The sequence below is a fragment of the Ananas comosus genome, linkage group 11, assembly GCF_001540865.1.
Source record: "Ananas comosus cultivar F153 linkage group 11, ASM154086v1, whole genome shotgun sequence".
Classification (NCBI taxonomy): domain Eukaryota; kingdom Viridiplantae; phylum Streptophyta; class Magnoliopsida; order Poales; family Bromeliaceae; genus Ananas; species Ananas comosus.
The window spans coordinates 1132163-1204251 of record NC_033631.1 but is presented as its reverse complement, the minus strand read 5'-3'; the positions used below and the strand labels follow the sequence as shown (position 1 = coordinate 1204251).

The 72089-nt window shown below is 35.2% G+C and overlaps 3 protein-coding genes and 2 pseudogenes across 8 annotated transcripts in view; 1 reads left to right on the top strand and 4 right to left on the bottom strand.

Moving 5' to 3' along the window:
* Positions 1-7298, bottom strand: part of LOC109717540 (disease resistance protein RPM1-like) — a 7643-nt gene extending 345 nt beyond the window's left edge. The window contains exons 1-2 of the mRNA XM_020243384.1: positions 7131-7298; positions 1-1004 (exon numbers count right to left, since the gene is read on the bottom strand). The exon at positions 1-1004 is cut by the window's left edge and continues 345 nt beyond it. Coding sequence (XP_020098973.1) covers positions 1-996 — 996 coding nt within the window. The 5' untranslated portion in view covers positions 997-1004; positions 7131-7298. The remainder of the gene's footprint in view (positions 1005-7130) is intronic.
* Positions 4549-17149, bottom strand: LOC109717539 (disease resistance protein RPM1-like). The gene is made up of 6 exons (XM_020243383.1): positions 17053-17149; positions 12081-14504; positions 9084-9261; positions 8462-8587; positions 7649-7741; positions 4549-4560 (listed from the first exon to the last, which is right to left on the bottom strand). Exons 2-6 carry the CDS (start codon positions 14480-14482, stop codon positions 4549-4551), a joined length of 2811 nt encoding a protein of 936 aa, XP_020098972.1. The 5' UTR covers positions 14483-14504; positions 17053-17149.
* LOC109717762 lies at positions 37680-41410 on the top strand. Of its 6 annotated transcripts, none has more exons than XM_020243659.1 (4): positions 37680-37789; positions 38468-38520; positions 39089-40392; positions 40778-41410. In XM_020243659.1, exons 3-4 carry the CDS (start codon positions 39097-39099, stop codon positions 41003-41005), a joined length of 1524 nt encoding a protein of 507 aa, XP_020099248.1. In that variant the 5' UTR covers positions 37680-37789; positions 38468-38520; positions 39089-39096; the 3' UTR covers positions 41006-41410. The 6 variants fall into 6 exon arrangements, with proteins under 6 accessions (XP_020099248.1, XP_020099245.1, XP_020099247.1 ...); XM_020243656.1 differs by having other exon boundaries at positions 39085-40392; XM_020243658.1 differs by having other exon boundaries at positions 38468-38596; positions 39085-40392.
* On the bottom strand, positions 45274-56150 carry LOC109717758 (annotated as a pseudogene).
* Positions 61225-67403, bottom strand: LOC109717538 (annotated as a pseudogene).

Here is a 72089-nt window from a genome sequence, read left to right as displayed (position 1 = left end):
CATATGGTTCTCGTTTGCTAATAGAGCTACATCGCGAATCCTTGTTGTGAGAACTATTCTACTCTTGCTATTACTATTTAGAAGTGCATCTTTTATATTGTCCATTACATCAGTACTCCAAACATCATCCAAAATGAGTATATACTTTTTATCCTGCAAGTAAGTGCGGATAGTCTCAACCAAGCTTCTATAATCCATGGTATCAATGTTGTTAGGTGCCTCTCTTTTCTCACGATCTTCCCTAAAAAACTCTTTTAAGATTTGTCTAAGCAAATCATGAGTCTCGTAACTCTGAGATACAGTAATCCAAGCACAAGCATCAAAGGTAGCTTTGATGATTTTGTACACATGAGTCACGAGAGTGGTCTTCCCTAGACCACCCATCCCCAACACTGAGATTATCATTGGCTGTCGTTGCTGCTCATCCTCATCTTTCAACCATCCAAGCAACAAGTCCCTGTACTTGTCAATACCGACGATATCATCCTCCTTGACAAAATGCGCTGATTCTGCACGGCTCTTGCTACCGCCAACAGCTATTCGAGGTTTTGCTTCACTTTCCATTCCTCTTGCATCATATCGTGTCCTTCTCTCCATTATCTTTTGGAGGTCAATTTTGATATCTTTAAGTTTCTTGCTAAGGTGATGCCAGGATTTTATATTTTTGTACCTCTTGATTGCTGTGGGTAGAACCCCTCCTTGCTCCTCGCTCAGCTTATACGTGAACTCATCTATAATATCCTCAATGTCGAAAGCCAAGCCTCTTGTTTGTTTTATAAAGATTTTTGTGGTCTCATCCTTCTCTTTTGGTCTTTCTGCGATCCGTAGGAAGGCTTGCATGATCTCAAGCTCATCCTTAATGTCACTTATATCCTTCATGAGTTCTTTCATTACTAACATCCCTGTTAGTAATAGTGATGCTGCTGATTTTGTTGTTTCACTAGCTAAAGCAGCACCTATCTTTAGGACTAATGAGCTTATCACAGCCTCCGCCATAGGAATTCCTTACAAAGTGAGCCTGGAATCAATAATCTTTCCAAACTACCATGTCTCTTTAGATTCGCCGCTAGCAAAAATAATTATTGTTTAACATTCTTAAGATTCTAGGCAATTCTGTAGTGCATTAAACAAACATCTGTTAGAATCCTCAGTTAAAAAGATGAAACACCGGTAACAGTATTGCAGTGCATGTGTCATAACAAAAAGCAATAACTTGTTTGAGATTCAGTTTAACAAAATTTTGAGATGAAAGATTCATCATAACTAGTCATACTGAACTCGACCTAGATCAATGCATATTTGTAGATCAAGTTGTGAAGAAGTCCTTTAGAGGAGTATGAAATCAATAAAGAGTTGGGAAGTAAATCAATCTGCTACTAGCCAGTGAGTAGATGGTATCGTATTATGAGCGATTGTAAATTATTCTACAGTTAACAATTATAAATCGAGTTTGTTTTGAAGCCCTCTTCTTGTTCATAATTAAGTTAATATATATCAGGACTATAAGTCATTTGAGCAAGAAACTAATAGTGCTTCTTCAAATAGTTTTGTTTTGATAGCAATATAAGAACTTAAATTTTAGACTCATGAAACTCCCGTATTTCTAATATGTTAAATTTTATTGCCTCGACATTCACACTGCCTATTATCGGATCAGAATCTAGAAGTTCTGCTTTTACTTCTTCGATTTGTGCTGCAATTTGTAATATGATGTAGAAGGTTAATTCGTTGTACATGAGCAAGTTTAAATCCAAAGAAAATCACTATCAATTAATTACATACTCTGAATGCTATCCATTGTACATTTCTCGATGATATTTATGGTATATAACTATTTAAGGAATCACAGTGGCTATTGCTCTTGTTACCCGAAAGATTGATCAGATAGTAATCTCTTAATTAAAGACTTAAGATGTTTTACTCATTTACATATTAAATAACTTGCAAGATGTCAATACACTGGTAGAAGATGTAAATAGAAAAGACAAACTTAAACTAAATTTAAATGTCATTAAACTGCATATATTAGTTGAGCTTTTGATGTTAAATAAAATTCTCTCAACTATCTAGATCAATATCTATAACCAAGATTATGAATTTAAGATTTTTTTTAAAAAAAAAAAAAGTATTTAGAAGGTTGCTAATTTTGACCATTCGTATTGTGCCCTCTTGGTGATCCAGAAAATAAATTTTAAATATCACAAAACTCTTTTTCTATAAAGTTTATGTATCTTTAATCATCTTTCATGATATTGATCATCGATTTAAGTGCTCAATCATCAACAATAAAGTGAATGTATTATATAAGGCCAAATTATTCTAGCTTAGTTATTAGCTCTTGTCATCTCGCGCGTTTCCTAAGATGAAGTGAATCCAAACTATATATTGAGCCAAAAAGAATTACTCTCTGTGCTTTATTAGAGAATTAAATAGCTGATAGCAAAGAAAATAAAAAACAAGAACACTTGGAACTTAAAAATTAATTAAAAAGAATAAGTGGAAGAGGAACAACTGACCACAGATCCAAGGAAGAGATTAAAGAGGGAGCTGCTCCAAATATCAAATTTGATAAGGAAATAAATAGTTGGGCGCAAATGATTTAGATAGTACAGCTATCGATGGAGAAACTTCTTCGCTCTTTATTATGAGAGATTCTATTATGTATCGGTCATACCACATCATCTATTAAAAGTCAATTATATCTCTTCTTTTGAGTAAAAAATATAATAAAAATATTTTGCTATTAACCATGATGGGATGGGTGAACAAACATAAAGGAACAATTTCATTGGTAGGTGACGACACATCACCAATATAACTAGTGCATTCTAGATTTTTTTTTTTCTTTCTTTACTATTCCTAGGCCCTAGCAGCACTTGATTGCAGTGGGCCATGATGAATTATGGGCCTGTTTGGCCAATATTTTTTTAAAAAATAATTTTTACTGAATTAATTTTAATTTAGAAAATTAAATTTAGTTAAAAATTGTAGAGCGCTTAGCTAAATCTAACAGAAAAGTGATTTTTTAAAAATGATTTATAAAGCTGTTTAACAAAATTTTCTTTATTAATTATAAATAATAGTTTTTTTTGTAAATCTTATTTTAAAATTCGAATTCTGAATTTGAATATAAGTTTTTAATTTAAAAGTTAAACCATTAAAATTTAAAATTTAAATTTAAAATTTTAAATAATAGAAATAAATTTGAATTTTTAATTTTCAAATTTTAAATTCCAAATTTCGAGCTTATAATTTAAAATATAAATTTTAAAATTTAATTTCTTTTAAAAATTTTCAAAATATAACTTTAAAATATAAATTTAAAATTTAAAATTTACAATTTGATAATTATAATTTTTTTTAAAATAACTTAAATTCAAATTGCAAATATTCAAAAATTTTCTAAAATTTTTAAAATTTTAAAATTTTAAATCTAATTTTTAAAATTTTTTAAATTTAAAATTTAAAATACTAAATTTTAAAATATGGGAAAATATAAGGTTTAAATTTTAAATTTATAAGAATTTAAAGTATATTAAAATTACTGAAGATATTTGAAAGTTAAAAAAACTACAAATTTTAATTTTTAAATTTAAATTTACACCTTAAAATTGAAACTTTCTAATTGAAAATTTAAATTTAAAAATTTAAAATTGAAATTATAAATTATGATTTAAATAATTTTGAATTTAAAATTAAAATTTTGAATCTTATTTAAATTTAATTTGAGTTCACAAATCAGAATTAGGATTTCAAAAGTACGGTTTTACAATTTTTATTTTGGCCTCAAAAATGCAGAAAAATTGAAATCAGAGGATATATTGGAAAAGAAGTTATCAATACTCATATTGAAATAAAAAAAAAAAAATTTATATATATATATTTATATATATATAATATATTATATATATTATATATATATATATTATAATATTAATATAATTATTAAGAATAAAAACAAGACTGGACGAAAAGTATGTTTACTGACTTTCTAGCTTGAGATCAGGTCTATATTGTTGTATTCTCTACATTGGAATTTAATATTAATTATCTTAGGACTGCTCAATCTAGAAGACATAACTATACATCCAACGTATACAATTTATTATTATCAAGAAGGATCAAAAAGGTCGGAGAAGATCAAGTAGAGAAGAAAGAGAGAGAGAAGTTGGACTAGAATACTAATTAAATTAAGTTATGATTGTTTGACTTTTACTATCAAATTTTTAAACTTTGAATGAAAAAATATATCGAATGTAGAATAATAAGTTGGTTTTAGTTTAGTGTGGTGATCCTCAGGTGGTTAAACAAACAAGTATAAGTATATAGGTTTAATCATTTCATTTGGTCACAATGTCACTGATTAACCTCGTAGAGAAAATTTATCTGGCTACCTTATTCAATTATTAATCAAATATATATATATATACCATAGTAAAATTTCAATCATAAAAAAGTGAATATAAATTATTTGACCAGTGATCCATTGAAAATCTATGAAACTATGATGAAGCCAGATAATTCTTGCCACGTGGCGAAAGTATCTCTTCAGTCCCTGCTCTGAAAGAACAACGAATGAAGAAATTTTAATGATTAATAACTGAATATAAATGATATAATCAACAAATAATACATATAGTTTAATATATATAATTATAATACATAATAATTAACCCAATATTATGTCAAATCTAATATAAAACTATATCGAAGTCAGAATAAATATGTTGCCACAGTGGCAAGTATTTCAATTCCTCTTGTGAAAGCAACAAATGAGAAATTTAAATGATAATAAACTGATATAAATATAAATATACCATCACAATAAGTAACATAGGGCTTTAATAATATAATTAAATAATATATAATTAACCCCAATATATGTCAATAATGCTTTTTTGCTTCCATGAATTAAGTTAAACCGAGAAAAAGTAATTATCTTCCAATGAATCAATAATAAACTATAGTTAATATAATAATTAATACATATAATTAATCCAATATTTATGTTACATAAATAATGATATAATAATCTTTATTGGCTTTCCAATGATTAATAATACGAAAGTAATTAACTTCATTCTCTACTATTATAACAAATAAAAAAATCTTCTAAATTAAATGCACATTTTAATTTGACCGTTTTTTTTTCTCTCAAGCGCGTGCGAAATACTTTAAATAAGTTTCAATAATATTTTTTTAGATTTGAACTTCATTTCTAATGGGAAATATAATAAGAAAATTAAAATTCATCTTACTTCTTTTCTATTATATGTCTTGTTACTTTTTCAATAGCATAAGCAGATTTATAAAAATTATACAATATAAGCAACACCTATAATAATTGGCTTAGAGTAGAGTCAGAAAAAATTTGTTAGTTTGGTCAAATAATATTGTTTCTTTTCTGTGCTTTCCCATTCTAGTTACCTTATTCTCCTTTTCTTTTTCTTGGTCATTGCGATTCGAATAGCCTTGTGCCAGATATTTTTTATTTTTTTTTTTGAGCTAATTCACATAATTTATCCTTCTAATGGGAAAAAGTAGATTTATCTGATCAAATTAATATATTCATTTGATTAGAGAATAAGATAATCAATTAAAAACTTAGTGTAAGTTAACCAATTGGTTTTTTTTTCTTTATATTTTTCTATTAATTTTTAATACACAATGCCACCAAGATTTGATATGTTCATCTATAGATAATTTATTATTACACATATATGATATAGTACATATTTTTATATAGGCAGAAAATAATCCCCCGTATCATATTTGATACACTTAGGGCCCGTTTGGATTGGGTATAAATTAAAATTTTTAAATTTGCTAAAATACTACAAATTATTTATTAAAATTTGTATAAATTAAAATATTTAAATTTGATAAAATATTATTTACCCGCCGCAAAGCGCGGGCCCTAAACTAGTAGAAGTTGAAGTTTCGATAACTTGATTTGGAGAAAAAAAAAACTAAAAATTTTATGAAGTAAATGAAATTTCAGGAAAAATTAGGCGACTAATAATGTATTAGACTCAATTATATGCAATTACTTGTAGATGTGTACGACACATATACTTAAATACATCATATTGATATTCACTTTCATATGCGTGTACATATTATTTAATTGCTCTCTCCCTCTTCCTCTATCCTGCACTTAATTCTTATCTTTAAGCCAATTTAAATCTTGGGTTAGTTGACTTTTAATAAGTATAAAGCAAACCAAATTTTAATTTCTTTTCATCTTATTTCATTTTCGTGTGAACATGGTGGAATCAAATTTTATATTATCGGTAGCACGGAGGCCTCTGTGCTATTAAGTTATTTTTTAATGATGCGGCTTTTAAATCAACGATCGGCTCCAGTAAACTTGATCTACACTATTGAAAGTATTTGGAAACTAAATTTCATAACTTTTTAACATTATTTGGCTAGTATCCTTAATGATCTTTCATGGTATATATTGATCATCGATTTAGATGCTCAATCATCAACAATAAAGTGAAAATACTACATGAGGCCAAATTATTCTACCTTAATTATTATCTCTTGTTATTTTGTTTCCAAAGATCAAGTGAATCCAAACAACATATATATTAATGGGAAAACTTCAAAAACCCCCCTTGTGGTTTCAATTTTTTTCACTTTAGTATCCTGTGGTTTAAAATGTATCAAGTTAGTACCCTGTGGTTTCTCACTTTATCACTTTAGTACCCTGTGGTTTAAAGTGTATCAAGTTAGTACCCTGTGGTTTTGTACTTTATCACTTTAGTACCCTGTGGTTTTAATTTGTATCAAGTTAGTACCCTGTGGTTTTTTAAATCACAGGGTACTAAAGTGATAAAGTGTGAAACCACAGGGTACTAAAGTGATAAAGTGCAAAACCACAGGGTACTAAAGTGATAAAGTGAGAAACTACAGGGTACTAACTTGATAAACTTTAAACCACAGGGTACTAAAATGAAAAAGTGTGAAGCCACAGGGAGGGTTTTTGAAGTTTTTCCATTATTAATCAACAAAGACATACTACAGTATACTCCTTGTACCCTTTTGCAGAATCAACCACTTGATAGCAAAGAAAATAAAAATTAATTAAAAAGAGTAGGGGAAGAAGAAGAACAACAACTAACCACAGATCCAGAAAGGAGATTGAAGAGGGAGCTGCTCCAAAATAATTAATCTCAAATTTAATTAGAGAAAATGCTGCAACCAGAGAAGCTCTGGAAGTAGATGTTTTAGGGATTGAGGAGTTGGAGATGAGGATGAACTATACATTATTATAAACAAGAAACTGGGAGCAAGTGCAGCAACCAAGAAACTTCCTATTGACTTTTCCCATGAGTACTTGGTTGTAGTGTCGCAATCAAGTCATTATTTTATATAATATTTTCATAATTTTTGAAAACGAAAAGTCCTCCTATACAAAATATACTCTGATTGAGAGGATCATCTGATTAAACCAAATTTTATCGAAATTGGAGGTTTGCGCACGAAATTATGAATTTCCAAAGTCATTAATTACTACGTGCACGGAATTTATATTAATTATCAACAAAATTATTAGATCTTAATTTTAAAATATTGATTACCAAATATTATTTACAATTTATATACACATATATATATATATATATATATATAGAAGTACACCAGGTGCAGAGAGTATGTTCGTGGTTGGTAGCATCTCTGGGTTCCTGCGTGGGGACAACTCGCGTGGGTCGCGCGAGTCCACTCCACGTCCCTTTTTTTATTTTTTGATTTTAATAATATTACAGGACGCGCAACTAAAGCGCCTCCGCGCATATATTTTACATAATTTAACCTACAAAATTTAGCATTTCTGTATAATTTGCGAATTCTAATATTTTACTATTCTATTTAATAATAACTTTTTATGGTAAAACAAAGGGTAAATTATTACACTTTCAGCTTCCAAACCATGAGGCGCGTGACACTTTCGTCCTCAAAGTTTAATTTGATATAATTTTGTCGTTCGAACTATGAAGTCGGTGACACTTTTGTCCTCAAAATGTCACATTCGGCCACGACGGTAGGGCTTAATTGAATACAAATAATTTATCCATACTTATTTTAAAAAATTTTTTTGACTGTGGGGCTTAATTGTAATAATTCAATAAGTTCAAGGACTAAAATGTCACAAGTCTTAAAGGTCGAGCCAGATGTTATACCTAATTAAAGTTCGAGGACTAAAATGTAATATATCACATAATTCGAGCTAAAAAATTATAATAAATTAAAATTTGAGGGCTAAAATATCACGCACTTCATATATAGTTTGAGGACCAAAAGTGTAATTTACCCTAAAACAAAATATAAAATTATATATCACTAAAACTTTTCGAATGCATAATGACGATGAGGGATAAAAGCGCGGGCACGACGCCGAGCTTGACCAGCGCGGGACGGTTGAGCGGGTAGAGCGCGACAAATGCAGACTGACGACGAGGGAGAAAAGTGCGGGCACGGCACCGAGCTCGACCAGCACGGGACGGTTGAGCGGGTAAAGCGCGACGAATGCAGAATGACGACAAGGGAGAAGAGCGTGGGCATGGCGCCGAGCTCGACACTACAACAGAATTAGATTATAGGGACACATATTAGAGACACTTTTGTGTAAGTGTCTCATTTATACCAAAATTTTTTAAAAAATCTACTAATGCCTAAATATAAAGCCCAATCTAACAAAAAATAAAAGTTTATTCTACTCAACCCACCCCACCCAGCCCATTCGGCCCGATTACAAACAGAAAAGAAAAGAAAAAAAAAATCGATTACCATCTCCCTTTCTCCCCTCAGTCAATCCACTGAAATTCTAAACGAAGAGCCCTTCCCTCTCCTCCTCCTCCGCCACCACAACCAACGAGGTAGAGTTCCGGCGGTTGCTAAATGCTTAAATAAGTATTGGTAAATTAGCAGCACTCTTTTTAGGTTATACCGACACTCTTTAACTGTCACTATATACCTAGCGACCCTACATATAGCAATACTTTTAAAAGTGTCGGTAATTTAGCCAGCAGCACTTTTTTTGACCTATACCGACATTTAAAAGTATCACTATAGACCGTTTTTGTTGCAATGCGACCAACACAGAGCGGTTGAGCGGGTACAGTGCAACGCGACAGAGCGCCTTGAGCCCGTCCTTGATTGAGTGGGTGGGAGACCCGGAGGAGCGCGAGGAGGAAGGCGAGGAGGGGCCGCTTCAAAACGATAATTGGGCGGTAGGCCTCCGTCGCAAGGAGGCTGTAGAATACAATTTTCACTCAAACACTATAACTTTGCTCAAAAAGTACAACTTTTGGTTCAAAAAAATACAATTTTTGTGTCAAAAAAATGCAACATTTGTCTCGACCTATTGTAATTTGGTTTAGATTTGTAGTTACCTAAATTGAAATTATATTCTAATCTAATTATAATAAGATAAGATTTAAATCGGAAATATATGGAGCAAGCTTAAGTTGAAATAGATTAGAATTGAGATTCGGTATATATAATGAGTTGGCAACCTGCCATTGGTCACGGCAATATTAATTTGAGTCAGACTCAAATTAATTTGGCAGTATCCTATATTGGATGTGGCCTACGTGATATATTCAAGGCGATTTATAAAGATACAGTCAATCTATTTAAGTCAATCTATAAAGATACAGTAGATCTTACGGTTAGGGTTTATCTGGATACGTCCTTGATGGACGGACGTGATTTAAAATCCTTACATTAAGTTATATATAAATATGTAACATACGGGAGTCTCGGTCTGTGACGGCTCCATCTCCGGAGATAAGAAAATTAGACTCGAAACGTCCCGCTACTTTGCAGATCACGAACGAGGACGAACCACGAGCAAGGACCACCGTCAACAATTCGGGTACAGAAATCGAAATCATGACAAAAGATGCGATCTTAATTTCTTATAAAATTTCAACATCCTACTCCAATTAAGGCTCTAGTATATATTATATATAGAGCATTGAGGAGCCGGAACTTTAATAAATGCCAAGCAATCCTCTAATTAATTAGCGTTCGGTGTTGTTGGTGTTTCCGTGCTGTTGGTGCTCGGCTGAGGAGACTTATGATGCTCAATTAATTAAGCCAACGAAGGTGCCGTATTTTATATATGGTGAGCCGAGCTGAAGGATCTCATTGTACGGACGTGCTAATTGGAGATGCTATATGCATATGTGCGTCAATTAAATACTTTAATTGGGATTTTAATCTTAGAGAGAGATTTTTTTTGTACTTCGCCTTTCGACATAAATAAATTATTTGCTCCGTCTTCGTCCGTGGACCTAGGCCGTTGGTCGAACCACGTAAATATCGGTATGCTCTTTCCTCTTTTTTTTTTCTTTTCCTGCATTAAATTATTTTCTGAATCTATTTTTCGCCGTTCCGATTTTAACACGAACAATGTAATTTTCTTGTGTGAAATAATACAATTTTATCTTAATAGTGCAACTTGATATTTTTTTCCCTTCTTCTCTAATTCTTGAACCTTTTCTGTAGCAGCGATGATACATAATGATTTTTCAAAAAAAAAAAATTCTTTTATTTTTATTCCTTTTTTTCTACTCTGTGCATCTTTTTTCGCTTCTTGGAGAAGCCCGGGTGTATCTTCGTTCTCACCATCACGTACGACAGCGAGCACCGCCTCAGCCACGAACTCATCGCCTCCGTCTGCTCCGCCCACACCCGCACCCGCTCCAAGTCCTCCTCCTTCAGCGTCGGCGTCGATGCTGGCACCTGCATTGGCTGAGGCGGAGAAAGAGGAGGCGGCAACGTCCTCCTTTCCGTCACCGAGATTCGCAGAGACGGTGGAGGAGGTGTGACACCCCAATAATCCCACATCGGATGGGAATGCTTAAGCCCAGTTATTATTGACAACCCCAAATGCTTAAGCCCAGTTATTATTACTAGTGTCTAAGTCTCTTATAAACCCAATGACAACCCCATTCCCATCCGATGTGGGATTATTGGGGTGTCACAGACTCCCCCCGTTAAGGCCCTGACGTCCTCGTCAGTCCAATCACACACACAGCCCAAGATCACCAGGCGATGTGAGACTCGTCTCGCTAGCCCGTCATCCAGACCCTGGCTCAGCCGAGACTCGCCACACATGTCCAGCTGGTGAACCGGCTCTGATACCAAATGTAACGACCCAGCCCACTAGCAACAATAACTCGTTGGGCCCAACCACCGGCCCAAAATGTTTAAGCCCAATTATTATTACTAGTGTCTAAGTCTCTTATAAACCCAATGACAACTCTATTTCCATCCGATGTGGGATTATTAGGACCTCACAGGAGGCAAGGAGGCTCGGAGAGAAAAAAAAAAAGAAAAAAAAGAAAAAAAGAGAGAGAGAGAGAGGAAAAGGAATAAAAATATTTTAATTAGTTTTTTAAAAATTCGAGCTGAATTTGTAAAATTCAAAATAGTGACCCATTTTTACAAAATCTTGAAACTAATAGATTTTTTATGCAAAAAGGCCATTTATTATTATTGAGATTAGATTTTAGATAGATATTTTAGTAATTTTAGAATAAATTTAAAACATTTGAATAGTAGTAAAAGGTAAATAATCAAAAGGAGCCCCTATAATTCCATGGCAATTTACTTAGAACTCACAGTCCAATTGGATTCTTAATTAAACTCTATTTATTGTTTAGTAAATCAAAATCTCATGTTATATATCCTAATTAAATTAGAATTTGGCTTTAATTTAAATAACTATAAATTTAAACCGAAATCTACTAACAGATTTTCTCACTAATCTGTTAGGTAGCAATATTTGTGAAACTACCTCATCTATTTACTCTATTCTTATCTTGTTATAACGCCAAGTCCTATTTGTTTAGGATTAACTCAACGGAGTTAAGAACTAACATTTGCTTTTATCTTTTTCTTCAATTATTTTTTTAATCTTTTTAATAAGAGTAAAATATAGAAAACTCCATGTAAATACTTGTTTTTTAACTTCCTCCACCGACTTTAAAAAAAATCTATACTTTATCTCTTTAAAATTTCAAGTTGATGCGTTTAAACCCCCTACATTAAGGTTCCGTCACTATTCCGTTCCTTTCTTATAATTTATACTAAAATAACCCTTAAAATATGCAAGTGTTAATGTGGTTAGGTTTGTTAGAGACCCAAAGGATGTGGCAAGCTCAAGGAGTGAGTCTTTGTCTAATTCACTATGCAAATGTAATCTTTGAATTGGTAGAGGTAGGCACAGGATGCCCAACTGCTGTAATTTTTGCCCACATTCACTCATGATACATAAAGTACTAAGATGGTTCATCTTTGTGATACTATTCCACAAGTCTGCACAGTGATGGGTTCTTACGCCCGTTATTGAAAATGTCCGCAACTCAGTCGAAGCTTCTACATCCCGCACAATCTTCCTAGTTGCACCAATGTTTGCCAAACTATGCAAGCCCTTCAAGCACTGTATTCCCGCCAGTGCCTGGATGTTATTACTCGAATTGTAGGACAAAACTAGATGTCTCAACTTTTGAAGCTCTGTTATTCCCTTTGGCAGCTTTTCTATTTCACTTTCACCTATATCTAATATTTGCAATTTTTGTAGCTTTCCTATTGATCTTGGAAGCTCCTTAATTTTGATTCCTCTCAAGCCAAGATAATGTAGATTGAATAAGTTACAGATTTCGTTCGGTAGTTTCTCGATTAGTGCTCCTTGTAGTTCCAAGACACGTAAAAATTTTGATGATCTTAAGACCGACTTCAGTAAATCATAACTCATGGACTTGTTGAAAACAAGTACTGAACGTGAATGAGATTTGTCTTCAGTACAATAATTCGTTATATTGCTTAGGATTGACAAGCGGCGTGCTTTGGATCTCTGCAATTTTGTCCTTGATTGCTCGTAAGCCATGCAGAAACTTAACTCCTCTGACTCGGAAAGAGCGAGGACTCGAACGACGTCATGCATTCGACATGCACAAACTCTACCGACTTCATCCCTATATACCACTTGTAGTAGACAGCGATGAACAAGTTCGTAAAGGTAGTCCTCGGCCACTTCCTCCATCATTATTCCTCTTTCTTCAATGAACCCTTCGGCCACCCAAAGCCATATGAGCTTGTCACTTTCAATTCGATAATCTTCTGGAAAACTAGAACAATATAAGAAGCAATTTCGAAGGTAATGGGGAAGATCGTCCAAACTAAGTTTCAAAATGTCATATACTTTTTCATGGACCTCCGATTCGTTGTTAGTTAGATACCACTCAAGATCTTTGTAAACCTTCTCCCATTCAGAACCAGTTTGTTCTCGAAATGATAAGAGACGGGCTATAGATACGATAGCAAGGGGCAAGCCGCCACACTTCTCGACGATTTTTTTCGCACATTGTTCTAAAGGCGGCGGGCAAATCCTGTTTGCACTTTTCCAAAATGCATTTTTACAAAACAAATCCCACGAATGATCTACCTCTAGTAGCTTTAGCTCACACATACGGTGCTCATTAGCTAATAGTGCTACTTTGTGAATCCTTGTTGTAAGAATTATTCTGCTCTTGCTATTACTATTCAGAAGTGCATCTTTTATTTTATCCATTACATTAGTACTCCAAACATTATCCAGAATGAGTACATACCTTTTATACTGCAAATAAGTGCGGGTAGTCTCAACCAAGCTTCTGTAATCCATGGTATCAATGTTGTTAGGTACTACTCTTTTCTCTCGATCTTCTCTACAAAACTCTTTTAAGATCTGTCTAAGCAAATCATCAGTATTGTAATTTTCAGATACAACAACCCAGGCACAAGCGTCAAAGGTAGCTTTGATGATATTGTACACATGAGTAACAAGAGTTGTCTTCCCTAGACCACCCATACCCAACACTGAGATTATCACGTGCTGTCGTTGCTGCTCATCCTCATCTTTTAACCATCCGAGCAATAAGTCCCTGTACTTGTCAATACCCACGATATCATCCTCCTTGACAAAATGTGCTAATTCTGCACGGCTTTTGCTACCGCCAACAGCTATTAAAGGTCTTGCCTCATTTTCCATTCCTCTCGTATCATATCGCTTCCTTCTTTCCATAATGTTTTGGAGCTTAATTTTGATCTCTTTAAGCCTCTTGCTAAGGTGATGCCAGGTTTTTATATTTCTGCACCTCTTGATTGCTATGGGTAGAACCCCTCCTTGCTCCTCACCCAGCTTGTACGTGAACTCATCTATAATATCCTCAATGTCGAAAGCCAAGTCTCTCGTTTGTTTTATAAAGATTTTTGTGCTCTCTTCCTTCTGTTTTAGTCTTTCTGCGATCTGTAGGAAGGATTGCATGCTCTCAAGCTCATCCTTAATGTCACTTACATCCTCCAGGAGTTCTTTCATTGCTGATATCCGTGTTAGTAATAGTGATGTTGCTGATTTAGTTGCTTCACTAACTAAGGTTGCACGGATATTCAGGAGTAATGAGCTTACCACAACCTCCGCCATGGGCACTTCTTCCGAATTGAGCCTAAAATAAACAATCTTTTCAAATTACCATGTCTTTTCAAATGCACCACCAGTGAAAATGATTATTTTTTAACGCTCTTATGATTCTAGGCAATTTTCGTAAAAAATATGTAATTGTTTCATCCAGGATAACTCTGTAGTGTACTAAACAAACATTTGTTTGAATCCTCTATTAAAAGGAAGAAAACTAGTAACAACATTGTAGTCTGTAAGAACAACAAGCAATAACTTGTTTGAGAATCAGTTTAACAAATTTTTAAGATAAAAGATTCTTAATAACTAATCATACTAAGCTCCCACATGACCTCATATTTGTAAAGCAAGATGTGGAATAGTCCTTAATTTAGAGGATTATGAAATCAATGAAGAGTTGGAAAGCAAATGAATCTACTGCCAGTCACTAAGTAGAGGGAATTGTATTAAGAGTGATTGTACATTATTCTTAACAATTATAATTAAGTCTAGTTTCCCTTGAAGGCCTCTTTTTGTTTATAATTAAGTTTATATCAGGACTAAAGTCATTTGAGCAAGAAACTATTAGTGCTTATTCAAATAGTTTTGTTTTGATGGAAATATAAGAAAATAATTTTAGACGTGAACTCCCACATTTCTAATGTGTCAAATTTTACTGCCTTGACATTAATTCATGCTACCTATTATCAGACCAGAATCTAAAAGTTCTATTTTAACTTCTTTAATTTGTGCTGCAATTTGTAAGATGTTGTAGAAGGTTGTTTCATTGTACATTAGCAAGTTTAAATCCAAAGAAAATCACTATCAATTAATTGCGTACTCTATATGCTATCCACTGTACACTTCTCAATGATATTTATAGTATAAAACTAAGGAATCATAGTGGCTATTGATCTTGTTACCCAAAAGATTGATCTGATAGTAATCTATTAAAGACTTAAGATCTTTTACTCATTTACATTAGACTTAGGATCTGATCTTTTACTCATTTACATGTTAAATAGCTTGCGAATGATGTCAATACGTTGGTAGAAGATGTAAATAGAAGAGACAAATAAACTAAATTTAAATGCCATTAAACTGCATATATTAGTTGAGCTTTTGATAATAAATAAAATTCTCTCAACTATCTAGATCAATATCTATAACCAAGATTATGAATTTAAGATTTTTTTTTGAAAAAAAATTGTATTTAGAAGGTTGCTAATTTTGACCATTCGTATTGTGCCCTCTTGGTGATCTAGAAAATAAATTTTAAATATCACAAAACTCTTTTTCTATAAAGTTTATGTATCTTTAATGGGTAAATTGCATTGTTACCTCCTGAACTTTTGGCAAAGTTTCACTTTACCCCTCGAACTCCTAAAATGGACATTTAACCCCCTAAACTCTAATATTTCATTCATTTTACCCATTTCGTCAGTTTTCCGTCAAGCTCCGTTAACCGGAAACTGACGAAAGGGGTAAAACGAATGAAATATTAGAGTTTAGGGTGTTAGATGTCTATTTTAGGAGTTTGGGGGGTTAAGTGAAACTCGCCAAAAGTTTAGGAAGTAGTAGTGCAATTTACTCCGTAGGGACTCTTGACTATAAATTATTTTATTATAATATGTTACTTATGGATTGACTACTAATCCTCAAGTTAGTGATCGTGCTTGATTTTGAATTTATATATATTTTTTATCCTAAAATAAATCATACCATAATTTATCCTACATTTTATTGTAATAAAATAAAAGTGAAAGAAATGAATTAGAGTGGCTTAAAGATAAAAAAAGAGCGATACTAACTACCTACGATATTCAAACACTCTACTATCCCAACGTACTCGCTAATATGGTTGATTTACAATAGGTGTCCTCACTCGGATATAGAAATTTTAATTCTCAGTTAATTTTCTGTAGTACTCGTTTGTCCCTTTTATCTTTAGAAGTATTGTTCTATAAAATACACTTAAATAAAATTTTTGTACTTCATTTCAGCCAATTAGAAATTTTTAATATAAAAATATAAAAATAATTTATAGTAAAAATTTGGGTAAATTGTATTGTTACCCCCTGAACTTTTGGCGAGTTTCACTTAACCCCCAGTCTCCTAAAATAGACATCTAACACCCTAAACTCTAATATTTCATTCGTTTTACCTCTTCCCTCAGTTTCTGGTTAACGGAGCTTGACAGAAAACTGACGGAAGGGATAACATGAACGAAATATTAGAGTTTAGGGGGTTAGATGTCCATTTTAGAAGTTTGAAGGGTAAAGTGAAACTTCGCCAAAAGTTCAGGGGGTAACAATGCAATTTACCCTATCTTTAATCATCTTTCATGGTATTGATCATCGATTTAGGTGCTCAATCATCAACAATAAAGTGAAAGTATATATAAGGCCAAATGATTCTACCTTAACTATTATCTATTGTTATTTTGTTACCAAAGATCAAGTGAATCCAAACAATATATTAATCAACAAAGACATATACTATACTCTTTGTACCCTTTTGCAGAATCAACTAGTTGATAGCAAAGAAAATAAAAGTTAATTAAAAAGAATATAAGAAGAAGAAGAAGCACAACTAACCACAGATCCAACGAGGAGATTGAAGAGGGAGTTGCTCCAAAATAATCTCAAATTTAACTAGAGAAAATACTACAACCAAATTAAGAAGCTCTTGCCGTAGATGTTTTGGGGATTGAGGAGTGAGAGATGAGAATGCACTAAATAAACAAATAACTGGGAGCAAGTGATTTGGACACTGCAGCTGCTACCAAGAAACTTACTTTCCGCCTGACTTTTCCCATCTGCAATTAATGGCCAGTGGGCCATGATGAATTATGCATGGGATAAATGTTAGGATTTTCATATATTGTGGCTCAATTAATTATATTTAAATTAAGATTTGTTATAGATAAAGGTCAATCCTAACAGATATAGAACTATTTAATATGGTATATTTTTATCCATATCTCATCTATTTTAAATTTAAATAGAATCCTAATCAGACTATGATGGGAAGTCGATCTAGACTCTATATAAAGGGGTATTGGTCCGGCCACCTTCTCATACGCATTCTGGTGAAGAATTACCATCGGTTCGACACCATACGATAGAGTGCCTGAGATAGGAGGAGAAACCAAATCACCCAAATTCGGTTCGTGACTTCCAGATCATAGCCGGACTTCACGCTTCCACAAATTGATCAGGAATTTCTTCTCGACGGCGCTCTGTGAGTTATCTTATTTTATTTTGATCCTGGATTTGGTATGTATTTAATTTCTGTCTTATTTTACATACCTATAAAATCTATCAATTGGTATCAGAGACAAGATTGCTAAATTAAATATTGTATGTATTATGTAATTGGATCAAATTATGATTAATTTTGAGTTTTCATAATAAAAGGTTTTACGGTTCTTGATCCAAATTAAGATCACATAATAGTATAATTATTTGTGTACGTAAGGATTTACGTAGTGATTTATTTTTTGAAATTTTATAAATTATTACACATTACGCGATCTTAATTTGTGGGCTAATTAAGTTTGAATAGCCTTCTTGATCACACGAGGCATGCTCGACTGCGGCGGTGACATGAACGTTAACCCTTTGGAAATTCGGTTAATATTACATATGTTGACCGCGCGGCTTCGTACATGTATAGTGGTCAAGATTTATTAATTAGTTGGCTTCTTTTAAACTAATATTAGCCAATTATAGATTGGCTCTAATTTTATATGCTTTATTTTAATGTTGCATTAAACTTAGAGTCCGGTTCTTGTTTCTGAACCTGAGATGTGGTGAATTATTTTGGAGATGGTCGAGTCCGACTAATTCAAAATTTTCTTTGGTTCCGCATGGGACCTCAAGCATTATTAATTAATTGCAAGGCTCCTTTTGCAAATTAATTAATTAAGGATCCGTTTGACTCTGTGGTTATATAACCTCTTTAATATATTCAATGAAATTTGTATATATCAAAATTTGATCCTCATGTTTGTTAAAGTATCGTGAACATAGAGAATCCGTTCACATAAGGATTTAATTTTGCATACAATATTTAATTTATCATAAATTTATTTATCTTATATTTGTGGTCAAATTAGAATATATAAAGTTTAAATTTGATTGTGATATTATATTTTAAATTATCGCATCTATATTCTTATTTTGACCGAATGAACATGAAAATTAAATAATCATAATTATTTTCGATTATTTAATATTTGGCGCTAAGTTGAATTAATTTATTATTTCGATTAGTTAGGTGCAAGCCAAAGCGGCCCTAATTAAAAGAAATAATAATTTAATTTACTTTAAAGTAGTGCTTTCGGATAATTTTCATGTTAATCATGCTGAACTAAGTCAGATTAATTTATTGCTTCAACTGTTCGGGTGCAAACCAAAACGGCCCCGACCGGAAGAAAAGATAAATTAATTGCTTTAAAGATGTGCATGCAGAAATTGCACCATAATATTATATTTAGTCTGCTCCCAAAGGAGGTCTAGACATGAAGGTATATGGGTGGTGCAGGATGGTAATCTTCTTATAACTCGTTTGGAGAAATTTGTCTGGCCAAAGCTGACAATTTCTTCATATAGAAAATTTGAAATTATCACGACCTACAGAAAGCTTAAATTAATTTTTGATAAAGAGATTGCATATTTATGCTCATAACTCTACTCCCAAAAGAGGGGTTGTGATGTCATATAAAGTATATGAATAAGAAATGATTGCATATTTATGCTCATAACTCTGCTCCCAAAGGAGGGGTTGTGATGTTATATAAAGTATATGCATAAGGAACGAAAAATACTTATGCTCATAACTCTGCTCCCAAATGAGAGGCTGTGATGTCATATAAAGTATATTTTTTTAATTTTGGTATGGTAATTTTTGATGTGGTATTTTATTGATAAAACATGCATTTTATTTCAGTTATGACTTCATCTTTTGTTCCTATTGGTGATTCTGTTTCTATGCTTAATGGTTCTAATTATTCGGAGTGGAAAGAACAGGTCATGCTTACATTAGGGTGTATGGATCTTGTTTTGGCTTTGAGAGAGGATAACCCTGCTCCTCGTACAGATAAAGGTATGCCAACTCAAACAGCACTTTTAGAAAAGTGGGAGCGCTCTAATCAGCTTAGTTTAATACTAATGAAAGCGCGTGTCGGTAAAATATTCGGAATTCAATTCCAGAGTGTGAGACAGCCCGCGATTTCCTAAGTGTTGTGGAGCAACAGTTTGTAAGCTCTAGTAAAGTCTTGGCGAGCACCCTAATGAATAAACTGTCTTTCATAAAGTACTCTGAAAATGGTTCGATTCACGAGCATATTATGGAAATGCGAGATATTGCAGCGCAGCTCACTACACTTGGTGTAACCATCTCTGATTCATTCTTAGTGCACTTTATTTTGAACTTTTTGCCATCTGAATACGAATATTTCAGATCTCTGGTCAATTAATGAATTGTAAACCATGTGTGTATAAGAAAAAGGCATATTATTGCAAGAGAAACGAAATGCAGTTAACTTTGTTTCTCAGAAGAGACAAATAAAGCGTACTAAGAATGGAAAGGGCAAGAATGACTCAAAAAGAAAAAAAACAAGAAAGTTCCATCTGGTTCACAAGGCCAATCAAGTAATTGGACTCCCAATTACTTCTTTTGTAAAGAAAAGGGTCATATGAAGAAGAACTACCAAAAGTATCAGAAATGGCTCCAGAAGAAGGGTAAGTTTCTGGTTTTGATGTATGAGTTGCATTTAGTTTCTGTTATGTCTAATACTTGGTGAATTGACTCTGGTGCCATATGCCACGTGGCGAATTCCGTGTAGGGATTTCAGAATCGCATAAAACCCAGTAAAGGTGAAGCGACTATCTATACAGTTGAAGGAAATCCAACTAAAGTAGAATTTGTAGGAACATTTAGATTAGTTCTTTCCACTGGTCACATTTTGGATTTAGTTGATACATTTTATGTTCCAAATTTTTCTAAGAATTGAATTTCTATTTTGAAACTTGTTAGATTGGGATATAGTTTTAGTTTTAATAATAAAGTTTTCTTTATTCTATAAATCTCAGATAGTTGGCTCTGGTGTTTTGAAAAACAATCTATATAAAGTATTTTTAGATGTTTCATATAGTGAAATCCTTCTTACCATGCACGAAAATGTTGGATCAAAACGTGGCATTAATAATGAAAGGTCATCCATGTTATGGCATAAGAGGTTAGGACACATCTCGAAATAGAGAATCCAAAGATTAATTAAAGAAGACATTTTAGATGATTTGGCCTTCTCTGACTTTGGAATGTGTGTGGACTGCATAAAGGGAAAGCAGACCAAAATCTCTTCTAAAGGTGCTAAAAGATGTGATGGACCATTAGAGTTGATTCATACCGATATATGCGGACCTCTTCCTCTATCAATTACTGGCCATAAATATTTTATCACATTTACTGATGACTACTCTCGATATGGCTATCTCTACTTGCTTAAAGAAAAATCTGAAGCTTTAGATGCCTTTAAGGCATATAAGGCTGAAGTAGAGAATCAACTCGAGAAAAGGATAAAAGTAGTCAGCTCAGACAGGGGTGGTGAATATTTTGGTAGACAAACAGATAAAGGCCAAATCCCTAGGCCTTTTGCTAAGTTTCTTGAGCAGTACGGAATTGTTCCACAGTATACCATACCAGGAACACCTGATCAGAATAGTGTTGCTGAAAGAAGGAACCGCACATTAATTGATATGCTCAGGAGTATAATCAGTAATTCTACCCTTTCGATATCATTGTGGAGTGAGGCACTCAAAACAGCCCTGTATATTCTTAATCGGGTCCCTACTAAGGCTGTCACTAAGATTCCTTTTGAGCTTTGGACAGGTAGGAAACCCAGTTTAAGAGATTTTCATACATGGGGTTGTTAAGCTGAGGCCAAATTATATGATCCACAAATAAAGAAATTGGACCCTCGAACCATATCAGGATATTTTATTGGTTATTCAGAAAGGTCCAAAGGGTATAAATTTTACTGTCCATCACTTCCTATAAAGATTGCAGAAACTAAAAGAGCACGGTTTATTGAGAATGGTGCAATTAGTGGGAGCTTTGAACCTCGGTTCATTGAATTTGAAGAAATTAAAGAGCATTCGGTTTCTGTACTTGACAGACCCACTATTATCCCTCATGATTTGATGATTCCTATTCCAGTAAAACAACAAATCGTCCTGGAATCACAAAATTATTGTGAACCTATCATTGATAATTCACATCAAGATGTACAAGTTGATAATTTACATCAAGATGTACAAGTGAATAATCCACATCAAGATGTACATGTGGATAATCAGATAGATTTAAGAAGATCCTCAAGACAGAGAAGACCGGCTATATCCAGTGATTATATTGTCTATCTTTATGAGAATGACCAGAGTTTAAATGATCCTCTTAATTTTTCCGAAGCCATAAATAGTAATAATTCTATGGAATGATACAATGCCATGAAGGATGAGATTGAATCCATGAACCACAATAAGGTATGGGATCTTGTTGAGTTACCTATAGGAGTTAAACCCGTAGGATGCAAGTGGGTTTATAAAATCAAATGGGACTCCAAAGGTAACATAGAGAGATATAAGGCCCGTCTTGTGGCAAAATGATTTACTCAGAAAGAAGTCATTGACTATAAAGAGACTTTCTCTCCACTATCTAGAAAGAAATTTTTCCGTATTATTATGGCTCTGGTTGCTCATTTTGATCTCGAGCTACATCAGATGGATGTCAAAACTGCTTTTTTAAATACGGATCTCTATGAAGAGGTGTATATGAATCAACCTGAAAGATTCTGGCAAAAGGAAAAGGAACACTTGGTATGCAAATTAAAGAAATCAATATATGGATTAAAGCAGGCCTACCGATAATGGTATTTAAAATTTAAACAAACTATTTTGACCTTTGGTTTTAAGGAAAATATTATTGATCAATGTATTTATCTAAAGGTTAGTGGGGATAAAATAATTTTCTTAATCCTTTATGTTGATTATATTTTGCTTGTCAGTAATAATCTTGGGCTATTGCATAATATTAAAGAATTTCTTTTCCAAAATTTTGAAATGAAAGATTTAGGCGATGCCTCATATGTTCTTGGTATTGAAATCAAAAGGGATAGACATAAAAGGTTACTCGGTCTATCTCAAAACGCCTACATAAAGAAAGTTTTGGAAAATTTTGAAATGCATAATTGTAAGCCCAGTGTTGCTCCTGTCCAGAAAGGGAATAAGCTTAATGATTTTCAGTGTCCCAAGAACTAATTGAACAGATGAAAAGCATACCCTATGCCTCTGCAGTTCGTAGTCTTATGTATGCACAGACGTGCACACGTCCGGATATTACTTTTGCCGTTGGATTACTTGGCAGGTATTAAAGTAATCCAAGCATTGAGCATTTGGAAGGCTGCTAAAAGGGTATTTGAAAGGAACTTTGGATCATATTGCATGTTACGAAACCACATTACAGGCTATTTGGCTTAGGAATTTTATCACAGACTTAAGAATTGTGGACTCCGGTGTTTATCCAATAAAAATTTTCTGTGAAAGTTCAGCTGCTGTTTCTTTTGCCAATAACAACAAGATTATAGCAGGGTGTAAATATTTGGACACCAAATATCTTGTTGTGAGAGAGAAGATAGATGAAGGTTATGTTACAATTGAATACATAAGTACCAAGTTTATGATTGCAAACCCAATGACCAAGGGGCCGGCACCTGAGTCATATACAGATCGTGTTAAAGTTATGGATTTGATTAGTTCTTTTGATGTATAAATTTGTAACATCTATTTTTTTTTCAATAAAGTTTAATGCAGCTGTGTTGGACCATTTAATGGACATAAAGTTTTGTCTATTAACAAATGAACATACACTTTAAGTTCATTCATAAAGTTGTGCCATATAAAGTACTCGGCTAAGAGGTGAAGATGACACGGTAATTATGGAAGAAAAATTTTGTTATGAAGAGGTGGATCGCCATAGTTTCTATCATTATAGTCTTTTAGTTTGAGCTAAAGATCAAGTGAGTTCTAAAGTATTTGATCATAAAGTTTCCAATAATGCGCAATAAAGATTGGAGTATAGAAAATCCGTTCATGGAATATAATTAATATGAGCCAAGTGGGAGATTGTTAGGATTTCCATATATTGTGCCCAATTAATCATATTTAAATTAGGATTTGCTATAGATAAAGGTCAATTCTAACATATATAGAACTACTTGATATGGTATATTTTTATCCCTATCCCATCTATTTTAAATTTAAATAGAATCCTAATCAGGCTTTGATGGGAAGTCGATCTGGACTCTATATAAAGGTGTATTGGTCCTGCCACTTTTTCATACGCATTCTGGTGAAGAATTATCATCGATTCCACACCATACGGTAGAGTGCCTGAGATAGGAGGAGAAACCAAATCACCCAAGTTCGGTTCGTGACTTCCAAATCATAGCCGGACTTCACACTTCCACAGATTGATCAGGAATTTCTTCTCGACGGCGCTCTGTGAGTTATCTTATTTTATTTTGATTCTGGATTTTGGTATGTATTTAATTTCTGCCTTATTTTACATACCTATAAAATCTATCAATAAAAACGTCCCAGCCTGCACATCGAGCACAGATCGAACGAGAGTAATTATATGCTATCACTACATATAAATAAAACTTTTATATCTTATTCATCGCACGATTATTATTTTCTCACGAGCTAACATTATTAATTTTTTATTTAATATTAAAAAATATCAGATGGATGGATGGATGGATGTAAGATTTAAATATCTTTTTGGTATAGAAAACAGCCTATTATTATTATTACTTTTTATAAAGTCATGTATCGCAGGTGAAGCGCGTGATCGCGGCAAGCATATATTATTTTGAGCAGATGTGGTTGTAATCTTAGGAGAGTTGATATTGTATAAGCATGAAATTAGAATTTAAAATGCTCTAATGCTTTTTCATATTTATTCTTGTAAGATGTGCAGGCTGGTGTATGCTACTGCTTCATGCGGGCGAGGAAAACCTTGCATGTTCAACGGGTCTGTCGCACGCACCTAAGAAGGGCTTTTAGGGCAGGTCTTGGGGTGTGACACACTGTTTGAGTTTAAGTTGCACTGTATGAGAAATTGCACTTTAGTCTCAAATAGTTTTAAATTGTGTAACTTAAGTTTCAAACAGTGAAAGTATATAGTGCAATTTTTGAATTTAAGTATTTGAAACAGTGAAAGTATTTGAATTTAAGTTTCAAACAGTGAAACTTAAATTCAAATAGTGCAATTTTTATTTATATGGTGCAACTTAGTCTCAAATTATTTTAAATACTATAATTTAATCTGAAACAGTGCAATTTCGTTTTCTTCTTCTATTTTCTCTATTTTTTGGCTTTTTCTGTATCAATTACGACACATAATGGCTTTTCCAGGAGAAGAAATATATTTTTTTTATTTTTTCTTCTTTTTCTTCCATATATTGCAGATTTTTCACTACTACACCTCCTTTCTTGCCCTCTGCAGCAGCCGTGTCACGCCCCGGTTGTCTCGTTCCCCGGGCACGCCGACAAATCCGCCGTATACAAAGAAATTTTTCTGTATACGAAGCAACAGCTGTACCTGTGAATCAAACACTACTACGAACAGTAGTAGAGAGCTGCTAGAGAAAACAGAAGCTAAACAAACTGAGTTTCATATACATAGTCCAAAACCAAAATACAGAGCTACTCGCACTGGCGAGTTAAGTCAACTATGTACATAAACTCGAAACAAAACATCTACCTGCAGTAGGGGCACCTCTAGCTCAGCACGACGGGTAGGGCTCTAACTCGTGACGCCCTTGCCTCGATCCTGGTCCGCGGACGGCGCAGCAGCCGGAACCTGTGGCTCTGCAAAAACATAGGTAACAACTGGGCGTCGGAACATACTGTAAAAACAATAGTCCTCAGTGGGACGCCCAAAACAAATCGCTCCACCCACGCTGAGTCTAGCAGAAGGGATAGCAAGAGTAGTCAGAAAAGCAGGAAATAAACTGCTATATCGGCTACGATCACTAAACTATCAATCCTACACTAACACCAACTGTAGTCTTATCAACTCTGACCAATCAACTCGGGACTGTAGATAGCCCGTCCCCGGACTGTGAATACACCCGTCCCTGCCCCATTCGACTAATCAGCTCTATCCACACTAACTGATCCGTGAGAGCAAGTCCAACTGGCATGAGCGACACCAAACGCGAAAGCACAAAACCTGACTCCGGAGTGGCACTGCGTGGCGTACCCAACCGAGTATGCAGCGTATCTCTTCGAGCTCAACAGGCTCTGAAAAGCTAAAGCAAAGAAATCGACTCTACTGGTCTTAACAACCCAACAAGTAACGTGCCCCGCACAATCAGACGCCAAAAAGGCGATACGGGTCCAGTCAACTCTCAACGGCACCTACAGTCCGGAACAGCCTAACGACCCTGTAAAATCCCTCGGCGAAACAGCATGAGTGTAGATATACTCTAAACTACCTGGAGTACTGTCTCGAAGATACGCAACAGTACAATTAAATAACGGCTCCTAAGAGCTAAATCAGACAGTTTAATCAAGTGACAGGTCCAAATCGCAGGTTTCTCCTAATATTCATTCAAGTCCAACATGTATAACCTATTAATTATTACCACATGCCCAAATTCAGATATGAAATCTACTATTTAATCCATGAATTGTGAGCTAGAATAGTATTATCCAAAACGAAACTATACATTCGACGAATGTGAACTTAGGAGTAAAACCGATGTAACCCAACCCAAAAAGCTAATCCCTGGCAGCGAAGACTTCCACTGGTGTAGAGCGACCTGCTGGATACCTGGAATCCGCCGAGTCCAAAAATCGAGCTAACTCTACCCGCTAACACACACAAGTCACCATTCAGCCCAGAAATGCAGCAGTGAGGTACAACAGAGATTCGACCAAGCTAACCTTCACCAAAATCCAGCAAGTAAGGGCTTCGTGGATTCCTCTCGAAGTCCCGAATCCAACGAACAAAGTCCCGTCGCAATCTGATCTCCTACGTCGAGAACGAGCTGAAATTACTAACTGGTCCGACGATGGAATCAGCAAACACACCTAGCTCGAAATGTCAAAAACTTGAAGCAAACGCAACTGAAACACTCACCCCCAACGGCTAATCGTCAGCGACACGGAGCGTCGAGAACGGGCGAAAACGCACCCTCGCTGAGCTTTCTCGCCAGCGTAGGATCCCAACCGTATCCGCCGAACGCTTCGCGGCGCGACGTCGGGTCGAATCCGAGCTCCAAACCGAACTACTCCACGGTCAACTCAAGCTAGAGAGGGAGAGGGAAGAAGGACAGCAATAGAATCCCTCTCTAAGCTCTCTTACTACGCATATATAAAGAGGTAGGTGGAGTGGTGATACAAACGAGGGAGAGAATTACTAAATTAACCCTCTACTACCCCCTTGTACGCGGACACGGCTCTTGTACCGGTACAAGAGCCAACCCGAGAGCTGCTAATCCTCTGCGCGATGGTTGTACGCGGTACAGCCACCTGGTTGTACGGTAACAAGCAGAGAAAATCTGCAGTTTTGCAGATTTCTTCGCTATAAGCTGCCCTCTAGCGTCGCACAGAGTCCGTTTACGTCTAATTTGACGCCAACAGTGATTCGGACTTGTCCGACACTCTCCAGAGCTGTCGGCAAGCTCCACAGCTGAACACTAGGGATCTCAACAAGCCGCCAGCACGACAAAATAATTATTTGATAGTGGTGACTAAAGTTGCACAAATATAAATATCACCATGTCAGATCTAGAAATTTTTTCTCATAGGATTAATGTACAAGGAAGAAAAAGATAAAAAAATGAATTAGTCATAATATTAATTTAATAAAGTATCATTTCTATTACAATTGTCATAGATGCATCTTCTATATTCTGAAAAAAATGCATAATACCCGAATTGGAAACATCTGTTAAACATTTTTTTTCTAATATAAGCATCAAATAATCATTCATCAATAATCATTCATCATAAGCATACATTAATTTTGAAAGCATGATTGGTTGTAATCTTTAGGGAGTTGTATATTGTATAAGCATGAATTAGAATTTAAATGCTCTAATGCTTTTTCATATTTATTCTTGTAAGATGTGCAGGCTGGTGTAATGCTATTCTGTCATGCGGGCGAGAAAAACCTTGCATGTTCAACGGGTCTGTCGCACGCACCTAAGAGCGTTTTTAGGCAGGTCTTGGGGGTTGACACACTGTTTGAGTTTAAGTTGCACTGTATGAGAAATTGCATCTTTAGTCTCAAATAGTTTTAAATGGCATAACTTAAGCTCAAACAGTAGAACTTAAATTCAAATAGTGCAATTTTTATTTATATAGTGCAATCTTAGTCTCAAATATATTTTAGATACTAATTATATCTGAAATAGTGCAATTTTCGTTTGCTTCTTTCTATTTCTCTATGTTTGGGCTTTTTTTGTATCAATTAGCACAACATGAGCCTTCCTAGGAGAAGAAAATATATATTTTTATTTTTCTTCTTTTCTTTCATATACTGCAGATTTTTCACTCTATTGCACCTCCTTCTTGCCCTCGGGCAGCAGCCGCCGCACGACAAACAATTATTGTATAGTGGTGACTAAAGTTGCCACCAAATGTATAAAATATCGCGGTGGCAGATCCACGCGCCGCCACGACAAACAATATTAGTATACTGTTGACTAAAGTTGCCACCAAATGTATAAAATATCGCCAGGGGGCGATCTAGAAATTTTTTCTCATACGATTAATATATAAGGAAGAAAAAAAAAAAAAAAAACTAAAAAAATAATAGTCATTAAAATTATATAAATAAAGTAATTTCTTTACAAATTAATTGTCCTCAGATCGACTTCATATTCGAAAAAAAATGCATAATAGCCTCATTGGAAACACTGTTAAGCATATTTTTTTTCTATATAAGCCATCAAAAGAATCATTATGAGCATGGATCACACATAAAGTTACTTAATTTATTCTCTATAAAGTTCATCATAGAAAAAACTAGCAATTGGTAGAACTAATGACAACTTCAAAAGTAAATAAACTCGTGAATACACTACATGCTTTTTCGTCTCAACCAACTTTTGTGAAATATCACCAATTCCTCTCAAGTTATAAAATCTTTTATCTTGACGTACATCTACAATGAAGTTTCCAAGCTGGTGTTCAAGGAAGCAAGAGTTTTTTTTTTTTAATTAAAATCTTTTTTTAACTTTTTAAAACTGCTAAGGAAAAAAAATAGCCGGTCACCGGACCCGCTATAACTCTTTGTCTAATAAGACTTTTTATTGGACCCCACTTGGGATCAATTTGGACCCCAAAGTGAGGTCAACTATGCTAATTGGGCTCTTGCTACTGACAAAAAAGTGAATCTGCCATCGAATATCGCTACTTAATGACTACAGCGGTGACGAAAATTATCGCCACATGTTGTTTTATCTTTGCCATTAATACTATCTTTTCTTCTAGTGAGCCCCCGACCCGCCCCGACGTGCTCTTCTTGCCTGTTGTTTTTAAATCTTGTGGCAGCTAGCATTGTCGCTGTCATTGTCAACGTGTATGGCCATGCTTTCTGCTGCAATCTCACCTCCTCATTTTGTGTCATTTTCGATCTGGCGTCAACGGACGTTGGCAAGGTAAGAAAGAGAAGCGCGCATCAATGTGTGGGCAGTGAAGAAGGAGGAGGAGAGAGAGTAAGCAGGAGGAGAAATAGAGGTACAACAGAGAGGAGGTCGGAGATGAACCATGCAGAGTAACGCGAACGAGAGAGAGAGAGAGAGAGAGAGAGAGAGAGAGAGAGATAAGGATATTTTAGTTTATTATAAATCAAGGCCAAATCAGCAAAATCTAAAGAGGGTTTATTTTTACAAATTGCAAAATCGATGAATTTTTTATGCGAAACTTTTATATGCAAAAACGCCACAAGATAAGTGTCACACCCCGGATTACATGTTTCTCCGGACACGCCAACAGACCCGCCGTATACATAGAAATTTTTTCTGTATACGAAGTGATAGCTGTACCTGTAAACAAATCAAGCTACAACCACAAGGTAATGAGCTGCTAAACTGAAAATAGAATATATATAAAAACCTCGAGGGGTTACTGTACATACAAAAAGTCTACTACACCACTCGCTTCAGAAAGTACCCCGACAATAACCATATGTACAAAAAGCCCCAAAACTACTTGTGGAGGTACTCCTCTAGCACTGCAACAAGACTGGAAAGGATCTAGCTCGCAACACCCTTAATTTCCACGATTAGAATCAGTAACAGCAACAGCCGCGGACAAAGACTCTGCAAAAAGTGGTCAACAACTGAGTGTGAGAACTATTACAAAAAGGAGTAGTCCTCAGTACCTCAACGGCTCACCCACTAAGTTTACAGAAAATATGCACAAGAATAGTAAAGGAAGCTAGAAAAACTCTATAGCTACATGCCACTATAATATCGTTAACCACTATTCTGTAGATATAGAAATGCACTCTCTGACCCAATCTCACTAGGGACTGTGAACGCACCCGTTCCGCCTATCGAAACTACACCAACCACCACCACGCTGGGTTGTTGATGAAGAGCAAGTTCAACCTGGACACTACAACATCAATGCAAACGCACAAAGCTCGACTCCGGAGTGGCACTCGTGGGTGCTACTAAACCAAGTATGCAAGCGTGTCTCTGCCGAGCTCAATCAGGCTCTCACAGGCTATAATCAAAGCAAACGGGTCTAGCTGATCTAACAACCAAAGTTTATGTGCCCTTGACATAATCTAATGAAAAATATAGAAATTTGGGTCCACCATCAACCGCGACGGCACCTGACAGTCCGAAACAGTCTACACACTACTGTAAAATAAGCTCGGCATCCCAGCACGAGCGTAAACTCATCCTACACTAATCTGGGCATCTACCGCATACGAACAACGACGATACAAACGAACCACAGCTCCTAAAGCTAAATCTGGTAATTATCAGAAAGTGACAGTGTGGAATCTACATGTTTTCTCCTAAGTCAATTCCAAGTCCAATATGTAAAACTATACTACTAGCTTAACTTCAAATTCAGATTTTATCTCTAATTTATGAATTCGAGTACTAGCAAAAAAATAAACCAATGATACATGTCGACGATACTAAAACTTAGGAGGTATTCCGACGATTTCGGTAAACATTAACCCACCTCGAAAAGCTCGTCTAACTACGGCGAGAAGTCGAAGAAGAGGAAACCATGCGCTCGCTTGGTCTCCAACGGCGCAACCACGACGCACGCATACTTGAACGGCCCTCCGGATCGACGTTAAAAAACTCCCGAGCTCGAGCCACGATCTCAACCACGAGCACATCCAAGAACTAGAGGGAGAGAGAGAGCAGCATACTAAACCTTCTTCTCTGTCTCTCTACACATATATAAAGAGGTGGGGATAAGGTTGGGGTTATCGACAACTCAAATGACCAAAAGACCCCTCACCTACTCAAAAATCCAATTGGAGTACCGGTACCCGATTTGGTTATCGGTACTCGGCCTCTCAGCCCGTAAGCTCGCACGCAGGGTACCGGTACCAGCCCGATGCTGTACCGGTACTCAGCATCATTTGGCACAACCCGAGAGCATTCTGTTATGAAAATACACTGGGGTATCGGTACTCCCCTATATGGTACCGGTACTCAACACTGAAATCCTGCACTTTGTGGATTTCAGCATCAGAACTCCACTCTCGCCTCATGTCGAATCCGTTTTGCATCCATTTCGCGTCAAAACGACTCCAACTTGCTCCGATACTCTCCAGATTTGTCGACAAGCCTTAGATGCTGAGATCCACGGGCATCCAAAAAATCAGGGATACTACAATAAGTATACAAATTAAATTGCTTGGCATCTATCTTGATATAGATGCATGCTGATAAGTTATTTATAAAGAAACAACTTCACACTATACTAATTTTTCTTTTTTTTTCTTTTATTTATTTGTTGCGTGTACATACATGCATAATTAATAAAAGATTATGTGCATTATGATCTCATGACGCTCAGGTCATAGGCTTTCTTTATGTTATGGGATATGCTAATTATTTTGCTCATTAAAATTGCATTATTCATTTCCAACATACAATTAATTTGTTGCAATGAATTCTATTTATTGCCTATACCATCATAACTTTATAAATAACTTATTGAGTTGTCATGCCAAACGGTCCATATACTTCCCTACAACAAAAACAAAAAAAAAAGAAAAAAAGAAGAAGAGAAAATCTAATTATTTTTTAGTTTTTTTTAATATTTTTTTGAAGATGACACTGTAGTGCTCTTAAATTACAAATATTATTGATTAATCTTTAGCTAAAAGTATGTTCTTTGTTAGGAAGAGAACACAATTATTTGTGAATTTCTTTGTCATAAACTTTGGGAAAAAATGTTTGGAATCTCTTTTAGTCATATAATTATGAATCGATCATAGTTGTTCCAAACAGAGCATGTCATATAATTGTGATATTCAAATTTAAATTAAAATTAACCCTCAATCGTGTCACAGGATAAAGTTATAATTAGTTCTTAAATTAATCACTCCACAAAATTAGGAACAAAAATATAGGATTATTACGCTAGAAGCCTATCCTATCCTCCTTTTTTAATAGAAAAACTTTTCAGAATTAATATATATGGAAGAAATTATGATTCTGTTTGGTAATGAGGAACGAATCAGATTCAATAAAATAAGAAAGGGAAGCATGTTGTAGAATTTGGAATCTCTTTTAGTCATATAATTATGAATCGATCATAGTTGTTCCAAACAGAGCATGTCATATAATTGTGATATTCAAATTTAAATTAAAATTAACCCTCAATCGTGTCACAGGATAAAGTTATAATTAGTTCTTAAATTAATCACTCCACAAAATTAGGAACAAAAATATAGGATTATTACGCTAGAAGCCTATCCTATCCTCCTTTTTTAATAGAAAAACTTTTCAGAATTAATATATATGGAAGAAATTATGATTCTGTTTGGTAATGAGGAACGAATCAGATTCAATAAAATAAGAAAGGGAAGCATGTTGTAGAATTTTTTGGAATCTCTTTTATTCATATAATTATGAATCAACCATATTTATTCCAAACAGCGTATATGATATAAGGGAAAATTTTCTCTATACCCTTCTAAAGCTATTTAATTTTATAAATACTCCTTTAAAAATTGAAATATCATGTATACCCCTCAAATTTAAGAAACTTTAAAAAATAACCCTACTATCAAGTCTCCATCCATAATAAAGTTAATAATATTTATATTCCAACTTTACCCCTCTTAATTATTTAAGGGTCAATTAATAAATCTATTTCATAAAAACCCTCTATTATATTTCAAAATTAATTAAATTCTATCTAGACTAAAAATTTAGTAAAATTCAATTGAGTTTAGTTTAAAAAAATTATTCATTTCAATTAAATAAATATTTCTATTTGGAATAAATTGTAGTTAAATTAAATTTTATTTTTCTTTATTGTCAGAATGAGAAATAGTTTATTTTAGTTATATCTTCTTTTTTACTACACCGATTGTAAAGTAATAATTTTTTTTTATTTGACTACTTAATATAGAGAAAATTCACCGGTATGAATACATTATAACTAAGAGTATTAATATAAAATCCGACCTGAAATAAAAAAATTTGTATTATGAAAGGACAAACTAAATTCTTGTAATCAACGGACTTTGCATGAACCAATAATAGTTTTAAATAATAAATTAAAAAAATAGATAATGAAAAATTTTCACAAATTAAGATAATTATTCCATTAAATTTAATACCTTTGACCAATATTCAGTTGAAACTAACATAAATTCATTTAATAGTTAATTGTTATTAGCTAATTAACCTATTAATTGAATTTTTTTTATTTAACTGATTACAATATTTGAAATCTGAATGGATAAAAAAAAATTAAAAAAAATGGACCACATACATTTATATGCCCTCACCAGTTTAGGGGCAAAATGGACAATTTTATTCTTAACCTTCATTATATCATGGTATAACTAAGATTAAAATGAGTTGAGGGTATTCTTGAAACAAAGTAAATATTTGTAGGGGTAATGTAGGGGTAAGATTAAAATGACTTTGATTTTCGTTTCAACAATTACGATGATATGAATTGCACCTGCAAATTAAAATTAATTGGCCAACAAGTTGGTTATCATTATTTCAATATAATCGGCCTCTCTGATTTGCTAAATACTATTTACTTGAGAGCTTAATTAATTCCCTCCTCTGGCCGTACATCTTATATGTAATATTGAATATGTCAAATGTAGAGACTAATTAGAACTCACAGTCCAATTAGATTCTTAATTAAACTCTATTTATGTTTTAATAAAACTAAATCTCATCTTATCCTAATTAAAGTAGAATTTGACTTTAATTTTAAATAAATTTGACTTTAATTTAAATAACTAAAAATTTAAACCGAAATCTAACAATAAATTTTCTCACTAATCTGTTAGACAGCAATATTTATGAAACTACCTCGTCTATCTAAGTCCTAATTATCTTCAATGTAGTTAAGAACCAACATTGGACATTGGCTTTTATCCTTCCAGACATTATAGACAGCTTTTTCTTCAATTTTTTAAAAAATCTTTTTAATAAGGGTAAAATATAGAAAACTCCATGTAAGTACTTATTTTTTCACTTCCTCCATTGATTTTTAAAAAATCTATATTTTATCTCTTTAAAATTTCAAGTTGATGTATTTAAACTCCCTTCGTAAGGATTCCCTCATTATTCCGTCTATTTCTTATAATTTATACTGAAGATATTTTTAAAATTGGCAGAAACGCATAAAAAAATTTTATTTTTTTCTTAAAGAACAAGTAAAGAAAATTTAGTCATTTCTTCCTCTTCATTCACGTCGCCGCCTCCTGAAATTTCTCACAGAGTTGGTGCACTTTCATATTTCTTTTTAACTAATTTGAAAGCAGTTGGCTATCACAATGCCGGAACAGTGGAGTTTATAATGGATACGCTTTCTGGGCAATTTTATTTCATGGAAATGAATACTCGCCTTCAGTTATTAATGCTTTTCTTAACTAATCAGGCATACTGTTATCAGCTATTTCTACCTTAAAATGTTCACATTCAAAATACTGTTCTATGTGCATGATTAAATTTATTCTTGTACACACTGTTTTGGGAAACTTCCATTTGGTAAGCATGTGCACTAGTATATACATGTGCAACTTGATCCTTACATGCAAATTGCTGTTGTGCGACAGAAAATATATACCTGATTTCTTACATCAATATTTTGAAGGTAGAACATCTTGTAACTGAGATGATTGTTGGCCAAGATCTTGTGGAGTGGCAAATTCGTGTTGCAAATGGAGAACCTCTTCCCCTGACTCGGGAACAATTGCCCTTGAATGGTAAACTTTGTTTAATTTGATCACACATTTTCAATCGTGCCCGTTTGACAAACTTGAATTCCTATGTGCAAACTGCTAGAATGAGCTATTATTCCCTCTTCAAAACTTGCAATTCTAGCCATATTATCTACCTTTACTCCATTTCGTGTGTAGCAATGCTAGAATGAGGCTCGAATATATGCTGAAAATGTCCCAAGAGGTTTTCTTCCCGCAACTGGAACCCTACACCACTACCGACCAGTCCCTGTTACCCCAACAGGTAATATCTGCCATAGTTAGTTAATTCGCGAATAATTCGCGAATTATTCGCGAATTTTTGAAATCCCGAATTTTACAGCCGTTTACGCATTTTTCCCAAAAATTCGGAATAATTCGCGTTTTTTTGGGCAAAAAGAATTATTCGCGAATTAAACGGGATTCGCGAATAATTCGGCCCAAAAATACGGCCCAGTTGCTGCGAGCCGCGTCGGGCGGGCCTCACGGGTGGCCCAAACGGAAAAAAAAACAACTTTCTAAATCGCCTGTCGCCCAAAAAAAAAAAAAAAAAAAAAAAAAAAAAAAAACCCTTTCTGAATCGCCCTCCTCCCAAGTCCCACACCCACTCCCACCCCCACCACTCCAAAAAAAAAAGGGTTTGCCCTAACTTCTCACCCCTGCGGCGGTGCGGCGCGCGGCCCTGCCACCGACCCTATGGCGGTCGCGGTCCCTTCCCCTCCCCCTCTTCCCTTCCAGCCGCTCGCCGAACGCCATCGGAAGCCCTCGTCTTCAGAAATCGAAGATCGAAGATCGGGTTCTTCACTCTTCAGAAATCGAAACCCTCCTCGTCGCCTCTTCCGCTTCCGCTTCAGCTATCCAACAATAGATCAGTAATCGGGTGGTTTTTTTACAAAGCAAAAGTTGGAAGCTTTTAGTCCATTTGATGGATACTTTTTTATACACAAATGGCTCGAGTGCTTAAATTAAATGTGTCCATTAATTCTCTGTTATGCACAAAGAAGACCCAAACATAGAGCTAAATAATCTTAATTAACTTAGGTACCAGGAACTCTTCTATTATACCTAATCAATTTCATGAATGTGTTCATTCTCTGTTTATTATTGTTTTTTACTTAATTTTGTAGCTTTTTATTTTTATATTCTTAAAAAATATGAATATTTATGCTAATTGCATAAATTTTGAGAGAAAAAAATTAATTTAATAGCCGAATTTTTGATCCCGAATTTTTAATTAGTAAACGTATAATATCCGTATAAATCACGTATCCGAATAATTGGCGAATCCGTTTTTAAGCCGATTTTTTCAACGAATTTAAAAATTAGAATACGAATTTTATCCGAATTATACCCGTACCGAATTTTTGCCGAATCCGAATTAACTAACTATGATATCTGCTACTGAAACATAGTACATATGCTTATTGCTACACACATTAGGTAGTATTAGCTAATAAAGCCAGTACACATCTAGAGCTCGACGTCTTCCATGACTCAACAATGACCCCTAATCTACATATTGTAAAACAGTGAGAGTCGAAACGGGAGCGGAGGAAGGAGATACTGTCAGCATGCATTATGATCCAATGATTGCTAAGCTTGTGGTGTGGGGCGAAACTCGCAATGCTGCATTGGTCAAACTAAAGAGCTGCTTGTCAAACTTTCAGGTGCATGTGACATGTCTAGTTGCTTTTGTATGAATATCAGATCAAGATGTTATCATCAAGTTTATTTAGCACTTTCTTGTAAGTTCCAGCTGCTTGATGCCAACGATCGAGCACTGTTGCATAGTAATAATAGATGGATTGTAATTCTTGTATAGTCGTATCTCACAACGTCTTATTGTTTGTCTTAGCAATGCTACAATTTTGATTGAAGACATGTACGTGGTATATAAATTTCTAACAGATGCCAACTAATAGCTGTCTTGTATAATCTTGAGGTAGAGAATCTACTTCCACAATGATGCACTTTCGATTTATTTTTGTATCGTGAACAATTTCATGCTGTTCGCTTTGTATTGAAGCATCTGAATATAATGTGTATAATAATTTCTCTGCCTCAGGCATCTCTGACTATGGCCACTGCAGATTGCAGGTTTGCCGACCAATATTGGTTTCCTCCAAGGGCTTGCAGGTCACTGGGCCTTTGAGAGAGGCTTGGTAGAAACCCATTTCATCGAGCATCACAAAAGTGATCTTCTAGTTGATTCAGCTGAAAAACTAACTGACGAAGCATCTAATGCTGCTAAGCTCGGTGTTACACTGGTTGCTGCCTGTATCTGTGAAAAGGAATACATCACTTCAAGAGAATCTCTTCCCTGCATGTTATGTATAGTGTATGTAATTCCTGTTTGTCTGCAGGTATGCAGGCTGTGGTAAATGATATCGATGTATTAAATATCGAATAATTGCAGGTGGGGACAATTTACTTTCTTTGTGGTATACCCATCCACCTTTCGGAATGCATCACAGAGCCAAACGTGTATTGGAACTTGAGTGGGATAAAGAGCTTGATGGCCTCTGCAATGAGCTTTTGCAACTTGCCATTACATATCAATCTGATGGAAGTTATTTCATCACGGTAATATATTACTCTTATAAATGCGTCAAATTGTTCGAGTTCACTTCTATATTTGTCAGTGATAAGAGATCTGAAAATTCTGATATTTCAGTTTCTCTCAACGGCCAGATTGAAGATAGTAATTCTCCTGCTTTGGATGTCAAAGCTGTGCGCATAGGAAACAATTATTTCAGAGTTGAAGCTGGTGGTCTGCATATGAATGTTACTTTAGCATCTTATTCTAAGGTCTGCTTGTCGAATATAACGTTATTACTCCTAAAATCTTTTTTATTTTCATAGAAATTGATGAATCAATTTGTTTTATTTCATTATCTCTTAAATTGATTTGCTGATTCGCTGCCATTAGGATAGTAGCACGCACATACATATCTGGCATGGCGAGCATCATCATCATCATTACAGGCAAACTGTGAATTTTGACCAACCCAGTGATGATGTCTGCTGGGCTAAAGGTTACTGCCGGGCAGCAAGTGTTTGACACAAGCGTCCTCTTCACTGTTAACGTATGTTTGCTGTGTTAATAGTGACTTCTTCATGAGATACCACATCTTAAGGCCCTTTTATCATGCTCAAGATTGGATTGAATAGAATAAGACTAGAGAGTTATGTCGGAGGAGAGCGTTGTTTTAACAACTTGGTAGTGCTAAGGTTCGCGGCGCTAGGGCTTGGTCCAGTGGTGGATACAACAGAATTTCTGAATTTAATCTTGTTCAATCCCAGTCCTAAATTTGATCATGACTGATCTTTACCTGCAAAATTTTATCTAGTAGTTGTGTTATGCTGAGCCCCATAATTTTTCTATCTCCAGGAAAAATAATGCGAATTGGCATCAGGAAATGCTGACGGTATCAGATGTCGACTGCAAATTTATTTAATACATATTTAAGCATTCAATGCAAGGAGGGAACAAAGTTGCTATCCGGATGTTCTAGTCCAAGGAAAGAATTCCTGTCCAGGTGAGAATATGCGTTGAATAATTGAAGTGGGAGTTTGTATTGAAATTGGATTCATCTTTTCGCACTTTGCTACCAGGTGAGAATATACTTGAATGAGAAAATTGAGGTTATATGGAATTCTTACTCATTGGTCCATCACCGTTAAGTACTTGAAGAAAGATCCCTGACCTTATTTCTCTTAATTGCAATCGAATTACAGCCTCAGTATTTAAATGATGCTTCAGAGTGTAAGACATCTAGAACTGGGAAAAAGAAAAAGAAAATTGTAGTACCTGTTGATCTTTCTCTTAACTGCAATTGAATTACAGCCTCAATATGTAAATGATGCTTCAGAGCGTACGGCATCTAGAATGAATGATAGTACCTGTTGATGTTTCTCCAGGCTTCTGTGCTTTGTTAGCATATATCTTTCTACTGTTGATGCATAGGTATTTGCTGCTATTTGTCTATTGCAAGTTAATTGAGAAGATTGCCGCTTAAACATACTTAGTGGTTTATTAGATAGATCTTAATTATCAGTAGTTATGCTCTTGTGAGGTTATTAATGTTTGGTCTATTTGACAGGCAGAGCAACAGATGGAAGAAAACATGCTTCTAGGCAACGGGATTGTCTTTTCAAGGTTATTTGAAGCCCTTCCATATGATGGTTCTGGAGACAAGATCAAGCTACCGCCTTCTTGCTTCAAAGAACTATCTGATCAAGGGGCCCTGGATAAAGGTCCTATGTACTTTAGGTTGTCCAAAGTTAATGAAGGAGGTCCCTCAACTTCTAATTCCAGCGAAAATCAAGATATGAAAACAACTCATTCAGGAGTCCTCGAATTCACTGCACGAGAAAATTCTTCAGAGCTGCCTCCGCATGTCTGGACAAATTTATTCCCTGATACCAATGTTGAAATTCCTTTAATTGAGGTGCACTATGCCAGCTTGCCAAAAGGAACTTATGCGAAGCTTAAGCCCGAAGCCGTGGGCTTCTCCGACCTTCCTAACCATAAAGCTATCCTCGAAACCACTCTTCGAAAACACGCGACCCTGTCAGAAGGCGATGTTATCACGGTCTATTATGGAGAGCTGCAGTACAAGTTAAGAGTTCTAGAGCTCAAACCTTCTTCGAGTGTTTCAATTTTAGAAATAGATATTGAAGTCGATATAGAGGGATCCGATTCTGTTTTGGACAAGGAGAATGAACAGCATGTGCTCATACCGCTTGTATTAGGAAAGGCTGAGTCGGGAATCGTGGAAGAAGGAAAGTTTAAGTACTATAAGTTTTCCATTGAAGAGGCTGTTAGTGAGAAAGTTTCGTCCGGGCTAATGAATATAGAAGTCAAGATCGAGGCAGATACTAGTGATGGTGATACTAATATTTATGTATCTAGGCATCCACTGGCATTTCCGACCCAACATCGACATGAATGGTCATCCCATGAGATGGGCTCGAAGGTTTTGATCCTTAAACCGAAGGATCAAAGCCTTGTAGCAGGTACCTACAGCATTGGAGTTTTTGGCTTCAGGGGAGTTACGAAATTCAATATTTCTGTAGAAGTTAAGAATATTAACAATAACAGGCAAAAGGTCGGAGAACATTTGAATGCTTCCTCTCAAGTTGATTCCGATTCAGTCGAGTGCCGGAACTGTCGGCATTATATATCCAGCAGGACCATTGTGATCCATGAAGCATACTGCGTCAGGCATAATTTGGTGTGCCAGCATGAGGGGTGCGGAGTCGTTCTCAGGAAGGAGCAAGCAGCGAACCATGTGCATTGTGGTAAATGCGGACAAGCCTTTCAACAGGGGGAGATGGAGAAGCATATGAAAGTTTTTCATCAGCCACTCCATTGCGCATGTGGAGTAGTCCTCGAGAAGGAAGAAATGGTAAGCGCAGTTTATTATATATCTATGGAGATTTTTCATCTACATATATCAGTTTATATTGTTTTCATGTTGTTTTGAAATTATGCTCGATAAAATGCATTTTTTGAGTCTGTTACTGCTGATACCTGTAAAACTAAACATATCCTTGTGTTAATAGACGGATTTTAATATTTAGTATTACCCAATGAAATTCGAGTACTTTTACATTTGTACTTAGACTGGAAACCATCTGCTTAGTTTGGTAATAGAAGGTGTTCCATTTGATACATATTAATATAAGAGCTTCTTTTGCAAAAATGGATTTGGCATGGCCTAACCTACAGTAGTAAGAGCCAACATCGAACTACATCGCATGAACTTCTTACTTCTTTCTTTGTGATGGTAGGTCCAACACCAGTCCTTGACCTGCCCGTTGCGGCTCATAGTGTGCCGTTTCTGCGGAGACATGGTCCAAGCCGGGACCGAACCGCTTGATGCCCGTGACCGCCTCAGAGGTCTCTCCAAGCACGAGAGCATATGCGGGTTGAGAACGGCGCCGTGTGATTCTTGCGGCCGATCCGTCATGCTGAAGGTGATGGACATCCATGTGATCGCTGTGCATCAGAAGAGCTGATCTGCTGAAGCATTTCATGCTTGTCAAAATCATCGTATAAATAGACTGCTCTCGGAGATGGATCGAATGGTATGATGCCCTTGAAAGACTTAACAAAACTTTTAAGTTCGCCAAAGGTTTCTCTCCTGCGTACTCCGAAAAGTGGTACGCAGTGTGTTTCTCTTTTGCCGGTTCGGCTTGTTTGTTCCTCGTTTTATTTAAACCTTTCTGGGTAATTTGAAAAGTGGTACATAGTGTGTTTTATCTGTTGCTTCGGCGTGTTGTTCCTCGTTTTGTTTATGTTCGACGCAATACATGTTGAAAAAAAATAATAGAAGGAAAAGAACAAATTGTGCTCGACGAAACTTGGACGGAATTTGATATTTCAATGATGTTATATATTCTAAAATTGTACTGTTCTATATGAATTTGTCTCAGGTTATTGATATAGAGTTTTGGAATTTTGTGTTCCTGATTTTAATGTAAAATAGTGTACTTTGGCCTTGGTTTATTTGATAGGACTCGAATGCTAATATGGAAGAAATTTTAAACATGGGTATAAGTAACACCAAAAAAAAAAAAAAAAAATGAAATCGTAAATTTTATGCAAACAATTGAATGCAAATGTTCGACTGGTCCATTTTATTTTTGAGCAATACTATTTGTACACCCGAAAGTTGGGTTCATCTGCAAACCAATTTTTTCATGTTAGTCGTAAATCAATTAACATGCGCAAGGTGTAATTGTTAGTAAATCATCACCTTTAGAAGAGATTTAGCTCTGTGTCAAATCTCGTCTTGGTGATCTATAAAATTTGGTGTATATTTTCTTATCTTGATATAGATCCATACTTATAATTTATTTATAACAAAAACAACACCCTATACTAATTTCTCTTGTTTTTTTTTTTCCTACTATACTAATTTTGCATGTTTATTTCTCTTAATTATTTGTTTGAATAGAATGCATAGGAAATAAATGATTATGCACATAATGATCTCATGTATCTTGGGATCTCAGGCTCTCTTTATGCTGTGGGATATGCCAATTATTTTTTTCCTTTAAGATTGTACTATTCATTTCCAACATACAAATTGTTGAAATGAATTCCATTTATTACCCGTACCATATACGTAACTCATTGATTTTAACTTGTCACGGCAAATGGTCCCTAAAATTTTTTATTTTTATTTTTATTTTTTATTTTTTATGAAGTTGCCCATGGGCCTTGTAAAATATAAATATTGGCTAATCTTTAGATAAAAGTCTATTCTTTGTAAGGGGAAAAAAAAAAAAAAAACTTTAGGGAAAATTTTTTGGAATCTCTTTAAGCCAAATAATTATGAATCAACCACAGTTATTCCAAACAGAGTATATATAATATAATTGTGATAATTCAAATTTAAGTTAACCATAGTATCCAGTTTTTTATCTTGCGCGGGTCGAGATCACCGAAAGTCGAAAATCATTGGTAAAAATTATTCGTCCTCGCTTAGCCGCGTACACGTCTGGCCTCTACTCGCGTCCACACGAAATCACGCCCTTGATCGAATTAGACGACTACTTCAATTCATGATTCAATCACGAATTAACTCTTGCGTCAATTTGAAGAAAATGAATCAATCTTTTAGATGTGTTAGCAATCTTTTAAAGATCGAAACCGATAGATTAATTATGGAGAATTTGAGGAAGAGAGGATTGACGGCTAGGATTTTATAATCATGTTGCCGAATAAAGTTATAATTAATAATTATTAAATTAATCACACCGCATATAATTAGGAACAAACGTATGCTCCTCTTTCAATAGGAAAACTTTTCAGAATTAACGGAAGAAATCTTTTTCTTTTTTTTTTCTTTCGGATAAATACAAATAAAGTATGATTGGTTCGATAATTTTTATCTATATCTATATAAATCCATATTCAAAGTCAATTCAATTATTAGTAAATGAATCATATAATATATACTATTATATTGTAAACATCAGAAGAAGCAGTTGTTTATTGAAAACAATCAACATATTTCTTAAATCAATCTGTTTATGAGAAAAGTTCAAGAGACTTTGATTTTTGTTTCAACAATTATAATGATACGAGTTGCACATGCGGAATAAAATTAATTGGCTAACAAGTTGGTCATCATTATTTTAATATAATCGACCCCTCCGATTTGCTAAATACTATTTAATTGAGAGCTTAATTAATTCTCTCTGTGTCAAATGTTGAGACTAATTAGAACTGACAGTCCAATTAGATTCTTTAATTAAACTCTATTTATGTTTTAATAAAAACTAAATCTCATCTTATCCTAATTAAAGTAAAATTTGACTTCAATTTTAAATAAATTTGACTTTAATTTCAATAACTATAAATTTAAACCGAAATCTAACAATAGATTTTCTCACTAATCTGTTAGACAGCAAAATTTGTGAAACTAGCTCTTCTATTTAAGTCCTAATTATCTAGGATTTACTCAATGTAGTTAAGAACTGACATTTGCTTTTATCCTTCAAGACAATATTGTACGAAAGCTTTTTCTTCAATTTTTTTAAAAAATCTTTTTAATAAGGGTAAACTATAGAAAAAACTTCAGGTAAATACTTATTTTTTTCACTTCCTCAACTAGCTTTCAAAAATCTATATTTTATCTTCTCAAAATTTTAAGTTGATGCATTTAAACCCCCCTTCATTAGAGTTTCGTCACTGTTCCGTGTTAGGATTTGGTTAGATTTGTAATTGAATCATATTTGGATAATAATTAATATTTAAATCTGTTGGAGATAAATTAAGATTTAAATATTAATTAAAGGATAAACCTAACTAAATTAGGATTAATATTTAAATCTATTAGAGATTAATTAAGATAGATTTAGATATTAATTGGAGTCGAAATCCTAAATATATTAGGATTGGGTACATTCTTGATGGAGCATTATATATAATGCATTAGAGTCTCTTTTTGGGGTGAGTACGGGAGAGAGAGAGAAAAGGCCTCTTGGGAGCCGTACCAGAGAGAGAAAAAAAGAGAGAGAGTTATTTAGTGCACCTAGTGCATGGGTGCGCGCGGATGATTGTCTTCTTTATGGGATTATAGAAGACGAGGGAAGGATAGGAGAGATTCAAAAAGAGGGCTCGGGTTGTAGCTACTTTGTGCAGAAGAGGAGTCAGGTGTATTCTTCTCTTATTTAATGAATCTTGTTTTACCCGCATATTTTCTGTTTTGATTTTTTCTCTCTTTTGTGATTGTATCAGCTTTTGCTGAGGAGACGGGTTGATGGTAAAAAATCCGATTTGACGTTTCCGTTGCGGAATCCCAACAATCGGTACCGAATCCACAACAGTCGGTATCGGAGTGGGTTGCGGATTCACGAGATCCGGTACTGGGGCGAATACCGGATTCCCAACATTCCGTTCATTTCTTATAATTTATATTGAAAATAACCTTAAAAATAGCAAAAATACATAAAAAAACATTATGTTTTTCTTAAAAAACAAATAAAGAAAATTTAGTTATTTCTTCCTCTCCATTTACGTCGTCACCTTCTAAAAATACTTTTGAAATTTTAAAGGGAGCAGAATATAAGTTGTTTGAAAGTTGGGTGGAGAAAGTGAAAAAAAGGGATATTTATAGGGGGGAGGTTCTCTCTATTTTAGCCAATAAATAAAAGTTTTATAAATTTAAATATTAATTTAAACCTAAATTAAAAATTAAAATTCAATCAAGCATTTCGAATCTAATTTATAAATTTGAATTTAAATTTAAATTTACTTTAAATCCAAAGTTTTATTCAAATTTTATTTAAAATTTAAATTAAATTTATGGATTAAAATTGAAATTTAAATTATAACTTTAAGTTTGAATTTGAATAAATCAAAATTTAGTTTTATATTTGAATTATCCGTATAATTTCAAATTTTAATTTTTTTAAAAAAATATATTTAAAATTTTAACATCATTTTAAAATTTTGACGTAAATTTTTAATATTAAATTTTTAGTTTGAATTTAAATTAATATATTATAAAGATAAAATTGACATATTAATTTGATTATATTTCTGACATCTATCTGAACCAAATACTGATAATGGGAATAGTTCATTCCCATTCTGTTTCAGGGGACGAACCAAACAGAATGAAATAATGAATCATTTCGATTTCGATACTGATTCCGACTTCGAACCAAACAAACCCTAAAATTGTTAAAGATGCATAAAAAAAAAAATTTTTTTTTTTTCTTAACAAGTAAAAAGTAAAAAATATGGATATTTACGAGGAAGGTTTTTTTTATTTTAGTCAACAAATAAAGTTTTAAGGGCACAAAGCATTCTCCAAATACATAATACGAGTAGCTGAAGGCATGCACCAACTAATTTGATGCATCCACTTTTACACACACATACATTGAAAATGAAATAAAATAAAATACACATATAAGATAACACCTGCATATATCGATCATCATTTTCAATTTTCCTCAAGCACGGATTATTTAGAAGATCTGAGGCGGAAAATATGAAAGCATCAAGCTCGGCCGGTGCTTTGCAAAAAGCGCCCAAACTCACCTACACGATATGGAATCATTGAATCCTTTCTTCGACATACTCGCCGTCTCGTTTGACCCAAAGAATAAAATTCGGGATGTGGCGAACCCTCGTGCGCCAGTCATTGCTATGGTCGCCTTCTCCTCCTCCTAGAAGCAGCTCAACAAGTTCCTCTGCTGGATAGCTAATGTCTAAATCCTGAAGGGTGGTAAGGTACTCGATACCGTGGGGCAGCTCCTTTAGCTCGGGGCAATTGTGTATCTGAAGCTTATTCAGGTTTGGCATTGCTCCTCTTTCTATTTCCACCTGACTGAGCTTCGGGGCAGATAATATGGACAATACCTTCAGGTTCGGGAATGATGTTGCTCGGAAGTGCAACTTCATGCCATCATATGCGCAAAAAAGTTCAAGAAAACTCAATGCGGGTAGCGCTTGCAGGTCAAGAAATGTATCTTCATCCAATTTTGCATAAAAAAGTGTTAATGTGGTTAGGTTTGTAAGAGACCCGAAGGACGTGGCAAGCTCAGGGAGTGAGTTTTTGTCTAATTTACCATGTAGACGTAATTGTTGAATTGGTAGAGGTAGGCGCAGGGTGCCCAACTGCTGTAATTCTTGCCTATCTTCACTTTCGACATTTAAATCGATAAGATGGTTCATCTTTGTGATACTATTCCACAAGTCTGCACAGTGATGGGTTCTTACGCTGGTTATTGAAAATGTCCGCAATTCTGTCAAAGCTTCTACATTCCGCACAATCTTCCTAGTTGCACTAATGTTTGCCAAACTCTGCAAGCCCTTCAACCGCCATATTCCCACCAGTGCCGTGATGTTCTTACGCAAACTGTAGGGCAAAACTAGATGTCTCAACTTTTGGAGCTTTGTTATTTCCTTTGGCAGCTTTTCTATTTCACTTCCAAATATATCTAATATTTGCAGATTTCGTAGCTTCCCGATTGATTGTGGAAGCTCCTTAATTTTCGTTTCTTGCAAGCCTAGATAATGCAGGTTGAATAGGTTACAGATCTCACTCGGTAGTTTCTCGATTAGCGCTCCTTCTAGTTCTAAGACACGTAAAAATTTTGATGATCTTAAGACCGACTGCAGTAAATCATAGTTCGTGGAATTGTTGAAAACAAGCACTGAACGCAAATGAGATTCATCTTCAGTACGATAATTAGTTATATTGCTTACGACTGATAAGCGGCGTGCTTTGGATCCCTGCAATATTGTCCGTGAATGCTCGTAAACCATGCAGAAACTTAACTCCTTTGACTCTGATAGAGCGAGGACTCGAATGATGTCGTGCATTCGCATGCACAAACTCCACCGACGTCGTTCCTCTCAGCCACTTGTAGTAGACAGCGATGAACAAGTTCGTTAAGGTAGTCCTCAGCCACTTCCTCCATCGTTCTTTCTCTTTCTTCAATGAACCCCTCGGCCACCCAAAGCCTTATGAGCCTGTTACTTTCAATTGTATAATCTTCCGGAAAACTAGAACAATATAAGAAGCAATTTCGAAGGTAATGGGGAAGATCGTCCAAACTAAGTTTCAAAATGTCATGTACTTTTTCATGGAGCTTCGATTCGTTGTTAGTTAGATACCACTCAAGATCTTTGTAAACCTTCTCCCATTCAAAACCGGTTTGTTCTCGAAATGATAAGAGACGGGCTATAGATACGATAGCAAGGGGCAAGCCACCGCACTTCTCGACAATTTTTTTAGCACATTGTTCTAAAGGCGGTGGGCAAATCTTGTTTGCACTTTTCCAAAATGCGTTTTTACAAAATAGATCCCACGAATCATCTGCCTCCAGTGGCTCTAGCTCAAACATACGGTGCTCGTTAGCTAATAGAGCTACATCGCGAATCCTTGTTGTGAGAACTATTCTACTCTTGCTATTACTATTCTGAAGTGCAGCTTTTATATTGTCCAGTACATCAATACTCCAAACATCATCCAGAATGAGTACATACTTTTTACACTGCAAATAAGTGCGGATAGTCTCAACCAAGCTTCTATAATCCATGGTATTAATGTTGTTAGGTGCTTCTCTTTTCTCACGATCTTCCCTACAGAACTCTTTTAAGATCTGTCTAAGCAAATCACGAGTCTCATAACTTTGAGATACAGCAACCCAGGCACAAACATCAAAGGTAGCTTTGATGGTTTTGTACACATGAGTTACGAGAGTTGTCTTCCCTAGGCCACCCATCCCCAACACTGAGATTATCATGGGCTGTCGTTGTTGCTCATCCTCATCTTTTAACCATCCAAGCAACAAGTCCTTGTACTTGTCAATACCCACGATATCATCCTCCTCGACAAAATGTGCTAAATCTGCGGGGCTCTTGCTACTGCCAGCAGCTATTAAAGATCTTGCTTCATTTTCCATTCTGCTCGTATCATATCGCTCTCTTCTTTCCTTAATGTTTCGGAGCTTAATTTTGATTTTGTTAAGCCTTTTGCTAAGGCGACGCCAAGTTGTTACATTTCTGCACCTCTTGACTGTTTTAGGCAGGACCCCTCCTTGCTCTTCACAGAGCTTGTATGTGAACTCATCTATAATATCCTCAATGTCGAAAGCCAAGTCTCTTGTTTGTTTTATGAAGGTTTTTGTGCTCTCATCCTTCTGTTTTAATCTTTCTGCGATCCGTAGGAAGGATAGCATGCTCTCAAGCTCACCCTTAATGTCACTTATATCCTCGACTAGTTCTTTCATTGCTGATATCCGTGTTAGTAATAGTGATGTTGTTGATTTAGTTGCTTCACTAGCTAAGGTCGCACCGATATTCAGGACTAATGAGCTTATCGCCGCCTCCGCCATGGGCACTTGCGCCGAAGTGAGCCTGACATAAAATATCTTTTCAAATTACCATGTCTCTTCAAATGTACCACTCGCGAATATGATTTTTTTTTTAACGCTTGTACGATTTCAAGCAATTTTTGTAAAGACCATGTCATTGTCTCATGCAGAATAACTCTTTAATGCACTAAACAAACATTTGTTAGAATCCTCGGTTAAAAAGAAGGAACGCAAATAACAAAATTGTTGTTTGCAAGAATAAAAGGCAATAAGTTGTTTCAGGATCAGTTAAACAAATTTTTGAGATAAAAAGATTCATCATAACTAGTCATAACTAAACTCCTATATATAACCTCAATATATATTTGTACAGCAAGATATCGAAAAGTCCTCTAGAGGAGTATGAAATCAATAAAATAAGAGTTGAAAAACAAATGAATCTGCTGCTAGTCACTGAGAGTAGAGGGAATTGTTTTAAGAGTGATTGTAAATTATTCTACAATTAACAATTATAAATCGAGTTTTCTTTGAAGCCCTCTTCTTGTTCACAATTAAGTTATTATCAGGACTTTTAAGTCATTTGAGCAAGAAACTATTAGTGATGGAAATATAGAACTTAATTTTAGACACATGAATTCCCGTATTTCTTATGCGTTAAATTTTGTTGCCTCGACATTCATACTGCCTATCATCAGACCAGAATCTAACAAGTTCTATTTCAACTTCTTCGATTTGTGCTGCAATTTATAAAAGTTTTTTATTACAAGTTTTAACATCAACTGATGTTTTTTTTCGAAATAAACATTAACTTCGATAGTTCAGCGGAAATATTAATTTCTCGGCATGAAATGACTTTCATACTTTTTTATTATTTTTTTTTAATGATAGGGCATTTAAATAAACATTTTATACTGTTAAATAGGGCTTTTTTTGCATTTAACCCCCTGACAAATTTTTATTTTAAAAATAGCCCTGTCAAAATTTAATTTACAAAAATGGCCCTGGGCCTGCCATACAGGCGCCACGTCAGCGCCACGCGGGCGGGGCCAAAGACAATATGTTAAGTTAAACACGGTCAACCATTCGCCGTGTCTAAACACGGTGAATGGTTTACTGTGTTTAGTATGTATATTTTGTATCTTGAAAAGAGGAATAGGGAGTAGGGATGTCAATAGATATGGATATCCGAAATATTATCCGAACCCAAAACCGAATAAATTATATATATATATACGTAAGAAACACGGTGAACCGTGGGTACTCCCTATTCCTCTTTTCAATATACAAAATATACGTAAGAAACACGGTGAACCGTGTCTAAACACGGTGAATGGTTTACCGTGTTTAACTTAACACATTGGCCCTGACCCCACTAGCGTGGCGCTGACGTGGCGCCTGCGTGGCAGGCCCAGGGTCATTTTGCAAATTAAATTTTAAGAGGGCTATTTTTAAAATAAAAATTTGCCAGGGGACTATATGCAAAAAAAACCCTGTTAAATATAATCTAAAATATTTGCATGCTTTACAAACTATTATTATTATTATTATTTTAGTTGATATTATTACCTAGTGATCAAATGATCTCAAAATTGATAATTTAACAAGTAAAAGCAAGACAGTTTACCGACCGTCCCTAGAGCAAGTGGCAAAGGGCTTGGTGGTTGGTACCCGAGATCAAAGTTCGAATCCTAGTTGATTCACATTTCTAGCTAAGTTTTTTTATCTAAATGAAGTAAACAAAGCAGGTAGCGTGCTGTCTATCTCTCAAAAAAAAAAAAAAGAAGAAAGAAAAGCGAGGCAGTTTCTTCTTGTTTAATTGCAAACCCTCACGAAGCATGCTTCGAAGCTTTGAAGTAGGGGAGTCCTCGGGTTCATCTAAGGGTTTCGACCGTGATGTCTTCGCACTTCGCAGGCTAAGGCAGATTCGAGAAGTATTATACGGGCCAAAATTGGGTACTCGACCCATGGCCTGACTATGCTCAATCCTACTGACTATGCTCAATCCTACCTTGGGTACTGGCGGGCCTTCAGTTTGCTCAGGCCTGATGTCGCCCAATCAGTTCTCCTAACTCCCATGGGCTGTGTCAAAGTCCCGTCAAATGGGGGGCCTTATGTTTCGGGCTACATCCCCTTGATTACAGTCCACCCAGACCCATGTCTATTCTGATTGGGGGGGGACGAACCGGCCTACCTCTTGAAGAAGTGTCACAGTTCCAGTTTTTGGGCCTATTCGCTCACGGCAACCCTGCGCGGACTGATCCACAGGCGGGAACTACTCTGGACCATAGTTAGTTAATTCGGATTAGATAAAAATTCAGTACGGATATTATACGCATAAAATTCGTTTTCTAATTTTTAAATTCGCCGAAAAATTCGGCTTAAAATACGGATTCGATATAAAATATAAAATATAAGATATAAAATATAAGATAATTTATATTTTAAAAAAATTATAATTTTTTATTCATATTTTCAAATAATTCGGCAATTATTCGGGAATTATACGCCATTATTTGGTTGGCCCAAAAATTCGCGAATAATTCTTTTTCTTTGGAAAAAATTTGTAAAATGACCGTTTAATTCGGATTCGCGAATAATTCGCGAATTTACTAACTAGGCTATGGACTGCATTGCGGAATGGACGACCAACGGTCCCGACAATATACTGACAGATGACGGGGCTTGTACAATAGGATATGCTGACCACATCACGGCCCTTACCGATGGATTCGAAGCGGATTTGAACCAAGGAAAAGCAAGCTCGACGGTGTCCACCAGTACCACCAGAAAGAGCGCTCGTTTCTCTGGCAGGGATAATATTCTCTCTTTGGAGCGGGCTATATCACGCAAAGCACTCTTGAGGGAAGGAGAAGTATCAATTTACGCAAGCCCTTCGCGCAAGTTGCAGAAGGGGTCGATGAAAAAAGCCACACTTGCGGGTCCTGGTACAAGGAAGCTCAATAAAATAAAGACCAAAAGTGCCAAGTGCTGAATTTCCCTCACCGACGAGGAGGCTGGCAGCCTTCTGAAGTTCCAGTGCGTTACCCATTAGGTAGTCTTTGGTGAGTTGGACGCTATTGTGAAGTCGGCGGTCTCTTAGGGTGTCATGTTTTAGCTGTGCTGTTGGAACGTTAGAGGTCTGAACAACCGAAATAAAAGATGTCTTGTGAAGTCGGTAGTGTCTAAGTTTAAGAAGTCTGTGTTATGTTTTCAAGAATCAAAGTGGAGGATGTCTCGCGCTCTTTTCTTTCATCGTTTGCTGGATCTTATTTTGATAAATGTCAGTTCATTAATTCAAATGGAGCAGCTGGAGGAATCATTACTTGTTGGAGTTCAAGAATTTTTTCTTGTTGTGAGGTTATCGTTCGCGACTACTCTCTTACTACTCGGTTGAAGCACTTGGACAGTGGGACTATTTTCCTCGTAACGAATGTATACGGTCCTTCTTCGTGAGAAGGGAAAGAGGATTTCTGCAATGAGCTAAAAGCGCTTAAGGGAGCGTGCAGAGAGGTTTGGGCGATCTGTGGGGACTTCAATCTAATCAGAAATCCGATTGAGCGTAAGGGTCGAGCATGGAGCAGACGGCTTTCGACTATGTTCAACGACCTGATAAATACTTTGGAGCTGATCGACCTACCTATGGCCAATCAAAATTTTACTTGGTCCAATATGCAAACTATAGTCCCACCCTTGCGAAGCTTGATCGTTTCCTTATTTTCACCGATGGGATCAAGCCTTTCCTTTGACTCAGGTAGTCGCTGTACCAAGAGTCACATCTGACCACAGTCCTATCCTCCTATCAACTGGTGATAAGGTGAGTATATGTTTCTTCCGATTTGAAGAGGTCCGGCTTAGGAGACAGGACTTTTGCAGTCTTGTGCCCATTTGGTGGAAGGAGGTGTCGAATAAAGCGTCTAGCGTTCTTACTTTTGTCGCTAAGCTAAGACATTGTCGTAAGAGAATTAAAGAATAGTATTCCTTGAGTTATTATAGTATTTCTAGATCCTTGAAAAGGCTGAAGAGATCCACAATCTGGATCTTCTTGAAGAAAGTTGTTCGCTTTCCCATGAACAGATTGAACAGCGACGGCTACTCAAGGCACAACTTCGGGATGGAATTGTCGAGGAAGAGATTATGTGGAAATCAAGAGCCAGACAACAATGGCTGAAAGAGGGAGATGGTAACACCAAGTTCTGTCACGCACTAGCAAATGGCAGGAGACATGAAAATTTCATCCATACGGTTGTAGACGATGGTAGGACCATTCACAGAGAAGAAGATAAAAAGGAGTATTTTTACTCTAAATTCAAAGAAGTCTTCACCCCGGATACGATACACAATCCTACGACTGGGGACTGGAGTAGCCTATTCACGACTAGACCTTTACCTAACCTAGACCATTTGATTATGTCGTTCTCCTTAGAAGAGATCAAGAAGGCCACTTTTCAGCTCGGTGGTGACAAAGCCCCGGGGCCGAACGGGTTCAATATGAGAATTTTCCAGAAATTCTGGGAGGTGGTCAAAGAGGATTTGTTCAATATCTTCACTAACTTGTTTCTATGCAACTTCGACTCTGGACCAATGGATTACTCCTACATCTGTCTTATTCCTAAGAAAGAGGGCTCTTCAACGGCAAATGATTTCCGACCTATCAGCCTCATTAACAGTGTTCAGAAAATCATATCTAAGGTACCTGCCAATAGATTAGCAGGGGCAATGCAAGACATTATTTCCCCATCACAGTCAGCCTTTATCAAAGATCGGTTCATTCTCGATTCTTTCGCTACAGCCAACGAAATTACAAACTGGTGTTCAAAAACAGGTGCGGAAAGTGTAGGTATTAAAGCTTACTTCGAAAAAGGCCTATGATAAAGTGAGATGGAATTTTCTGAAAAAGATCTTTACACAGCTCGGGGTGAACCAAAAGTGGTGCTTTTGGATTGAACAATGTATCTCCAATGCCAAGGTGGTGGTGCTGATTAACGAATCACCAACTAAATGGATAAAAACTAGAAGGGGCTTGCGGCAGGGGACCCGTTATCCTCTTACCTCTTCTTGTTGGTGGCGGAAGGCTTAGCGAGAATGACAGAAAGAGCAGTTCGTAATGAACTGTTGAGAGGCGTAGGACCCAATGATAAGACTAAAGTAGCTATCATCCAATATGCAGATGACACCGTCTTCTTCTGTGGGGCACAGAAAAGACAAGTGAAAAATCTTCTCTTCTCGTGGCAAATTTTTGAGTGAGCGTCTGGATTGAAAATTAATCGACAGAAGTTAGAATTATTCTATATGGGCCGGAACGAACGACTCGGTAGGAGACTCGCGATTCTATTAGGGTGTAAATTTGGATCTTTCCCAATTAAGTATCTCGGCTTACCTTTAACGACGAACCGTCTAAAGAAAGAGGACTGGTGGCCTATCATCGGCAAAATGGAGAGGCGGATCGAAGAGTGGCAAGCTAAACTACTATCACAAGGAGGTAGATTAGTCCTCGTGAACTTAGTGCTATCGAATCTACCGCTTTACTACTTCTTGATCTTCAAGGCACCAAAGTGGGTCTTGCATCATCTAGAAGCCATGAGAAGGGCTTTTTTCTGGCGGAGGAGTACAATTACTATAGGCGGACACTGCCTAGTTCAGTGGAAATCAATTTGCATAAGTAAAATGAGGCGGTTTAGGGGTAAAAGACCTAGCGACCATGAATGTAGCCTTATTGACCAAATGGTGGTGGAGGTTCTTCTCTAACAGGAATCATCTATGGGGTGGACTAATAGACGGACTTTACTATATACGACGGAAACTACTTGCGGAAGGTAGGTCATTCAAACCCTATTCTTTTTGGTGGAAGAGTGTTCTAACGACCAGGGAGGTTTTTAAATGTGGCATCTCGTACACTATTGGGAACGGTCAAATTGTTAAGTTCTGGACTGATATCTAGTGCGAACGAGCTCCACTGCGAACTTTATATCCGTGTATCTTTGATAAGATCATTTCCAAAAACTCAAGAGTGAAGGAGGGTTGGGGAAGGAATGGGTGGAAGTGGCATAAGATTTTGTCGGGATTCACCCCTTCGTCCCCAAGAGATAGAGACCAACTTTCGAACTTCAAGGAGTTACTTGCTACAACTTCTCCAAGTAACACATAGGACGAAGTAAGATGGAGGTGGACACAATCCAAAACATTCTCGGTCAGATCGGTATATAAATTTCTTCTAGACGGTGGAGTCAAAATTGAGAGTTCGGTACGTCTTTGGAAGATCAGATCCCCTCTTAAAGTCAAGATCTTCGTCTGCCTGGTGCTGAAAAAAAAGGTGCTTACCACGGACAACCTTCTAAAAAGGGCCGGATTGGTTTGGAGATGAGAGTTGCGTTTTATGTCTGGATGAGAAGGAGACTATGGATCATCTCTTCTCTGCCTGCGCCTACACCACAGCTTTACTGAAAGGATTGCTATCTTATAAACTGCTCTTTAATGATCGTCAATCCGTAACGGAGCTATAGAAAAAGAGCAGTACCAAAAGGGATGCACAGGGGGATAAAGAAATGTTGATCATTGCTACAACGTGGTGGGTTCTATGGTTGGAGCATAACAAAAGAATTTTTCAGAAATTAAGACGGGCGTTGGGGAGCTTGTTAATGAAGATCAGAGTGCTTAGAGACTCGTGGGATTGTTCATGTAGCTAATTTGCATTGTTTTTCCTTTTGTCTTTCCTTTTTTTCTTTATCTCTTGGGCCTAGTGCTTTTTTTTTTTTTTTTTTTTTTTTTAATGCCCTTCGAGGTCTTGGCTGTCTCAATTTGTAGCTAAGTTTACTTTCTAGTTGAATGAAGCGGTAGCATGCTACTTTTTTCTAAAAAAAAAAAATTCCAAATTACTTGAGCTTTTGATAATAAATAAAATTCTCTCAACTATAGATCAAAACCTACAACCAGGATTGTGAATTTAAGATTTTTTTTAAAAAAAATATTTTCCAAAGGTTGGTAATATTGACCAATCATATTGTGCCCACTTGATGAGCCAGAAAATAATTAAAGAAAAATTGTAAAATTCTTTTTCTAGAAAGTTTATGACCCTTAAACATCTTACATGATATTAATCATCGATTTAGATGCTCAATCATCAACAATAAAGTGAAAGTACAATAGAAGGCCAAATTATTCTACCTCAATTATTATCTCTTGTCATCTTGTTTACAATGCATCATTAAGTGAATCCGACCAATATATTAATCAACAAAGACATACTATATATACTCTTGTGTGCTTTAAAGAATTAAGCCAGCTGATCATAGCAAAGAGAATAAAAAACAAGAACCCTTGGAACTCAAGAAATGAATTAAAAGAGTAAGTAGAAGAAGCACAACTAACCACAGATCCGAAAAGGAGATTGAAGAGGGAGCTGCTCCAAAATAATTAATCTCAAGTTTAACTAGAGAAAATACTGCAACCAAAGAAGCTCTTGAAGTAGATGTTTTAGGGAGAGAGAGAGAGAGAGAGAGAGAGAGAGAGAGATAAGGTTGAAGAGTGAAAAGAAATCGAATGGGAAGCAGAATAATTAAAGGTCGAATAGCCTTTAGCTAGCCACCAAGGAACTTCTTCTCTCTTCGCCTTTGCCATCAGTATTCTGTGGCCGGTGGGTCTACCACCAGCAAAAGTGAAGATTCCTTCTCCTGCAGCTGGGAACTTTCGATGGTGAGGTGTTGTTGAAGCCAAACGGCAAAAAACAGATCCGAAAAAAAAACAAAGAAAAGAACATACTAAGATTTACGTAGTTCAACTACTAATCTACATTCACGGACGAAAACAAAGCAAAATTTCATTAACGTCAAAGATGGAATACAAAATTATATCTGTCAGAAAAATCAAAGATTCAAAATATACTCGACCGTGCACCATCGTTTACGCTCTCAGTCAATATACTATATATAATGCTTGATCCTCTATGCTTCCGATAATATAGTAGCTCTACAATATATATATATATATATATATATATATATATATATATACATACATATATATATATGAGCTAGGCTGGTATATTATTGGTAGCACGGAGGCCTCTATGCTACCAAGTTGTTTTCAATGATGCGGCTTCTAAATCCACGATCGGTTTCGTTAGACTTGATCTACACTATTGAAAGTATTTGGAAACTAAATTTTATATTTTTCGGTATCAATTACCTATCAAACGAGTAGTTTAAAAATGAACTGCTGAAAATAAAAATCTCATAAAACATGATGATAAAAAACTTGAATTTAAGATCTGAGGTAATGATTTTACTCTAAATAGTGAAAAGAATTTTCTATAAAAATTTCGATTGTTTTAACACCACGTTAAATTCAACAAACAAGTACATCTACCATTAAAATTGTTAATTTGAGACAAAACAACTTCAGGAGGCACGGAGGACTCTGTGCTTACCCTGATAGTATACCACTCTCTCTCTCTCTCTCTCTCTCTCTCTCTCTATATATATATATATAGAGAGAGAGAGAGAGAGAGAGAGAGAGAGAGAGTTGAGCTAGAATACTATCGATAGCAAACCGACACTTTTGCTACTCATTTGTTTTCGATGATAGAGCCTCCAAATTGATGATCGGCACGTTGAACATGATCTATACTATTTGAAGTATTTAGAAATCAAATTTCATACATTTTCGATATTGCTCTCTTATCCATCGAGTGAACATAAAAATGAACGGCTGAAAATGAATATTCTTAAAAAATTGATTATATGAGTCTTGTAATCAAGATCAAGAGTATAGATCTTATTTTAAATAGTTTAAAAAATTTTCTAACAAAAATTTAATTGATTTGGATATCTTTACACCGTTAAACGAGAAAATGTCTTATATCGACCATTAAAATTACAATTTTTGAAACCCTTCGATCATTAGGCAAATGATGTCGAAAAAATTTGAAATTTGATTTATAAACACTTCAAGTGGTATAGATCATGTTCAACGATGCTGATTGTCGATTTGGAGGCTCCATCATCGAGAACAAATGGGTGGCAAAAATGCCGGTTTGCTATTGATAGTATTCTAGCTCAACTATATATATATATATATATATATATATATATATATATATATAAAAAAAAACAATGCTATTTATATATTTCAAAGTGATGTGTATATTTNATATTTTATATACATATATATATATATATATATATATATATATATATATATATATATATATATATATATAGAATTAGGCTGAAATACTATTAATAGTAAAACACTCTTTTTGCTATCAAGTTTTTAACCCTTGGATTAAAAATTGTAGGATCAGGATGATATTAGTCGGTTAGAGTTGAGTGGTCCCCCTAGGGTTGAGTGGTCTCCATTGGGTTATAGTATTTAATCTAATGATTAAAAATAATGAAAAGAGTTTATCCAAAATCTAAAAAACTGATAGCAACTATAGAACTATAAAAGATACATAATTACTCACCCCCGCCACAAGAAATAACTTACAGGCAAAAATTAGGGGATAACTAAAACCACCCCGTGTGACCCGATCGAGCATCTTCAATTATTAAAGGCAAAGGCGACACAAGTCATCAAAAGCAAACAGTAGCAAAAGGACCAATCATCAAAAGCATACAGTTCCTTCCAATCATGGAAAACTTTACTACAGCTCAAGAAAAAATCACAAGACCACCCCAGGCATCGCCGAAAACATCTACACTCTTCTATCAGCTCCATCGTTAAGTAGTTTTTAATTATAGATGCTTGTTGTATAATTAAGACTCCGTATGAACCTAATTTTTTACGGAGATCTAATATTAATTGGATTGTTGTATTATTTTGCTTGATTATATTTTGTTCTGAAACACTTTGAAGATTGTAATTAGTAAAACCATATCCTAGAATTCCTCTGCTCAATTGATCTGGGAAAAAATTATATTTTTACTCATCGTCTTGTAGAACTTATTTTTTCATCTTTTTTATTATGACTACAGTTTATAACTGTGACGCCCCGACTTCCCAGGGGGTCGCCCATGTGAGGACTACTCCCGTCTTAGCACGCTTAACTTTCTTATCCTCTTGGGCCACACTGCCATCCAAAATGCTTAAACCGGGTTAAGAGTTCTAGCCTTATTATATATTATATATAAGACTATTCGGGGTCACACAATCCCCCCCTTTAAGCCTCCCAGGCTCAACCGATACTGATTTCACACTTTCGGCTGGTAATTTGCTCTGATACCAACTGTGACGTTCCAATTTTTTATAGAATCACCTATTCTAGGACTACTCCCGTCCTAGCACGCTTAACTCTCTTATCCTCTTGGGCCACGCTACCATCTAAAATGTTTAAGCCGGGTTAAGAATTTTAACCATATTATATCTTATATATAAGACTATTCGGGGTCTCACAATGTTCACTAATGTTAGATGGATAAAATTTAAATGTTGCAATGCATCAAATTGTATTAAATTCTGATTTTCAGCTATCTCAATTATAAAATCATTTTGTTCTTCTTCGTCTGAAGAATTTTCATCATTATAAGTATCTATACTTAATTATAATAGAATATATGGATTCTGTATCAGATATATACTCATCCACTGCTAATAGATTTTCTTGGGTTTCTTCTACTACTAATGCATTTCTATCTCTTTTATTCATTCTTTTTGGACATGTGTTCACAAAATGTTATGTACTTCCACAAGTAAAGCAATGGAGTTTATTCTTATATGTCTTATCCCCCCTAAATTTGTGAACATGTTTATCTTTGTTTAAATAAGATTTTAGCACGGAGCCGTCCGTGCTTCGAGGTCATTTTTTATGTTGCGACTTTCAAATCGTTGATCGGCTCGGTTAAACTTGATCTAGAGTATTTGAAGTACTTAGAAAATAAATTATGCGATCTTTCGATATTATTTGCCTAGTGAATGAAGGGGCTCAAAAACAACGGCTGAAAATAAAAATCTTACAAAACGTGATAATATGACATTAAAATTTTAGATCAAAGATATTGATCTTATTTTATATAGTATAAAAAATTTTCTATCAAAATTTTATGTGATTTGTATATTTCTACACCGTTAAACTTGCAAATAGTTCACTATAGTCATTAAAATTAGTTGATTTTGAGCCCCTTCGATCACTAGGCAAATGATATCGAAAAATCATAAAATTTATTTTCTAGATACTTCAAATACTCTAAATCAAGTTTAACGGAGCCGATCGACGATACGAAAGTCGCAACATCGAAAACGATCTGGAAGCACGCGCGGAAGGCTCCGTGCTTCCAGAAGCATAGTAGCCTCACATGGATTTTCTTGAATTTATGTTGTTGTTTAGGATAGTATCATTGGGATGACTGAGAGGGTAGTTTATCATATTGTTGTGGAGTATAAATTATGTCTTTGCAAAAAGAATACTCATTTAGTTGTTTCTGTATTTGGATATTTGCACATTTTTCTTGTAATATATATGGTCATTATAAATTGAATTCTTTGACCTATAGACCATAAAGTATTAGGATTAAGTTTATGTACGTCCATATTTTCCCATTAGTTCTGAATTTCTCTTCCTAAAACTCCTGGTAATTTAAGAAATAATTTTCTACGTATATCTGGATTAAATGTATTTCCACTAATACTAGAATAATAGTAATAATCACTTAAAAATATTTTAATATGTACCCAATTGTAAATACTTAATTGTTCTAAATTTATTATGGCATTATTTTGTAATCCTATTTGTCCTGAATTTGGGTCTTGTCCTGTTATTAAGGCATGTACTTTATTAGTGAAGTTACATGGATTACATCCTAAAGCAATCATATGATTAAATTCTTCTTCACATTGAGTTTTAAATTATTCCCACATGGCTTTAGTTGATTCTCCTATATAAGTATGTTTCTAAATATTTATACATTTCTTCAGCACTATATGTAGAAATGTTTCTAATATAATCAGCTACTACTAATCCTTTTATCTATGATGCTATTCCAAGATTTGTGTGTCGTGGGCTGCTATGTTTAGGATTTTTCCACTACATGCATCATGTAGTTTAATGGGTTTTTGTAAGGGCTGAGATTTTGACAGTGTAGCTAAACTCTTTGTTAACGATATTTTTATGTGTATTTTAATTACAAAAGCATTCGTCAAGTTTCGGGCCCATTTAAACCAACATTTATGATGAAGAGAAAATCGAATATTAATATTTTAAAAACAATAGGGTGCATAATTGAGGTTTACAATTATACATATTTTGCAAGAGTCTTATTTTTTTGATACTTACACATTCAATTTGACGATCCATACAAGTAAATATGATTTTGAATATTTGAACGCTGTAGAAATCCAATTTCATAAATTTTCGGCACTGCAATACCTTTATTTTAACCTCCAATTATATAATCTGCATCAATTACCACAAGCAAAAGCTCAACATCTTTTTATTCTTCAAGAGAGAACTGAGAAAAAAAAAATAACAAGTTGCAGATGCATTATAATTCTATATTTAACTCATTTTGTTAAGGAGGTACACTTCAAATGTTAATTAGCTCTAGAAGCTCATAGGTGGGTGCAAAAAGTTATTGGTAAAAATGTATATATACTCGGTCCCTATGCTACAGGGCATTTTGAAATAGGACCCTTAAAATTTATCTTTTATTTATTTATTTTAAATTATGTTTAAGTAAATTAAACTGATATTTTGTTGAATTAATGATGATTCTGTCAAATTCAAAGCTGATAGAGCAGTTTATTTTAACAAAATCTCCATTTCAATTAACGGGAACAATTTAAATCAAACAAATTGAAAGTTGAGGCGGTACCAATGAAAAAAATAAATAAAATAACTTTAGAGGAGGTATTTTAAAATGGCTTAAAAGTTGAGGGGTCTACATTCATTTTTTCTGAATTTCTTTTTTTTTTTTTTTTTTTTTAAGAGCAGTGACTCCAGAGAATTGAAAACAAGTTCATCATTTGAACCTGTTCAACATTTTGGCATTCTCTCTCTCTCTCTCTCTCTCTCTCTCTCTCTCTCTCATCCTGTGAAAACATTTCAAAAATAAGTTCCATAACACATCAAAAGACTCATTCTTACTGCATATGTAAAGTTACCAAAGAAAAAAAAAAAGACCATTCGTTTCTCACCTCTTAATCTACATAGAAATATACACATGCTTCTATTGCATCCTCTTCGGCACCTTTGAACACGGGGTGAATATAAGCGTTCGATAAGTAGGCTTTGAGGTCTAGGTTTGGCTCCCTCGCGCGCTCCAAGGTGTCCTTCATCATTGCTTCCTGTAAAAGGAGATTAGAATGAAGAAATTATCAGAATGAGAACAATAAAAATGTATTTACATACTTCTAAATAACACTCAATATGAGTTTTGTCTTCTTTGGTTCGCAAAGAGGGTCTAAATTGTATTAATTCCATTTTAAAAATATAAAGAATCAAGTAATTTTATAATGCAACAGGAATAACATGAATGTTCCGGTTACTTAAAGTTTAGCATCCTGCCTCGTGGCAGAGACCGGGTTGGGCCAAATCATATTCGAAGTGGCGGGAGGCCGGATTGGGCCGAGTCACAATAAAGACCCGTGAATGCTATGTCTGCACACTTCAAGTGAATTGGTTGCCCCGTTCTAACAACCCAAGCTTTTGGAATTAATGGTTAGCATCAACGATCCACAAGTGGTATCAGAAAATGTTGCGAGTTTGATTCCCGCATACTGCAAATTTGTACAGGTGCGGGGCATTGTTGGCTTAAAGACGCTTATGCTTCAAGTGAATTGATTGTCCCTTTTATAACAGCTCGAGTTTTTGCAATCAATGGTTAGCGCCAACGATCCACACAAAGCTACTTGACATATCTAACATGCAAATATACGACTCCTACTCTAATGGTTTTCCCATTTGTCACATACAGGTTCTAGTTTAAGTAAATCAAGCAAAGTAACAAGTACTGAAAGAGAACAAATGACACTAGAGTCTAATGCAAAAATTTATGTTCAGGAACACCAGAAAAATTTACCTGGAGTGGATATTTCACGAAAGCAGGTTCATAACGATTCTTGCAGTAGAGATGAAACCATATAGTTAATATCGGAAGGGCGAGGAGCACAGGAGTCGACTGAGCAGCATTCTTCGTGCTTAACAACCCAAGTAGGAGCAGCTGCGATATGATCAATGCTGTGATTATGCGCCCATGGACGCTTGGCCAAAATGCCGCGGCGCTCTCATATTCTTGATTGTAGACATTTATAATCTGTAACACAGTTTACGCTAAGAGTAAGCGGTGCATGGCAAGCAAACTAACAATAGAAGAGATGGAGAAGTGCATTTACCGGCGCAATCCATCGCATAGAATTTGAGTTTACAAGAATTAGAAAATGGAAGCAGTACCAACCGAGACCTAATAAGTGAAATTTCTATTTCGTAGAGCAACCCTATACAAAGTGGAAGTACATGAGAGTTGCATACCTGATGACGAAAAACAACATAAGCAAGGCCGAAGAAAATTATGATGAAAGGTAGAAGGAATGGCGTGACCACGGCATAGGCAAGACCAAGCAAGAAGTACAGCTGTATTTGTGGCTCAGATGAGTCGAACCCAATACTTCCCGGATCCATAGCCTCTTCCCTATCCTTTTCAGTCTTCACCAAGAAGAAATTCTTCAAGTGGAAGATTATCAACGGCTTCAATCTCAAAACTTCTCCGGCTATTCCGGCCCATCCATCAACCATTATAAAAGTAAGGGGCAATTGCTTATATACCCCCGAAAAGTTCCCGACTTTTCGATTTACCCCTCTTAGAAGGCTAATATTGAAAATAACCCTCTAACGTTCCAACCTATTTCTAATATATCCTTAGAGTTAAAATCTGTTAAGTAACTATGTTATCTCTGTAAAATTACTATTTTGCCCTTTCAAATATACCCTTCCACCATTACTGTTTTTCTTATTTGCCCTTAAAGTCAGGGCACAAAAAGTGTTTTGACTTTTGATTTTTTACAATATACCCCTCTACCGTCACCAACCTTTCTTATTTGCCCTTAAGTTGAGGGTAAAATTGGCATTTTATTTTTTTTAAACTGTGGTAGATATTTAACTCACATTTAACCCAGGTTAACTTAACAGAAGATAACTGCAGAGGTATTTTGCAATAACGGTGGAACATATGAGGAAAATTTTAGAAAGAAAAAAAAAGTAGGGGTAAATCGAATATTTTCAAACATACGAGGGGTATATAGGCAATTATCCCTAAAAGTAATGAAGAACGTTGCTTTCATCAGGATTGATGCACCTATTGTCTTCGGTATCCTAACAAAGAGAACCAAACATACAAGAAATTTAAATTTTTACTTAACATCTTTTAATGTGTCAAATGAATAATAGCACAAAATTTTCATTTAACTGATTGTGATAGCATGGTAAGATTCAATTATGAATAGATAGTAAGTTATTAATCAAAAGACACTTTAATTGTAAGTTCCTTTAGCTTCTAACGTATTATTACGCTCAAAGACTACAAATTACAAACAACAAATTAAAAACATTGGCTTCTATGAATAAACAACAATTTCAACTGCCTCCTCGAGAAAATGGAAAGAAGACAACTGACCTTTTGCAATAAAGAAGTGCAAGATTAAATATCATTGCAAAAATTCTACAGAAATAGCATAATGCAAAATTAGTTTCACATGGCCTATCGATATTGGCAGATAGTCCTTAATTTTGAGAAGGTTCTAGTTGCTCGGTTACACCCCATTTTGGAGTATTGACCCAGAACATGCTGCGAAACAAGCCATGCTGACAATTGGTACTATTGATTGACATGGTCACTAAGATTTTAAACTTGAAAGCCATACTAATGTTAGAAGTTTGAGACTTACTATATCTTGTCCAATGGGAATCGAATTAAATGGACAACGTATGTTATTTCCTTGGAAGAGAATACTATTTGCATGGTCATAGCAAGTTATGCATTTATAAGTGTCTTATTCGTGCATATGTGGACAAATAGATAAGTAAATACAAGCACAAAATATTCTAATATATGAAGTAAAAACTAATGCACGATAGCCCAAAAAATTGAGAGAATAGATCACAATAAATTTAGATAGATGAAAAGAATACATAACCAGACAACTGAAACAAAAAGATTAACTATTTTTTTTGGATACTTTTATTATCAAGCAGACAGGAAAGGGGGAAAAACACATACTGATTAGGTGGTTGGTGAATAAATATATCTAGTTGCCCTAATGCAGTCCCAGTGATGATGCTGCAAAGAAATACATTAACAAACAAGAAGATATAGTATTTTCCAGCAGACTTCCGCTCAAGAGAAGACAAGGATGTATATCCCTCAAACTTGGACATGAACATTAATATGGTTGGCAGCAGTATGAGGAATATCTTCAGAGCAATACCAGGTAGAAATCCCTGGATAAATGATTTAATAACACGCCTGCATAAGAAAATATAGAACTAGTAGTCATTTTCAGGGTTTGCAAGAAAAAACTTCATATAATCAAAGATTAAAAAAAAAAAAGAATGTTCCAAAAAAAAATTCCACAAAATCAGCATTTAATGCAAAGTACATGGATAATGCTATCTACGAGTCTTTTTAGTATTAACTAAAATTCTAGACCTCCTTTTATCCCTTTTATTATTTTTAGCATATGAATATGCAGTCCATAATTTCTCCTATTATGTCAAGAAAGAGAAAGGATCGGGTTGCAACAACTGCAAATATTGCTGTTTGACATCTGAATATTCTTCAGGGATTTCATAAATGTCATTACTAGTGTAATTTATGTCACATGTTTGGCATCAAATTGTTAGTTAAAATATCTTAAAAAACAGAATAATTGACGAAAGAATATATCATCCATAATTGCAAACACGGCAAGAGAAGAGGAAAAGAGACATGAACATAAGTTCAGAAAGTTAAAGCAGTGCAATAAACTCACTTTTCAATAATTATCTTTAGGAACGGAGCAGCTTTCTCGATTCCCTCGATATTAGCAAGAGACTGTACAAATGCTATTGGGATGACATAGAAGAAGGTCAAAAAGAAGAGTGCTACTGTAACAACCAACCTTCTGATTGTGAGGTAAACAAAGGGAATAGCAAGATTCTGCCAATAGACATCACGAGGCTCTGGGGCCCAATCAGTCAACCATTGTGTAGGATTTCGAGTTTGCTGAGTCTGAGCACAAACTGCTGCACCCCACCGTGTTCGGAATGAAACAAATGCTGCTGGCACAACAGACTTCGGATCCTTTTTGACATTCTCACGCTCTGTCTCCTCCTAAATATAGAATTATCGTAGAAACAGCAACAAATTTTGCATGAAAATGGAAGTACAGATAAAATTATTATATGTTTAGAGTAGAGAAAGTAGCGAAAAGTAAGATTGTATCAGCAAAACATTAAGCACTCGTCCAAGTAGACTTTAATTATTTACAATGGCAAACAGATAAATAGAGATAGTTTGAAAGTTTAAATTTAATCAACACCAAAAACCTTGTTAAACTAAATCTAAATGATGCATAGGTCGAAAAGCACAAACAACCTCTGGTACTGCCTATGTTACACACATATTACATGCGACCTTAAAGCAGTCTCACTGAGCCTTTCCTATATGATATAATTTCAAGGAAAAAACTGATTTCTTAAAAAAGGCTATTTGAACAGAAAAGGTCCACTCTATGCTCCTGTATTATTAGCTTTTAAAGTACAATCTGAAAGTTGACATCGTATAAGACTTTAAGATGAAACACAATAAATATGTTCTAGTTCCTCGTATTTATGACAACAGCTGCAATTAGGCAATCAAGTTGCAGACATAATTGGTCATGACCAATAAACACTCAAACTACTGTTGAAGTAGAAGCTAAATTAAGAGTTTGAAATCTCGTTCGCCCTATAGCAGTCCAAATTTAACTTACGAGCTATGAATGACCAGTTCATCTCAAACCTTATTAATCAAAAACTTAACTCAATTTGATCAACTTGCGTAGCAATTCGCTAATGCAAATTGCGGAGGAGCAAGATAACTATTGAACATAGTACATGTTGAACCGAAGTAAGACGAGCACCACTTACTTCTTTTGATAGCTTTTAAATTTCAGATATGTAGAATTCAATTGCATCCACAGTGGAGCCCCATAATCCTAGAAAACCAGTTTGAAAGAAGCAAAGAAGAAGAATATTAATCTTCCAAAATAACACATTACGTTCATTTGAAACATCACAATGGAAATGAAAACAAAGACATTAAGAAGAATAGAGCAAACCTTGCAAGTTGGCCTCTTCGACGGATTTCTATTATACTTCAGTTGATAATAGTCAAGCCAGTTCTGCATCTGTTTCTTCTTTTTGACCAGTTTCGCAAGTTTGTTGGCTTTATAAACAACCTACAAAGCACACCGCACAAAGAACACAGATGTTCTTAATCTTGTAGCCTACATGTACCCTCTTTTACCAGCTTTCCAGTAACTAATGGAAAACAAAAGGTAAATACCAGAATTCTGATTGAAAACAAAAGAAAAAATTTGGACATTCTTGTAAAATTGCAGGATACATCACTTCCCATCGGTACAACTAATTTACTGAACTATGAAACTGACCGTATTAAATTTCCATCTATGCCTACAACAAATTCATCAAACCTTTCGCAACAAACTACCTGATGAGTGAGATAGTGATCAGGATGATTTTCAAGGAAAAAATGCTCAACAAGCTCGCTGGTGGACTAATCTGGATCAGGTGGTATATTCCGGACAAGAACCTGAAATTTTTTTTTTTTTTTTTTTTTTTGAGAAAGAACCTGAAATAATTAGATATACAACATACGTCATTCACAAAATAGAAGTTAATTTATATGTGTCGTACACAACTAGAAGTATTTTGATCTTTAATATAGTGCGACATATATATCAATTGATGAGAGCTTACAGTGAACTGATCTGGACGGCGTCTTTCTGCAACCAAAGAAGCTCTTGTAGTAGATGTTTTAGGGATTGAGAGAGAGAGAGAGAGAGAAAAGGTTGAAGAGTGAAAAGAAATAGAATGGGAATTGCAGAATAATTAAAAAGGTCGAATGGCCTTTAGCCAGCAAGGAACGAACTTCTTCCCTGTTCGCTTTTGCCATCAGCATTCTGTGGCCGGTGGGTCTACCACCAGCAAAAGTGAAAATTCCTTCTCTGTAACAACCTGAAGAATAAAGGAGTAGAGTAGTTAAAAGGGAAGTAGTGAAGGTAGTTATTTTACTAGCTAAGAGAAGAATAAATGGCAGCAGCAGGCGGAGAGGAGGAAGCTAGGCGACAAGGGTCCGACGGGAGGTGTTCCGAAGGAGCTCAGGCAGGCTGGCGGGCTGGCAGAGAAGAAGTCGGAGAAGGCTAGGGCAATCCTTCGAGCAGAGGAAGAGCGAGGAGATAGAAGCTGAGAAGTAGTTATTAACTAGTGAAGTAACCCGTGATTTGCGAACGATAGATACTATTAAAATAAATTTAGTATCTAACTAATATATTAAAAATTTATTATTATTTTAAAAATTAAAATAGTCCAAGCATATTGGCTTCTTGTAAAAGTATATTAATTTGCTAAAATTGATTAGTAACAAAATGTTCATAAAAAAATAATAAGTATATTAACTTAATGAGACGAAAAATGAAATACTATTTAGGAGAGATTTAGATAAAAAATCTAATAAAAATTAATATTTTATAAATCAAAACAATCAAAGAGTTAAACATTTTTGTATAAGTTATATTTTTATTTCTTCATTTTCTATATAAGCTAAGATACTTATCCCTTCAAAAAAATAAAAACCTTTTTAGATCATATATCAATCTAATTTTATAAACAGCTTATATCAGTTAATAAAAAGAGTAATGAAAATAGAAAAAAAAAAACATATGAAAAGTTATATAATAAATTTTTAAGAGATAAAAAGATATACAACCTAACACAACCAAATACAGTAAATATAATACAGAACTTTACTTTCGAGAAAAAAAAATATAAAAAACAAAGGATAGAAAAAGAAAAAATAATAAATCTTCAACATAACAAACACATTAGTTTGAATACCATGCAAATAAAAAAAACTTTAAAAAACTGAATAAAACTATCTAAGAAATTTCAACGATACAACATAAAGAATACATTAATCTTTTAAAATAACTCCTGAAATTTGAAGGAAAGCTCGATTTGATGAAGATGGTAACGCTAAGCTCGACGATGCAGCGTGCAAATTTATACTCCATCTACATAACGTGCTTGATCTTAGCCTCGGAGCTCATGGAGGAGGAAAAGATAATAGAGAAGAAGAGAATTGGGCTTTTCGTAGGTTTCTACAATTTACTGTTTAGATTAGGATTAAAGTAGGTGAACCATTAATTAGACGTTATGTTTGTAGGAAAGGTGAAGGGTTGGATTAAGGTGAGTGGACTATTAATTAAACGTTATGTTTGTAGGAAAGACGAAGGGTTGGATTAAGATGAGTGGGCTATTAATTAGATGTTATAGGTGGAGGGAAGAATTAGATATTATAGGCGGAGGGAAGCCGGCGTTATGTGTATAGGAAAGGCGAAGGGTTAGGTTAAGCTTAGTGGACTATTAATTAAATGTTATAGGTGAAGGGAAGCCGAAAAGTTGGTTTCGCTAAAGGAAGGAAATTCCGCCTCGTGGCTTTTTTTTGGGGGAATAATGTATAGGTATAGATTAGAGTCGGATACAACATAGTTAATTGAATCCCAAAGAGACAGATTAATGTTGTCATGACCAATAACAAGCTGCCAACTAATAACAAACCTTAAATTAGTCAAAATAAAGACATATTAAGATAATTAAATTAAACTAGAAAATTACTTATAATAAATGCATATATTATCTTGATCACAGAATATGTATTATAACAGTTGTAAGGGCGAGAGGGGTAGAACAAGTAATTTAAGTGGGATACGAGTAATGTGGATAGTTTCATTAGTTTTACTAAATTTTTTTGATATATATTGACAACTTTTGGAATATATATATTTGTGATTAGGGGTGGTTGGAAGGGTACTTACGAAATTAACCGTTTATATTTTGTCATTTTGAATTCAAAAAGTCGAGCTCCGTTATAATTTGACTTAGGAGAAAACTCGTTAAACCTACACATGTCACTTTTCGAAAAGCTTCAGGAGCTATTTTTATCTTTGTATCACCACCGTTAGCGCGTCATGGATACTTAGCTTAGTATAGGTTGAGATTACGCTCGTGCTGAGATGCCAAGTGAGTTTTTACAGCAGAGTTTAGGCTGTTCCGTATAGTTGAGTGCCATCGGGATTGACGGTGGACCCAGATCTTTACTTCTTACTGCATATTGTGTCGAGGACATTATTGTTAGACCAGTTTGACCCATTTGTTTTGACTACAGCCTGATTGAGCTCGACAGAGACACGCTTCTATACTCGATAGGGGTCGCGCCCCCGCGAGTGCCGCTCCGGAGTCTGACTTTCTTGCGTTGATGTTGCATCATTTTTCTTGGACCGGCCATTCCCGTGGGTGGTGTGCGGTGTAGCTTGGGCACAGGCGGGACTGGCCAGTTGGCGGTCCCTTGGGATTGGGTCAGTTGTGACTGTTCGTAGCCAGTGATGCATATATCTACAGAAAGCATGACATGAGTAGTGATAGTGTAGTTACATTTTAGCTGTAGAGTTTCTTTTAGCTTATTTTATTGATCTTTTTCCTACCAGTTTTATCGTTAGTCTTGTAGACTTAGTGGGTAGGCCGTTGGAGTCGGTGACGGTACCCATTAAGGACTACTCTATTTTGTAGTAGTTCTCACACCCATTATTGCCACTTTTTCTTGCAGAGCCATCGGTTGCTCCTGCTTCTCCTGATCGAGGTAAGGAAGTCGCGAGCTAGATCCCTATCTACCCCGGTCGTTGAGCTAGAGGAGTACCATTTTGGAGTCAGTTGTTTTTTTTCTGGTCATGCACATACAGTTGTATTTTATTTTGTCTGTTGAGAGTTGTGAGACACTATACTTTTGGTTTTTGTTTTACACCTTGGGTGACATGTATGTACATATGACTACGTATTTCTATTTTAGCAGCTCCGTTACTCTCTAGAGCTTGTTCTTGTATTGTTTACAGGTTCTTCTTTTCGCTTCCTGTACACAGAACCACCTGTGTATGCGGCGCATCTGTTGGCGAACCCGACGAATCTTAGAACTTGGGGCGTGACATCATACCCACCTGCGGGTATCCGGGTTATCTGCAAGATTTTTTTTAAAATTTTTTACTCCTATACTTTTGAAATACAAAACACATATATATCATTTTTAAAAGTATAACATAACTTATTGTTTGAAATATCATAACATAAATAAACAATATAAAATTTTAAAGCGCATAAATTATATTATATAAAAGTATTTTATTATTTTTAATTTTCGTGATGCAAAATTAATAAAGTTTTTATAACTATAGGGTCAATTGGAAAATAAAAAGATTTGTACAAGTTATACGTTTCGCCACCACTTTGTGAAAAATCGTTAGGTATTAAAAAATATATGCGGGTACCTATGGGTACCCGCGGGTTGCCCAAAATCCCACAATTTAATGAGTATCCACCTGTTTTACTAATAATGTTTTAAATAGAAAAAACTAGTATTCATACCCGCAAATCAGCTGGTAACCTACGAGTACCCGTGGGTATAGATAGAGATTGCCAGGTATACCAATAATATTCGTCTTGGTATAGTCGATCTCTTCTTGTTGCTAAATCCTATTTAATTGAGAGCTTAATTAATTATCTCCTCTAGCTGCACATCTTATGTATAATAATGCAAGGCTCCAATGTAGAGTCTAATTAGAGCTCATAGTCCAATTGGATTCTTAATTAAACTTTACTTATTTTTAATAAATCTAAATCTCATCTTATCCTAAGTAATTTGCTTTTATCCTTCCACACACAATGCGAAAGATTTTTCATCAAAGTTTTTTAGAATCTTCTTAATAAATAAAGTTTTAAGGGTACAAAGCATCCTACAAATACATAAAGTTGTGGAGTGGCGTCCTACAAATACATAATGTTGTGGAGTGGTGGTTCTTCTGAAGGCACCAACTCATTTGATGCTTCCACTTTTATATACATTCAAATTAAAATAAAATAACATACAAGATAACACATACATGCATGCATCTAGATTATCATTTTCAATTTTCCTCGAGCACAGATTGTTTAGAAGTTCTGAGGCGAAAAAATATGGAAGCATCAGGCTCGGAGCCTTGCAAAAAGCGCCCAAATTCACCTCCATGATGTGGTGTCAACCTTCAACTCTTTGAGTGAAGTGTGGGGTGATTTGATTAATTCTTAATTAGAAAACGAACAATTGAATTCAAGGGTTAACTTATGTAAATATATATGTCATCATGGGATTTAGAGGTTAATCTTTTCCCATATCATCTACGGGCTCGAGCACTCCTGCCGATCAAAAGCAAGAAGAGCCCACAGAAAACCTCATTTGATGAGAGTGTTTATTAATTCCAGCGTACGTACAATGAGAAGATCAAGTAATAAAGAGTTCTTCTTCATCTTGATTTAAGATGAAGCAAAGTGAGCTCTTGCAAGAGAAGGCCTTTTCCGAGACCTATAGAACTTAGATAAGTTGGAGGTAAGAAGAGTAGCTAAAGAGGCTTTTAGATTCTCGAGGATCACAAAAAAGAGCATATGGTAATAATCTTCACTAGTTTGCGAGATGTCATGTGAGGTGAAATA

Excerpts from the sequence above, each read along its gene's own strand:
- LOC109717539 (XM_020243383.1), bottom strand. The coding sequence starts at position 14,482 with ATGGCGGAGGTTGTGGTAAGCTCATTACTCCTGAATATCCGTGCAACC. Across the intron at positions 9,262-12,080 it reads TATAAGAAAGGAACGGAATA|CCTCCTTGCGACGGAGGCCT; the intron begins GTGACGGAACCT and ends TGTATTCTACAG. Across the intron at positions 7,742-8,461 it reads CCGCACTTTTCTCCCTCGTC|GGACGTGGAGTGGACTCGCG; the intron begins GTCAGTCTGCAT and ends AAATAAAAAAAG.
- LOC109717762 (XM_020243659.1), top strand. The coding sequence starts at position 39,097 with ATGGAAGAAAACATGCTTCTAGGCAACGGGATTGTCTTTTCAAGGTTA. Across the intron at positions 40,393-40,777 it reads TCCTCGAGAAGGAAGAAATG|GTCCAACACCAGTCCTTGAC; the intron begins GTAAGCGCAGTT and ends TTGTGATGGTAG.